The sequence below is a fragment of the Heterodontus francisci genome, chromosome 29, assembly GCF_036365525.1.
Source record: "Heterodontus francisci isolate sHetFra1 chromosome 29, sHetFra1.hap1, whole genome shotgun sequence".
NCBI classification, from domain to species: domain Eukaryota; kingdom Metazoa; phylum Chordata; class Chondrichthyes; order Heterodontiformes; family Heterodontidae; genus Heterodontus; species Heterodontus francisci.
In genome coordinates, this window is record NC_090399.1 from 46,617,072 (window position 1) to 46,689,160 (window position 72,089).

A 72,089-nucleotide genomic window follows, 5' to 3' on the forward strand; every position below is an offset into this window, starting at 1 on the left:
CTTCCCTAAAGTCAGGCACATGAGATCCAACTCCACATTCTTCTTCATTGAGTACCATTTGCTATTCTCCTTCAGATTACAGGTGCCACTGCCTCTATCAGACATTTGTGTCTGGATCTTGCTGACTGCCCCTACCCATCACTGAATAAGCACCCCCTGGGTAATGTTTCTGCATTTGTGTTTCCGTGCATGTGAGAAAATGACTGGAGATGGATAATGATAAAAGAAGCGACAGTTTTTCTTCCACCTGATCCTGTTTTTCTTACCTCTGGAGGAGAATTTGGCAGTCGTTGCATATTGACCAATAACCAGAATACTTTCAGAGCAAGATGAGAGCCATAGTCTTCTGGATGTTTTGTGATAATGTTGAAAAAGAAGCAGAGTATAGATATGCACTGACCATACTGCAGCTGGCACCATGCCTTCTCTTTCCAATTCAGCAAATCCAGGGCATCCTCCTCCAGTGTAATGAGAGGTTAGACGTTAGGGAGTGCTCTGCTGCCCAACTTCAGTACTTGCTTTTGAAAACTGTTTTCCATTATAAAGGGAGAGGGGCAGGGGAATGATGTCAATATTAATGCCTTTGGGTTAACAGTTGAGACCAGTTGTGAATGGGCATTCCTAACAGAAAGTTGGCAACACTATTACAGGGACTTTTGAGGTTTTGAACAAATGGATTGCTTCAAGCAAAGACTGGGGCACACAGGGTCTCATGATACGTGCCCAATTCAAGGGTTATCAAACTTGAACGGCTAAAATGTCACTACTGAATGAAACACTTGAACAAAGGAGAATTAGTTTGAAGTAGATGCTGTCTGCTCTTCCACTGACTAACTTGCTCAGGTCAAGGAACATTTTCTGGTATTGTTTTCCCCTCTTCGGGGTAATGGGGGTTTTAATCACTGCCACAGTTACCTTCTTCCATGTGGGTATCAACTTAGCTATCGTTGATATCCTGCGTTCCATTCCAGAAATTCTATTCCTCATAATCCTTCCAGAAAGACTTCCATGGGTGCTTCTGAAAATGGGACTCTGCAGCCCAAAGTCCCGATTCCTACATATCATGGCATTCGCTTTTCAGAATGTCTATTCCGAGTCTATAAGATGCCGTGGCGGCTTTCAAAGAACAACAGCTAGCAATTTTCTTTCCCCAGTGGGAGACCAACAATAGTGATAGGGGATTCGATAGTCAGGGTATCAGTCAAGCATTTCTGTGGCTGTAAATGTGACTCCAAGATAGTGTGTTGCCTCCATGGTGCCAGGGTCAAGGATGCCATGGAGCGGCTGCAGGGCATACTTCTGGGGGAGGGTGAACAGCCAGAGGTCATGGTCCACATTGGTACCAATTACATAGGTAGGAAGTGGGATTGGACCGTGAAAGCAGATTTTAGGGAGTTAGGAAGGGAAATAAAAAGCAGGACCTCAGGAGCAGTAATATCAGGATTATTCCCAGTGCTACCTGCTAGTGAGCATAGAAATAGGATTGAACCGATTGAACACGTGGCTAGATAATTAGTGTAGGAGGGAAGGCATCAGATTGTTGAGGCATTGGGACTGGATCTGGGGTAGGTGCTACCTGTGCAAGATGGACAGGCTACAGGTTAAAAGGACTAGGACTAATATCCTTGCAGGGAGATTTGCTGGTGCTTTTGGGGAGGGTTTAAACTAGCTAGTCAGGGGAATGGGAATCTGAGGGGTAGCTCAAATTGAATGGAAGTAAAGCTGATAACAGGAAGTAGAAAAGTAGCAAGAGAAATGAGTACGCTGGCAAAACAAAGGCAAGCATCAACTAGGCTTAGAATGCAGAATAATGCCAATCAGTCAAGGTTAAGTGCACTCTATCTGGCTGTATACTGCATTCGCAACAAGGTAGATGATTTAAAAGCACAAATAAAGGTCAATGGGTATGATTTAATTGCCATTATGGAAATGTGGCTACAAGGTGACCAAGACTGGAACTTTATATTCAAGGATATTCCACAATTAGGAGGGAGATGTAAAAAGAAAAGTAGGCGATGCTGTACTGATAATAAGGGATGGGATTGATACCTTAGTAAGGGAGGATCTCAGATCGTAAGAACTAAATGTGGAATATGTTTGGGTGGAGCTAATAATCAGCAAGGGGCAGCAAACATTGGTGGGACTTGTTTATATGTCACTAAACAGGAGTGGTAGTGTGGGTCATGGTATTAATCATGAGATTAGAGAAGAATGTAGCATGGGTAGTACAGTAATCATGGGTGACTTCAATCTGCATATAGTCCGGGTAAATCTAATGAGCATTTATGGTGTGGAAGATGAGTTTCTGGAGTGTGTCAGGGATGATTTTCTAGAGCAGTATGTTGAGGAACCGACCAGAAAGCAGGCCATTTTAGATTTAGTATTATGTAATGAGCAAGGGCTAATCAATAATCTTGTTGTAAAAGAACTTTTAGGGACGAGTGATCATAATATGATAGAATTTTACATTATGTTTGAAAGTGACATAGTTCAATCTGAAGTTATTGAAAGTGACATAGTTCACTCTAAAGCTAGGGTGTTAAATTTGAACAAAGGAAATTATGAAGGTATGAGGAGCAAATTGGCTGAGGTGGATTGGGAAAATACATTAAAAGGTATGACAGTACATAGGCAATAGATAGTCTCTAACGCATCATTACATAGCTTACAGCAACTTTAAGGAAGCATTCCTTCAAGGCACAAAAACCTAAAAAGAAAAGTCAGTCAACCTTGGCTAACAAAAGGAAGTTAAGGATTGTATAAGATTAAAAGAAATGGCCAATAAAGTTGCCAGAAATAGATGTAAACCTGAGGATTTTAGAATACAGCAAAGGATGACCAAAAGGCTCATAAAGAAAGAGAGAATATAATATGAATGTAAACTAGAAAAAACACATAAAATGCTTCTACAGATACCTAAAAAGGAAACATTTGGCTATGACAAATGTGAGCCCATTACAGGCAGAGTCAAGAGATTTTGTAATGGGGAATAGAGAAAAGACACAAAAGCTAAATGATTACTTTGTGTCTGTCTTCACTGAGGAAGATACAAGAAATCTTCCAGAACTAGAGATCCAAGGGATTAGGGTGAATGAGGAATTTAAGGAAAATAGTATTAGTAAGAAGGTTGTATTAGAGAAATTAATGGGGCTGAAGGTTGATAAGTCTCCGGGACCTGGTATTCTATATCCCAGAGTGTTAAAAGAGGCAGCTATGGACATAGTGGATGCATTGCTGATCATCTTGCAAAATTCTATAGATGCTGGAATGGTTCCTGCAGATTAGAAGGTAACAAATGTTACCTGCCTATTTACGAAGGTAGGGAGGGAGAAAATAGGGAACTACAGACTTTTTAGCGTTACAACAGTAGTAGGGAAAATGCTAGAATCTATACTAAAGGATGTGATACATGGATATATTGAAAGTGTAAATGTACAAGGGGATCTGGGTATCCTCGTCAATAAGTTACTGAAAGCAACATGCAGGTCCAGCAAACAATTAGGAAGGCTGATGGTAGGTTAGCCTTTATCACAAGAGGATTTGAGTACAGGAGTAGTGAAGTCATGGTTTATTGTGTGGGACTTTGGTTAGGCAGCACATGGAGTACTATGTGTGGTTCTGGTCCCTTTACTTTAGCAAGGATATTATTGCATTGGAGGGAGTGGAACAAAGATTCACTAGACTTGTTCGTGGGATGGCTGGACTATCCTACGAAGAGAGTTTGGGGAGACTGGGCCTGTATTAGGCGACATGTTTAGATAGAGCATCTGGATCGGCGCAGGCTTGGAGGGCCCAAGGGCCTGTTCCTGTGCTGTAATTTTCTTTGTTCTTTGTTCTTTGTTCTGTGTTCTCTAGAGTTTTGAAGAATGAGAGGTGATCTCATTGAAACATACAAAATACTTAAAGGGATAGACTGGGTAGATGCAGGTAAGATGTTTCCCGTGGTTGGAGAGTTTAGAACCAGGGAACACAATTTCAAAATTAGGACCGAGAGAGGAGAACTTTCTTTACTCAGAGAGTTCTGAGTCTTTGGAATTCTCTACCCCAGAGGGCTGTGGAAGTTCAGTCATTGAGTATGTTTAAAGTAGAGACTGACAGATTTCTAAATACCAGTGACATAAAAGGATATGGGGACAGTGTCAGAAAAGGGCTTTGAAGTGGATGATCAGCCATGATCGTATTGGATGGCGGAACAGGTTCGACGGGCTGAATGGCCTACTCCTGCTCCAATGTCTTATGCTTCTATGTACGCTCCAAGGCAGTTTGTGAATGGATGCCTGGGTGCCAATCACAGCATTGGAAGCCCACCCACAGCCATGCATGGGAGCTAGGGCAGGTGGGTGTGTACGGGTAATTGTGCGATCGGAGAAACCATGGTGTTATTGTTCGATTACTGGAGCCACTGGAAGTGCTTTCTCTGTGCAGTTATTGTGCTGACCCCACCATGGGGAAAACTAAAACCAGTGTATATTGATAGTAATCTGTTTTCTTGACATGGTGTGTGATGCAACCGGTGCAATGAAATGCCTAGAGATTCACCTATCCTGTAAGAAAACCACTTCATTCCAAAACAGAAATCTATTCCCTTGACGCCAATGACAAAGTTCGTATTGTTAAATAATGTCAAGCTCTCCGATTCGCATGTTTACAGTTATGTGGGAAAATATCAGCACTAATTTCTCTAAAAGTAAACAATCTCGAACTGCTGACCCTCCTGATGTGCGTATAACAATTTAGATAATTTTCTTTCCTCTTTCCTGCAGCCAACATATTGACGATTGTGATTCTGTCCCGTGGAAATTGCGGCCTCTCCAAATGCATCACTCGATACCTGGTGGCTATGGCGGTAGCAGATCTGATGGTCCTGGTATTTAATATCGTACTGTATGACATTAATGACATTTATTTCCCAGATTCATTCCTGAACTATATACCTATCTGCAGTCTGAAACACATACTGGGTTTTGTTGCCGTGATTGTTCCATCTGGTTCACAGTCTCTTTCACATTTGATCGATTTGTGGCCATTTGTTGCCAGAAGCTAAGAGTCAAGTATTGCACTGAACAAATGGCGTCCGTCATTACCGTAATAGTATGCGGGCTGTGCGTTTTAGAAAATGCTCCTATTTATTTTGTATTTGGACCTGGGAATGTAGTTAACGGTGTATCGTGGTACTGCTCTTTAGAATCAAGTTTCTATACCATACACGCCTGGGTAGCATATTCATGGATGGACAGCGTTTTAATCTCATACGCTCCGTTCAATGGTTTGACCATCAAACATATTTTAGTAGCCAGCAAAGTCCGCAAGGTTCTGCGAGGCGGTGAGAATCAAAATGATCCAGAGGTGCAGAACCGAAGGAAATCCATCATTTTACTAGTTGCCATATCGGCAAGTTTTATACTGCTTTGTCTGATAGCCTCAATATATTTCATCTATTTAAAAGTTACTGATGCTCAGCATTTCTACAATGACTACAGTCACCCTCTCGCCCTTATGGAACAGGCTGGGTATATGCTTCAGCTTCTCAGTCCTTGTACAAACGCTGTAATTTATGCTGTGGCGCAGACAAAATTCAGAACCGAGCTGAAACGTGCAATTACATATCCTTTAATTCTAATTATTAAACTAATCAAACACCTACAGTCATAATACAGTCTCATAACTGACGACAACAAATGACAACAATTCTGAATTCCCAACTCAGATTAAATCACATTGACTGAACACTTTTCAAGCCTTTGATTGCGACCTAAACCATTAATAGATGAGTCCGAACAATAACCTGTTTTCATAGAATATCAACACGACCACATCCAGGAACTCCGGAGAAATTCGACAATACTCCACATATAAAAAAATACACGAACTCCATTTGTAATTGTGTATCATCTTCACATTACAGTTGAAACTGCTTAAATATATCTTGCTTGTGGTGTGAACACCGGTTCTGAATGTATTTTTAAGGCGAATAATTTGTCAACCCGTAACAATGAAATGTCCGGCGTCAACATCTAGAATGAAGATGTGCAGGTCGTAGTTCCATATCTCAATCTCAATGTGTTACAAATGCGAGTTCATCAACATGTCTCCCATCGCCAGCAGTCATACAATAATCCCGATCCTGATTTTCTTTTTGCTGCCTTGTCGGTTTACAGTTCTTCCCCTGCCATTTCCAAACATTTAATCGATCTAATCCTGCCTGACACTATGCAGATCCAGCTTTCCATGCTGATGAAATAAACTGGTTACCAAATAACTACCCATCGTGTTTGCTTCTCTTGCCGGTATATAGTTTGCATCAAGGTGTCATGCTCCCCTGCTTAAACCATTAGTATGACCTCTGACCCTTTCATGCCTCAGGTCGAACCCGTCCCTGACCTGTCATTTCGAACGTTAAGACCGGCTTAATCATCAACTCTATCACAACCTCTGATCTCATCACAGCCCTGACTCACCACCATGTCTTCAATCGCGGTATGAACTCTATCCTCCTTCTAAATGCAAGACCAACAAGTTAGTGCTGCTTCTAATTTACTCTAGGATCTTTATTACATTTCACCTTTCTTTGAGATGGCCAAGCCACTCTTTAAACTTTAAAATATGAGAATATTCTTGAAGCACTTGAGCGATTAGACCATACAATGTATCGAATTAATGTTTTTTGTTGTTTTCACAAACTGATAGTCCTTTTGTTTCCTATAAAAGTCACCTCCGGTTTTAAATATGCCTTTACAGTAAGAAAACGTATAATCTTCCCTCAGTATTTCTAAACATAACTGCTAGCAAAACTATCGAAAGTTGGTGAACATCCACAAGGGCACGAAGATATGGCATCACTAATCTCTACGGTATAATGGTCTTTGTTAATATCTTGGTGTACCTTTACTCCATTAAATCTTTATTTCTGAGGTGTTGATTGACTAGGATTATAATTAATTTAGTGGTACCCATTGTTCCATGAATTTATTGATTTGCAGACAGGTCCCTTCTTCCATGTATGTATTAATTAAATGGTGCTTACTGAGCCATTAATTCATTCATTTCTTGCGGTTCTCCTGATTTCACGCAGTAGCTCGGGAAGTAATCTCAGGAAAATGTTACAAATGGTCTTTTTGAAAATTTCTCCGATGTTTCCGTTGAACTTATATCAAGGTTGCAGTGGGAGAACGGGGAATGCCATGGAAATTCTACCCCTCGAACAAATGAAGGCAGTTTTGCATAAGCACAATGTGCACCCCATTTTAAAAGGAAAGTAGCTGTAATGAGTCTTGAATGAAATAAATTTGTCATGAGGCAGCAGCCAGCATGTTGCACTATTTTGGTTGAGAAAGATCACAAGATTTCCAAATGTGTGTCAGAAGTTTGTTATGTGGAACTTACTTGTTGCAAAATATTAAGTGGAAAATCCCATAAATGTAACAGTCAGTAACCATCAGTTCATCTTAACAATTTGTTGTTTAAATTTCAAATACGACGAAGAACTGGGAGATGTAATGTGTGTTTGACTGTTTCTATTTGTTATTAACCTTCTACGTTCTACTAATCCGTTTGGCACAAATTAATATGCTCTAATCCCAATTAAAGAAAAGAAAAATAACTAGCCGTCTTCTCTGCTCAGTCCTTAATTTGTCTCAATTCATAACAACGCAATCATTAATCATGGCCATTAACACTTACACATAATAGTTGCCCTCGACCGCCCCCACCCCCCACCCCCAAATACATTTCACCTTCTCCCAGCAACCAGGCAAAATGCACAGATCACCCCATCCCCCTTCCCCTATATTACACATGATGATTGAACCCCATCCCCCTCCCCCCACCCACTACACTCAAAATCCTAAGTACCCATCTTCCCTATCTTGGTGACACCAGCTTTTCCTGCTACCACAAAGAAGATCCCGGACAGCCAGTAAGATCGCTGTTAATTTTATTTAAATGTATTCATTTACTTCATTTGCATATTCAAAGTCATGTCCGTCGCACAGCGGTAGAGGTCCTGCCACAGAGCCTCGCCACCGTTGGGAAGATTGGGTCCCTCACTTCGAGATTTGTGCATCGTGGCGGGCCCCTGCTACTGTGATCTTCCAGTACCCACCACCCCTACCCCCCCACCCCAACCACCACACCCCCCCCCCACCCCTGCCATGGAGGCCGAGGTTGGGAGCTCAACAAAATACAGCCCAGTGTTGGTGAATCACTGCTCCACTGTTTCACACCTCCACCTCCCCTTTCATTTCCTAATGATGCCATCTCACTGGGCTTCTTGACTGCACTCCACCTCACAGCTTGGAACCTTGATGTAGAATTACAGGTTGCCACTGAATTGGTTGACCAGCGTATAAGAGAAATCTGTGCTACACTGCAGCTCTGCCATCAAAATGTGTGAAGAATCGTCTTGGAAGGACAAGACAACCATTAGTAAAACCTTTCATTAAAGCATAGTCTAAGATTAAGTTTCCATTTCCAAAATGTTAGACAGTTTGGAAATTCACAAGCTAATGCTGCCTTGTTGTTATTAAAGTCTAAATAGTTCATGAACTGACAATATTGAAAAAGTTAAACCTCTTTTTTCTTCTGTGCAATAAATGTTTGTTTTCTTTATAGGGCAATGGTTTGAGCCTGAAGTTCCTTTGGGGGAAAAAGATCCCATAAAGACAATTACAGAATTGAAACATGTGGAGATCAAAAGGCATTTCCATAAATTAAAATGCAAAACAAATTAATGCCTTATTTGCTCTTTCAGTGGGTTAAATTTAAATGTAAACCCAGTACAAAGTCAGAGCGGGGTGCACACATTAGGTAAGGCACCTTGAGGAAATCCTCAAGGTAGTTCAAATCTAGGCATAAAATCCCTGTTGTTATATTATTGTACTAGATTAGATAATATTAGCATATTATAGGGTGTGCTTTCATTCAGTGTATAATCAGTTTCAGATCATAAAGGAGTTGATTTCTGTAGGGTGGTACAACCAAGACGGGAGGGTGCACTGTTTATTTTCATCCCACTTCTCCACAGGTCACAACATATTATTTTTAAAATTTTCCAACTTATCAATACGGTCAATCATATACTCTATTTTTCCCAGAATAGAACACACCAACCAGGTTTCTTTAATGAAGAACAAAATTACCTTAGTCTCTTCTCACTCACACACATACATATACACCGGTTAACAAAAAAAAAACCATATTTTTTTTAAATTCAGAGCTCGGTTACAGACAAAAAACACCCGGGTAGATTACTTGCTCATTTTTGAAGTAAACAGCAGATAAGCTATGTTGTTCCAAAACTGACATACAGTCTAACTTCTGAGTACACGTAGACAGGTCACTGAGATCTTTCAGAACAGCTCTTTTCAGGCAGTGCCGAGAACTAACTTTAGCAGGCTTTCTTCACAGACGAGAGACAAGATGAATTGACACAGTGGACTTCTAAGGGTCCTTCGAGAGAGTTTCTGGAAAGTGAGCTGGGTTGTGGTCTTCTGTCCTTCCTTGACATTTCAGCAGCAGGCTTGACTTTATCTCACTCCAGAAGGTAAAACACATGCACACTGATACACAACCAGAAAGCTTGTGAATTTTCAACCCATCCCAGGTGCTGTGCTGCTGCTGGGCTTGTCCAATTAAGGGACTCTTGTCAATTTTCTGTCCCTGTTATCAGGGTTTCTGTTCTATCCTTAACTTGAGTCATATGACAACCAGTAACACTATTACCAATCCAGCTCTCTCAGTGTACTCGTGGTGGCTCTCTTTTTAAAAAGAACTGGTCCGACAGTTATTCAGTTTAACTATAAATTCTTCAAACATATTTTAACAAAAAGCAGAATCACGTTCATAACAAGGGGTACAATCAGTATAAGATCATACCAGGATGCTTTTTTAACTGGATAATCAGTATAATATTGTACAGGGGTTTGGTTATGAGTACACCTGGTAGAACATCATACATCAGCTGTTTTATCTATGTGTACAAGTAGTACATAATCCAGCAGAGAGTGTTTTCTGTAATTGAACTGGTCATACAACACTGTAGTCTGTAATTATTACAATACCGCAAAGGGGCTGATTTCTGCAATTCTTTTACCGGTATAAGTTCACACAGCGCTGCTTTATGTACATGTTCAGTCAGTACTAACTTATGTAGATGAACAGTTATTACCAGATCATACAGAGACTGCTTTCTCCAGGAGTGCTATCATTAAAAGATCATGCCGAGGATGTTTCCTACAGGTCAGTACAAAATCATGCAAAAGATTCATTAATTAGGCAAAAATGAAGAAGAAAATCTATGATGGAATGAACTGTTTGTGGGACGAGTGGGGAAGCATGTGTGAGCTGTTGCCTGAACAGATGACTTGTCGAATGTTCTGTACTGATCCTGGTTTCAAAGTCTGTTGTTTTTTGGGACAAACCCGAACTGAAGGGGAAGCTAGAACTGAAACAGAAACTAAACTTCAGGCTTCTAGGGAAACTGATTGAAACAAGATAAAAGACACAGAGGCAATCAAGGTCAGATCATGCAGGGATACAGTGCAGGCAGGCTGAAGAAAGTGAAGGCAAATACATGTTGTTGCAGCTGTTTCTGTCACTTAAAGTAACTGATTAACCTGATCTGGCTATACAGTGCACAGGGTTGTCACTGAAGGGCTCAGATAAAGGTAATTCTGGCAGATCCACGCCATCAGCCAGTCCGAGCTGAGAAGGTCTGTAGAATTGTGCCATTTTGGTGAAACCTATACTCATGGAGTTTGCGTTGAAGGTCAAATGTTATTGTATGAGAATCGATGGCTAAATCTTTGAAGAAAGGATCTGGAAATCTACCTGAGGAAGTTCAGAGCTTTGAAAAAACTTCATTGCTGTAATTGGTGCCAGATAGGCTGAGAGGACTGCTCAGTAAATCCGTGAGATCTATTGTTGTTGTTTCTGAATGTGTAATTTGTAATACATATTGACAATTATGTTTAATATATGTTGATTCTGGTTTAATTGTTAAAGTAAACGTTAAAAAAGATAAATATTGTCCCGTTGGTTTCTTTTATTGGGGTGGTTCTCCCTGGGAATCATAACAAATCATATGTGCAATCTATATATTAGGCAAAAAATGAACAAAATATCCAAGAGGTAAATCATTAGGTGTCAAATCAGTCCAAAAGTGTACAGATTTACTACTGTAAATTAAATTAATTGGTTGCTTCTGTGAAGGTAGCTGATCCAGACTGACACTTAGGGCTGAATTTTGCCAGGGTCACAGCAGCGGGGCCCGTAAAATGCTAGAGGGAGCGGTACGCTTGGACCTACAATGCCGAGAAGGCCCCGCTGGATATGACCGGCAGCAGCGAGGCCTCAGTGCAACTTCCCACCACTTGGTGGCTGGACCGTCATTATAATATTTAAATGAGCCTTATAACATTCAAATTAACATACCTGCCGACCTCGGCTGTCCCACAACGATTTGATGGCCAACCGGCTGCGACTCGCATGCCTTGGATACTCCATTGGAGTTCCGAGGCCAGACATTGGTGGGGAGGGGGGAGGAGTAAAATTATCAGGGCTGGAGGGAGCTGGGAGCGGGGAAAACTAATCATAATGGTTGTGGGGATAGTGGGAAGGGATTGAGGGTCAATGATACTGAAGTTCCGGGGGAAAATTCAGAATTTCCAAAAGTGTATTTTTGGGGTATAGGTCTATTTATGTGTTTAGGGCTCATTGGGTGGGGGTGGGGGAGGGTGGGATAATGGATTCACTGTTACGTTAAACGTTTACTAATGCTTTGAAGCTCACCAGCACCTTCAGATATTTAAATATATCATGAAGGGCTTAATGCTCTTTAAAAATGGTGCCGGTGCCTACACGGTGGCCGGACGCTTGCGGAGAGCAGCGGCCGCCCCCTCTACATTACTGGGGTATGCCGATCCGCCCCCTCAGTTTAAATCAGCCCACCCCCACTCCGTGTCGGAAGGCCCCATTTTTCACCGCGGAGCGCGGCGCGCTGATAACATTTAACCCTTAGATGCTGGCTGCTGATTTGCACAATTTTCCCGAGATATTGTGCATGCTCATGGGAGCTATTACAGGAAGGCAATTATAACAAATATTAAACATTCGAAATGCAACTTCAAGTTGACTAAATCCAAGCATGTCAATCGCAAAATGCGCAGGCACCCATTTATGGTGCAACTCTGGCATCGAAGATGAAAATTATGCTCATTGTACACTTGATCTATGCAATGAAAAGATACGGAATGCATAAGAGAGATACATGGGTGAAATTCATCTTCGCGGGTGCGCAAAACAGGCAATAGAAGATCGCCCACCTCCATATATACGCAGCTCGGTTGCCATTATCATTGACTTCAATGAAAAGGAATATCTGGTGGGTTGTGTCATTACAGCGAACAGTTGATGCATTGTGCAGTGGTTAGCACTGCAGCCTCACAACTCCAGCAACCCAGGTTCAGTTCTGGGTGCTACCTGTGCGGAGTTTGCAAGTTTTCCCTGTGACCGTATGGGTTCCTGCCGTTTGCTCTGGTTTTGTCCCACAGCCAAAGACTTGCAGGTTGATAGGTGAATTGGCCATTGTAAATTGCTTCTTGTGTAGGTAGGTGGTAGGAGAATGGTAGAGAATATGGGATTAATGTAGGATTAGTATAAATGGGTGGTTGTTGGTCGGCACAGACTCGGTGGGCTGAAGGGCCTGTTTCAGTGCTGTATCTCTAAATAAATAAATCCCTGTTTAAAACGAATATATAAGGTAGTGCATGTGTCATTGGTGCCATTCATAAGTCTGGCCACAGACATTTCCTGTGGAACATTGATGGCACTACTTCCAAGTAGAGCATGGGAGCTATCCCTGGCATTCTAGCCAAAATTGATCTCTCACTGAACATCACAAAGAGCTGATTATCTGGTCATTGTCATGCTGCTCTTTGTGGAAGTTAGTTGTCAACAAATTAGCTTCCGCATTTCCTGCATTGCAACAGTGACTACACTTCAGAAACAGTGGGTAGGCACAGTAAAAACAAACTAAACACACCAAAAAAAACCTAAAATAAAATAACCAAATAAAAAAGAAAAAAAAAACTAAACTTAATAAGGAGGGCACGTCATGCTCTGAAATTATTGAACTCAATGTTCAGTCCGGCTGACTGTAGCGTGCCTAATCGGTAAATGCGGTAAATGAGATGCTGTTCCTTCAGCCTGCGTTAATGTTCGCTGGAACACTGCAGCAATTCCAGGACAGAGACGTGAGCATGAGAGCTCAGAACAAGTACGCAGAATATGTGTCGTCAATTTGTGTTCTTACACCCTAGCACACTTACTGCATTATTGCTTCCTCTGAATCCTGGATTCTAAATCCGATTCTTATAACTCTAAATATTTTGTCCCAGCTTTACTAAATGTTAGAGCTTCCTCCCATTGGGCAAAATCTAAACCCAACCAATTCCCTACAGCTGAAGTGCAGGATTTCCATACCAGTTCTGTGAAATAGTAAACCAATACACAAATGTTACCAAAATCTATCTCACCTTTTCTCTTTCTAAGCTGACAATTATGTTGCTCCCACCACATTATCTCTCAGTGGCAGGCACAATCCTTTATCGCGTTTCTCGATTCAACATGGTTATTGCGTGACGGAGGTTGTAAGCAGGTAAGGGATGCATTGGGATCGCAGGCAAACGAACTTCTACTAACAGGAAACACCACTGATTCGATTTGCCTCGAGATATGGCCACGCCTCGGCTTTATCTCTAGAGGAAATTAATAGAAGGGGATGGGACACAAGAACAAAAGAGATAGGAACAGCAGTAGACTATATGGCCCATCGAGGCTGCTCTACAATTCAAAACGATCATTGTTGATTTCACAACTCCACATTCCCGCCCGCTCACCTTGGTTCCTTGAGAGACCAACAATCTGTCCATCCCAGCCTTAAATGTATTCAACCATGGAGCATCCACAACCCACTGGGGTAGAGAATTCCAAAGATTCACAATCATTTATATGCAGTAATTTCTCCTCATCTCAGTCCTGTATAACAGGTCCCTTATCTTTAGACGGTGCCCCCGTATTTTCGATTCCCGACCAGTGGAAATAATCTCACAGCGTCTCCCCTATTCGGCCCCTTTAGAATCTTATAAGTTTCAATGAGATCACCTCTCATTCTTCTGTACTCCATCTGCCATCTTGTTGGCCACTCACTTAACCATTGGAAGTTTGCTACAGTTATTCCAAGCCCTGGTTCGACCACACCTAGAGTGCTGTAGTCAGTTCTGTGCACCACACCTTGGGAAAGATTAATCGACCTTGGAAGGAATAGAGTCATAGAGTCATAGAGTCGTACAGTACAGAAACAGGCACTTTGGCCCACCGCATCCATGCTGACCATAATGCTTATCTATATTAATCCCACCTGCCAGCATTAATTCCATATCCCTCTATGCCTTGCTCATTCAAGTACCTGTCCAGATGCCTCTTAAATGTTGCTACTGTTCCCGCCTCCACCACCTCCTTGGGTAGCTCATTCTAGATACCCACTATTCTTTGTGTGAAAAATTTACCCCTTTGATCCCCTTTAAACCTCCTCCCTCTCACCTTAAATCTATGCCCTCTAGTTTTAGTCACCCCTACCATGGGAAACAGACTCTGGCTGTCTACCCTATCTATGCCTCTCATAATTTTATATACCTCAATCATGTCCCCTCAGTACAGAGTTACTTGAATGATAGCTAGACTTCAAGTGCTAAATGATGAGATATTACTAAAGCTATAGCTTAAGCTATCCCTGAAATTTAGAATTTAAAGCGTGATTTGATCAAAGATTCCAAGTTGTTAAGGGGAACTGAGATAGTACATAGAGAGAAATTGTGTCCTTTAGTTGGGGTGTCTAGGATTACGAGACATGGCTAAAAATGTAGTGCCAAACATTTCAGAAATGAAGTGAGCAAACATTGCAAAGATTTGGAACTCCCGTCTTCAAACGGCAATTGATGTGAAGTGAATTGCCAAATTTAAAACTGCGATTTATTGATGTTTTCTAACCAAGGATATGGTGAAAAGGCTGGAATATGGAGTCAGGTCACAGACCAGCCCTGATCTCATTGACTGGCGGCGGAACAGTCTTAAGGGGCTAAATAGTTTAGACCTTTCCTTTGGTTTTATAGTTGCAATGTTGCGATGAATAGTGGTAAAAGTCCAGCATATATAATTCAAAACAAATCTTATTCGGTTAACTCAAATGAGTAGCCCTGACCGTATTGGATTTCGTCTTGTCGGGAATATCCCATTTGCAACTCGAAACAGCACGGCCTAGATTTCCACTTTGAATGATCCTGAGCACTTATTCACTTCAACCGGCAAAAACAAAACTGGCTGGCGAGCACAGAAACATACCATTCGCTGTGATCGTACCAGCAGTCCACAATCCTCCAAGTGACAGCTGGCACTCATGAACATTCACATTCCCATCCAGGGAAGGCTGGCGCCACCATAGTGGACGGTTCACACATTTATGTCCAGTGTTGTGTGTGTGTGTGGGGTGGGGGGGGGCGAGTCTGGGATTGAACTTTTTTATTTCTGTGCAAGTCTGCCAGCACTTTAAAATGGCGCCAACGCCTGCAAGGAGGCAGCTGATACTGTTGACGGTGTCACAGAACCCGCCCCCGCTACGTGGACGGGGGAGTGGGGCAGACTGCCCTGCATATGGAAATGAGATGCTGTGCACTGGATCGCGGCAGCACGGCACTGGAGGCAGCCATTTTTTCGCACCCCGCCAGTCTCGGTGGCGGGAAAATAAAATAAAATGAAATCCACCCCTGATTGTGAAAAATTCCATGGGGAGATTTCTGTGTGTGCGCTTCATTATAATTGGAGCCCTTGGGCTGGATTTTACAGCCCCCCACCCCCCCAACATTTGGGGTCGTAGCAGAAGGGCGCAGGAAAATGCCTCTGGGCAGCTCTCGCCCAATATTAACAATGGCAGCGAGGCTTAGTGCGCCCCCACCGCCCCTCCAAGCTCGGTGACAGGAACAACTTTACGCAGTGTAAGTGGAATTTTGTTGGGACACATAATGGGCATACGAACGTACGAATTAGGAGCAGGAGTAGGCCGCTCGGCCCTTCGAGGCTTCTCCATTCAATAAGTTCATCGGTGAACTGATTACTTCACATTTCCACCGAGCCCCGCATACAATTTGACATCGGCCCCTTTGCACTAATTCCCAAAATTAAAATCCCGAATGTTATTTAATTCCGAAAGTTCATTTTTCTTACTTAAATAAATACGTTATTAGAGCCAAGGGACGCTTAATCACATTGTTCAGTTCACCTCTGAATTTACTCTGGGAAACCGCATAAATAAACGTGTTTGTGCAGCAACTCATAGCCCGAAGGATATATCCAGATTGTTCAAGAATAGTAAATGGGTCGTTGTAATTTGCTTCTAAAAACTGAGTATCTGTAAATTGTACACATATATAAGATACGAATGTCACCATCCATAAAAGTATAAAACTGCCAGATATGGCGAGCAATAAAATCATTGATTTTCTTCGGTTCACCATCTCGGGATCATTGTGATTCTCACCACTGCAGTTACCTCGGAGACCTCTTCTCACTCTGTTAGCCTGTACAATGTTCCTGATGGTCAGTGCATTGAACAGTAAAATCAAAACAAATGGAGAAAGTGGGGTTAAAACAGTTTCCAGCCACAAAAATGCTACCCATATAGGCAAGGTATAGAAGCTGGATTTTACATAGCAGGACCATGGAATGTTATCAATTATTTCCCGAGGTTCATATACAAAGTAAATTGGAACGCTTTCCAAAATGCTCAAAGAACACACCACTGCTATGACCACTGCTGCAGTTTTAGCAGTGCAATAGTTTGTTCGTAGCTTCTGACAACAAATGGCCACAAATCGATCGAAGGTGAACGCAACAGTTAACCAGACAGAGCAATCAACGGAGGCAAAAAGCAAGGCGAGGTTAAGACAGCAAATGGGAGTGTAGTTCAGGAATGAATATGGAAAATAAGCATCTTTAATTTCATAGAGTATTACATCAAAGACCAGGACAGAAAGATCCGCCGCTGACATGGCTACCAGATAACGGGTGATGCATTTGGAGAGCTCGCAACGTCCGCGGGAGAGAATCACAATTGTCGTTAGATTAGCTGCAAAGAATGAGAAAAATCAAATTGCTTACTCAACTTATATTGAGAGGATGTCCAGTCGACATTTATTTTGTTTGAAAATCATGCACTGTTTATATCGGTGCTCAGACAAGATGGCATCGGATAGAAGGCTGTTTTTACTCTCCATCCAATATTAAACTCCAGATCTTCAATATAAAGTAAAAGCGCCAAGGTATAAAACCGGAGTTGTACCCGATCATGTCAGATTCCGGAGGGCTGCTTAGTTTAATAATGCCACTTAGCGATAGATTCTTTGGCCGATGTGCCGGAAGGAATTTCGGGCGCAAGCTTGCGCTACCACAAACTATTCTCTGTGTTCCTCTTGGCATTAATTGGAAGGGAAATACGTCAGGTATTCCACAAGGAATGGTCCTGAGAGTAATGTTGTTAATTGCACAAACAATCTGGATTAAGGAATTGGAATTGCAATGACAAAATTTGCAAGTTGCACCAGATTGGGGGGAGGGTGGTACACTTAACAAGTGGATGATTCCAACAAAATACAAGAAGACATGAATGAACTTGCAGAATGGGCGTAAAAAGGACAAATAAACAGATTTCTGTGATGCAGTACATAGAACATAGAACATAGAACAGTACAGCACAGTACAGGCCCTTCGGCCCACGATGTTGTGCCGACCCTTTAACCTACTCTAAGATCAAACTGCCGACATACCCTTCATACTACTATCATCCATGTACCTATCCAAGAGTCGCTTAAATGTCCCTAATGTATCTGCTTCTACTACCACCGCTGGCAGTGCATTCCACGCACCCACCACTCTCTGTGGAAAGAACCTAACTCTGACATCTACCCTAAACCTTCCTCCAATCACCTTAAAATTATGTCCCCTGGTGATAGCCCTTTCCGCCCTGGGACAAAGTCTCTGGCTATCCACTCTGTCTATGCCTCTCATCATCTTGTACACCTCTATCAAGTCACCTCTCATCCTTCTTCGCTCCAATGAGAAAAGCCCTAGCTCCCTCAACCTTTCTTCATAAGACATGCCCTCCAGTCCAGGCAGCATCCTGATAAATCTCCTCTGGACCCTCTCTAAAGCTTCCACATCCTTCCTATAATGAGGCGACCAGAACTGAACACAATATTCCAAGTGTGGTCTAACCAGGGCCTTATAGAGCTGCAGCATAACCTCGCGGCTCTTAAACTCAATCCCCCTGTTAATGAAAACCAACACCCCATACGCCTTCTTAACAACCCTATCAACTTGGGTGGCAACTTTGAGCGATCTATGGACGTGGACCCCAAGATCCCTCTGTTCCTCCACACTGCCAAGAAGCCTGTCTTTAAGCCTTTCTTTAAGCCTGTATTCTGCATTCAAATTCGATATTCCAAAATGAATCACTTCACATTTTTCCAGGTTGAACTCCATCTGCCACTTCTCAGCCCAGCTCTGCATCCTGTCAATGTCCCGTTGCAACCTACAAAAGCCCCCCACACTATCCACAACTCCAGCAACCTTCGTGTCATCGGCAAACTTGCTAACCCAGCCTTCCACTTCCTCATCCAAGTCATTTATAAAAATCACAAAGAGCAGAGGTCCCAGAACAGATCCCTGCGGAACACTACTGGTCACCAAGCTCCAGGCTGAATACTTTCCATCTACTACCACCCTCTGTCTTCTATGGACCAGCTAATTCTGTATCCAGACAGTCAAATTTCCCTGTATCTCATGCCTCCTTACTTTCTGAATGAGCCTACCATGGGGAACCTTATTAAACGCCTTGCTAAAATCCATATACACCACATCCACTGCTCTTCCTTCATCAATGTGTTTTGTCACACCCTCAAAGAATTCAATAAGGCTTGTGAGGCATGACCTGCCCCTCACAAAGCCATGCTGACTATCTCTAATCAAACCATGCTTTTCCAAATAATCATAAATCCTGTCTCTCAGAATCCTCTCCAATAATTTGCCCATCACCGACGTAAGACTGACTGGTCTGTAATTCTCAGGGTTATCCCTATTCCCTTTCTTGAACAAGGGAATAACATTTGCCACCCTCCAATCATCTGGTACTACTCCAGTGGACATTTTGGTAGGAAGATAAAGGCGATCACACACTTCTTGGAAAAGAAGTGTCTAAGTGGTGTAGATGAGCAGTCGGATCTGGGCAATCAGATACACAGCTCACTGAACAGGCTCATAAGACCATATATAAGAAAACAAAGCACTGAGTTTCATTTCTATAGGGATAAATAAAAAAAACAGAGAATTTATATTAAACTTGAATAGAACCGTCATTAGACCACTTTTGGAATACTGTGAATATTTGTGGCCTCAATAATATATAAAGGATAGAGAGGCACTGCAGAAGGTGCAAACACGTTTTCCGACAATTATGCCAGAACTGTGAGGTTATATCCATCAGTAAATATTTCATAGGCTAGGACACTTTTCTATAGGAACTAGAATACTCTCGTGTGAACTGATAGAGTTCAGAAGATCATGAAACCATCAATAAGATAGACATATAGATTTTGCTCATTATGGTGAGACCAAATGTAGCTGCCATAAATTTAAGACAGTCACTAATAAATCCAATAGGGAATTCAGGAGAAACTTTGTTAACCAGGGAATGGTCCGAATGTGGAACCCGACTGACGCAAGGATTAGCTGAAACAACTGCCATAGTTTGCTACAACTATATCGAAGTAGACGAGGGAGAGAGAAATAGCCATGTTGAGCCCAATGGCATGTTTCTGTGCTGTACATACTTTATGTTACTTTGTAAAATGCTCGAAATGCACAGCAACTCAGTCAGCATCTGTATAGAGTGAAGCAGAATTAAGGTTTCAGGTCAATGATCTTTCATCAAAACTGATTCTTGCGCTGAAAATTTATTTTTTTCTCTCTACACAGGTGCTGACTGACCAGCTGAGTGCTTACAGAATTTTATAGTTTTATTTCACATTTCCAAAATGTTTTACTTCTGAAAATGAAAAGCTTTCCTACAAAGGAAGTAAAACAGGATTAAATGATTTAATTTAAAACTTCAGAATAAATTGTGCTACCAGTCAAATTATTGCATTGAGAATATGTCAGACACGTGGAATATTCTTCCCATTATTTGGTTGATTATGGCAATTATTGTATTACCATAAACCACATCGAAACAAACAGAACATGGTATTAAATCGACAGCAGGAGCAGTGGTACAGTTAAACATAATTGACGGTGAATATTAACTGGATTATAAGCCGCTTACCTGGAATTCCAACTATAGCAAGAATAGGGTAGTAAATACTTTCTATCTGTAAGATTATCGATTGTCCCATGTTTAGAGAGAAGCGACGTTCTCTGTGCTCTGTACACGCAGATCTTCAGTCTCCAAGATAAGGTCTTATTTATACCTGAAAGAAACCTCAAGTGAGAACATGAGCATTGCACAATGTTTTGCATTAGTTATAGTCTTTTGAACAAACAAACTAACCCGAACGGAATCTACCTGGGGTTTCTGAAGTGTTCCAGTGAACATCAACGCCTGAGGAACTGCACATCATTTACCGATTAGGCACGCTACAGTCTAATGGACTGAACATTAAATTCAATCATTTCAGAGCATGGCCCTTTTTATTTTAATTTTAATTTTTGTTCCATTTTAGTGGGTTTCATCATTCATTTATTTTTTTACCACGTGCCTGCCCACTTTTTTATGTTTGTGCTTTCTGCTAGGGCTGTTCATTATTCTGCCATTTAACACCCTCTCTGCACTCGTGCTTTGTCTTTGCACACTCTTTGCCTTTTCCCCATGTTCTATGTTCTATGACCTCCTTGTCAGTTAATCTCTCTGACCCTGTGTCCTATCAACACCTTTCCTTTTGTACTCTTTCCCCCATGCGAGGTTTACTTCCTGAAAACCTATTACATTTCTAACCTTTGCCAGTTCTGATGAATAGTCACTGACCTGAAACGTTAACTCTGTAACTCTCTCCACAGATGCTGCCGGAGCTGCTGAGTTTTTTCAGCACTTTCTGTTGAAATAAAGGAAGTATGGCAAATTACAGTGATCATATTTCAGAAATAAAATATTTTAATGCCTGTATTCCAAAAGCATTAATCTGAAGATATTAAACAGCGTGTTCAAGAAGGGAATTTGATGAAATAAATGTGCAGATTTGTCGTGGATTAGTGGCATCTATAAATTGTTGCAATGTTTTTTCTTTTTCAATTTATACATTAAATAACATAAATTTAAGGCGATGCATGGTGTATCTGAGATCGGAAAGCGTTCACAAATGCACACAGACATTGATATGCTGCAACATAGATAAGGTGAGATCTTGGATTTGGATATCAACAGGCATTGGGTGAGGTGATGGAGGCAGGAATTGGTCTGATAGGTACCGAGTGTGAGAAAAAAATCTCTGTGGATAAGGATCTTAACAGCCATCTGTAAAGTCTATTGGATTTCATGGTTGTAAAATACTAAGTAATTGGACGGTGAAAAGGAGATTTCATGCCAATTGTGTAGCCAGAATGTGCAGAAAGACACGGTTCCACATCTCATGTCAAGGCAAGTATCCCCGCCTGAAGCCGAGTTATTTTAGAAATATGGCTCTGAGCAGCGAATATATCGACGGTTGGTGGAGAGGTGCCATTTTGCACAACTTTCATGGTATTTGCATTAACTTGATCCTCAAAGTTATTTCCAAAATTGGAACTGAGGAGTTGATTTAATCATTGCAATTCGTCGGAGCTCCCTTGGACTATGTTGGAGAAAATGATTTTCACTTTTCTCTCTGAATTGACATTAGTGCTCCCTCAAAGGGCTTGATTTTGTGGCGCCGGCAGGGCTTCCAGCTCCAGGCCGAAAAGTAGGGGCGAATCCCGCCTCGGCCTTTCCAAACACCAGCCCCAGAGCCATCTTGCCTTGTTCTTAAGTGGCTTCAATTTACAGACAGGGATCCCGCCTCTTTGAGCTTCCAGCCAATCACAGTGCAGGCAGCTCAGTAGTATTGGCAGCGCCACCGTGAGCGATTGCAACTGCCGCTATTACAAGAGGCCTTGGACCCAGGCCCAGCGCTGTCATGTAAGTGAGGCAGTATCGCTTGGGCTAGTCCGTAAGGCACTGGCGAAGTGATTGGGAGGTTGGGTGTGTAGTGAAGGAGGATAGGAATCCAGGAAGTTTGAGATTTTCGCACTGGACATCTCCCTGTGCCAGATAATGCCATGGGAGAGGGACCCGCCGCAAGCCCGCAGGGAGCGTGCCTCTTATTGTTGGGGGACCTCGCAGAGGTACCTCCTTCCACTCGTTAAATCCCAGCGTCGAGGAAAGAGGCACGTACGTGGCGATTAATAGGCCATTTAACGGCCTCAATTGGCCCTTTCCCAGCCGCCACAAAATGGCTTGGCGATGGGTGCTCCGTCCGCGCCTCAAATCTATGCCCCCTGTACCTCTGATTTCGCCTCAAGGGGACCCATAAATTCCAGCCCAAAATGTCAATGTTGGGGAAGATTGATTGGATTTGTTTGCCGTAACTGTGTAACAAAATAAGGTTGCTTGATGTTTTATATTGCATGATTTCCAACAGGAAGAGAAAATATGAGCGCGAATTAGATTGACTGAACTGTTTGGTTGCCATACTAATTAAGGTGTTAACTGTGCAGGTCTGTCAGTCTCTGCAAAAAGAAACACCAAATTTGCACAATGTTTCTTTGCTTTTTATGCCTTTGGCTGGAAATAAATTAAGGGAAAATTGTAATAAATGCAAAATACTGCAGATGCTGGAAATCGAAATTATAACATAACGTGCTGGAAATACTCAGCAGGTCTGGCAGCATCTGTGGAGAGAGAAACAAAGTTAACGTTTCAGGTCTGTGACCAGATCAGGGAAAAATTATGTTCAGTGAAGAGAGCATCCTAGTTCTAAAGCAAATGCATAAAAACTAAACCCCAAGCGTTGCATGATTTACTCTGTCTGATTGTTGAACCATTAGGGCAACGTTGAGTGGAAGAAATCATTGTATGGATGTTGACAATAAGCGTCAAAAACTGTGAGCTCAATGGATGTCCCATTTTGTTGACAGCAAGGTAATGTCTGTAGTCATGTACACTTAAATTGCAATATCATGTCTCAGATATGGCTTGGCTTTCTTCCTGACTGGAGATCTGAACTCCATGGGTTGGGTATAAATTTTGAATATTCAGCTTGGAGTATGTCCATGAAAGATTTATTTCATTCGAAGTCCAAGTGATTTCTAAAACTCTGTAATTCTCTCTCAGTGGGATAGATTAACCCATTCTTTGTAACTGTGTTTATTCAAGTACTTTGTAAAGTAGCTTGTGCATTACTGCTTCGATGTATTGTTTATCCTGTAAAGACAATTTGAACATAAGATTTAGTGTGTGAATTGACTTCAAGGCATGCAATTTTTTTTCTCTTTTGATATTCTTTTGGGCCTCCTTATCTCGAGAGACAATGGATACGCGCCTGGAGGTGGTCAGTGGTTTGTGAAGCAGCGCCTGGAGTGGCTATAAAGGCCAATTCTGGAGTGACAGGCTCTTCCACAGGTGCTGCAGAGAAATTTGTTTGTTGGGGCTGTTGCACAGTTGGCTCTCCCCTTGCGCCTCTGTCTTTTTTCCTGCCAACTACTAAGTCTCTTCGACTCGCCACAATTTAGCCCTGTCTTTATGGCTGCCCGCCAGCTCTGGCGAATGCTGGCAACTGACTCCCACGACTTGTGATCAATGTCACACGATTTCATGTCGCGTTTGCAGACGTCTTTATAACGGAGACATGGACGGCCGGTGGGTCTGATACCAGTGGCGAGCTCGCTGTACAATGTGTCTTTGGGGATCCTGCCATCTTCCATGCGGCTCACATGGCCAAGCCATCTCAAGCGCCGCTGACTCAGTAGTGTGTATAAGCTGGGGGTGTTGGCCGCTTCAAGGACTTCTGTGTTGGAGATATAGTCCTGCCACCTGATGCCAATTATTCTCCGAAGGCAGCGAAGATGGAATGAATTGAGACGTCGCTCTTGGCTGGCATACGTTGTCCAGGCCTCGCTGCCGTAGAGCAAGGTACTGAGGACACAGGCCTGATACACTCGGACTTTTGTGTTCCGTGTCAGTGCGCCATTTTCCCACACTCTCTTGGCCAGTCTGGACATAGCAGTGGAAGCCTTACCCATGCGCTTGTTGATTTCTGCATCTAGAGACAGGTTACTGGTGATAGTTGAGCCTAGGTAGGTGAACTCTTGAACCACTTCCAGAGCGTGGTCGCCAATATTGATGGATGGAGCATTTCTGACATCCTGCCCCATGATGTTCGTTTTCTTGAGGCTGATGGTTAGGCCAAATTCATTGCAGGCAGACGCAAACCTGTCGATGAGACTCTGCAGGCATTCTTCAGTGTGAGATGTTAAAGCAGCATCGTCAGCAAAGAGGAGTTCTCTGATGAGGACTTTCCGTACTTTGGACTTCGCTCTTAGACGGGCAAGGTTGAACAACCTGCCCCCTGATCTTATGTGGAGGAAAATTCCTTCTTCAGAGGATTTGAACGCATGTGAAAGCAGCAGGGAGAAGAAAATCCCAAAAAGTGTGGGTGCGAGAACACAGCCCTGTTTCACACCACTCAGGATAGGAAAGGGCTCTGATGAGGAGCCACCATGTTGAATTGTGCCTTTCATATTGTCATGGAATGAGGTGATGATACTTAGTAGCTTTGGTGGACATCCGATCTTTTCTAGTAGTCTGAAGAGACCACGTCTGCTGACGAGGTCAAAGGCTTTGGTGAGATCAATGAAAGCAATGTAGAGGGGCATCTGTTGTTCACGGCATTTCTCCTGTATCTGACGAAGGGAGAACAGCATGTCAATAGTCGATCTCTCTGCACGAAAGCCACACTGTGCCTCAGGGTAGACGCGCTCGGCCAGCTTCTGGAGCCTGTTCAGAGCGACTCGAGCAAAGACTTTCCCCACTATGCTGAGCAGGGAGATTCCACGGTAGTTGTTGCAGTCGCCGCGGTCACCTTTGTTTTTATAGAGGGTGATGATGTTGGCATCGCGCATGTCCTGGGGTACTGCTCCCTCGTCCCAGCACAGGCATAGCAGTTCATGTAGTGCTGAGAGTATAGCAGGCTTGGCACTCTTGATTATTTCAGGGGTAATGCTGTCCTTCCCAGGGGCTTTTCCGCTGGCTAGGGAATCAATGGCATCACTGAGTTCCGATTTGGTTGGCTGTATGTCCAGCTCATCCATGACTGGTAGAGGCTGGGCTGCATTGAGGGCAGTCTCAGTGACAGCATTCTCCCTGGAGTACAGTTCTAGGTAGTGCTCAACCCAGCGGTCCATCTGTTTGCGTTGGTCAGTGATTATGTCCCCCGATTTAGATTTGAGGGGGGTGATCTTCTTGATGGTTGGCCCAAGAGCTCTCTTCATGCCATCATACATTCCTCTGATGTTTCCGGTGTCTGAGGCCAGCTGAATATGACTGCATAGGTGTTGCCAGTAGTCGTTTGCGCAACGCCTAGCTGTTCTTTGTGCAGTACTTCTGGCTGCTTTAAGTGCTGCGGATGTTAAATCGCTGGGGGCTTTCTTGTAGTTCAAAAGTGCAATGCGCTTAGCGGCTATGACAGGTTCCAGCTCTTCATTATGAGATTGAAACCAGTCTGCATTTCTCTTCGCACTTTTGCCGTAGGTGGTCAAAGCTGACTCATAGATGGCGTCTCTGATGTGGGCCCACTTGGTCTCAGCATCCCCTGTGGGAGTGTTTATAGAAAAAGGTGAATTTATGGCACGCCCCATGTAATGTCGATATATCATCAGAAAACTGGTGTATCATTGTTCATCCTGAGAACAATTAATGGCTGCACAACAAAAAGAAAGCAGCAAAAATCGACACCGGAGTCCCAAGCCTACTTGATGAATGCCAAAATGGCTAGGTGGAAAAGAAGGGTAAAGTAATCAGAAATGCATGAGTTGACAACCAGGTACTTTACCAAATAAATTAATCAGCTGGTACTCAATGAACTCGAGATGGCGCAACTCAAGATTGTTTTTATTTGCTTCTGGCTAGGATAGCATTTATTGGCCTTGAGAGGGTGGTGGTGAGCTGCGTTCTTGAACTTCTGCAGTCCTTCCATTGTAGGGATCTCAACATTGCTGTTAGGAAGGGAGTTCGAAGACTCTGAACCAGCGATAGTGAAGAAACGGTGACATAGTTGCAAGTCTGGATCGTGTGTGACTTGGAGGGGAACTTGCAGGTGATGGTATTTCCAAGCATCTGCTGCCCCTGTCCTTCTAGGTGGTAGAGCTCATGGGTTTGGAATGTGCTGTCGAAGGAGCCTTGGTGCATTGCTGCAGTGCATCTTTTATACGCTACACACTGCTGCCACTGTGTATCAGTGATGGAGGGAATGAATCTTGAAGATTGTGGCTGATCAAGCGGGCTACTTTGTCCTGGATGGTGTCGAGCTTCTTGAGTGTTGTTGGAGCTGCACTTATCCAAGTAAGTGGAAAGCATACTATCACACTCCTGACTTGTGCCTTGTAGATGGTGGACAGGAGGTGAGTTAGTCACCCCAGAATTTCCAACCTCTGACATCCGCTTGCAGCCACAGTACTTAGGTAGCTGGTCCAGGTCAGTTTCTGGTCAACGGTGACCCACAGGATGTTGATATTGGGGAATTAATGCAAAACTGGGCATCCAAGAGGTTCTGTGGGCCATCATCAGCAGCAGAATTGTACTCAACCACAACCAGTAACCACATGTCCCCCACTCTACCATTACCATCAAGCCAGGGGACAACCCTGGTTCAATGAAGAGTGCAGAAGGGCATGTCAGGAGCAGCATCAGGTATACCTCAAAATGAGGTGTCAACCTGGTGAAGCTGCAACCCAGGAGTACTCGTATGCCAAGCAGCATAGGCAGCATGCGATAGACAAAGCTAAATGATCCCATAACCAGATAACCATAATCAGATCTATGCTCTGCAGTCCTGCACATCAAGCCGTGAATAGTGGTGAACAATTAAACAACTAACAGGAGGAGGTGGCTCCACAAATATCCTCATCTTCAATGATGGGGGAGCTCAGCATGTCAGTGCAAAAGATAAGGCTGAAGTATTCGCAACAATCCTCAGCCAACGGTGCGGAGTTAACAATCCACTCCAGCCTTCTCCTGAAGTTCCTAGCATCACAAATGCCAGTCTTCAACCAATTTGATTCTCCCCGCATGACATCATGAAATGACTGAAGGCACTGGATAATGCAAAGGCTATGGGCCCTGACAGCATTATGGAAACAGTGCTGAAGACCTGTGCTCCAGAACTTGCCACACCCCTAGTCAAGCTGTTCCAATACAGCTACAACACTGGCACCTACGCGGCAATTTGGAAAATTGCCTAGGCTTGTCCTGTACACAAGAAGCGGGATAAGTCCAGCCAGACCAATTAGCGCCCCCTTAGTCTATTCTCAATCGTCAGTAAAGTGATGGTGGCATTCGACAATGCTATCAAGCGGCACTTTCTTAGCAATAACCTGCTTAGTGATGCTCAGTTTAGGTTCCGTGAAGGCCACTCAGGTCCTGAATTGATTACAGCCTTGATCAAAACATGGACCGAAGAGCTGAACTCAAGAGGTGAGATGAGAGTTATTGCCCTTGACATCAAGGCAGCATTTGATCGAAGCAGCTGAAGATGGCTGGGCCTAGGACTCTACCCTGAGGAACTCCTGCAGTGATATCCTGGGACTGAGGTGATTGACCTTCAACAACCACAGCTATCTTCCTTTGTGATAGGTATGACTCCAACCAGCAAAGTGTTTTACCCATTGATTCTCATTGACTACAGTTTTTCCCGGGCTCCTTGATTCCATACACAGCCAATGCTGCCTTGATGTCAAACCTTCACCTCACCTCTGCAGTTCAGTTCTTTTGTACATGTTTGGACTTAGGTTGTAATGAGGTCAGGAGCTGAGTGGCCACAAAACAACAATTTTAGAGTTTTTGCTGCTATGAACACAACCGCTTGGACGTAAAGTATGACGTTTTGGGCCATAAAGTGCAATAGATGCCTAGTTGTGAGAACATACGGCAAATTCTCAGCATAGCTTGATATGGTTCTAGAAGACACGAAATGGGTGAGCTCTCTGAAAAGAGGAAAACGGCAGATTTATTCAATCATGAAACATACCCAAGGGAGGAAGAACAATATGTAATGACATCAGTAGAAGTAGAATTATACCTGCGAAGTTGTCACCATGGCTCTATTCGAAGACTAGCACAGGAGTTCGGATTCCCCAGATACTATTCAACAATCCTCACATTTAAGAGTTGTTCACACAGGAGTTTCCATTACTCTTCGAACCCAATGTACTCTAACGAACAATTCTTCAATGGAGACCATCTTGGCAACGAGCAGCACCCGAGCCAGCAAAATCACATCGGGTATTTCGCCTATATTACACATAGTTTGTCACCAGGACCGAGCTCCTGCCAATACTCTCGCTCTCAACTTCCCTAAGGAGTGGGCGATTACATCTTACATACATACAATTCTTTAAATTGGAAAGCAACGATCCAGAAAAAGATATATTTTAACAGAGTAGGAAAATTCCCGAATTACAAATCATTATCAGTCCATTATATGGTCATTCTCTCTGCTCGGAGATTCCATTGATTCATCCTGGTCCAATTGAATCTTGTTATCTTTGGGATCTTGCCTTTATCCTTTAACATGAGTCCGCAGTTGAAAAACAATACCGCAGTTGATGAACTATAAACTATTCACCTTCATGTCACTGCATGATGAAAAGAATGTTTTGTGTACACCATACTGCCAGATAAATATGAGAACATGTAAGCATAAGAAATAAGGGCAGGTCATTTGGCCATTTGCACCTACTCCGTTATTTGGTAAGATCAAGGATGCCCTTTAACATCAGCTACATCTTCTCGTACTATCCCACACACCTTGATCCCATTTCTATTTAAAATCTATCGATCACTGACTTGAGATCTCTGGGGTAGAGAATTTCAAAGATTCACTGTCCTTTGAATGAAGAACTTCTTCCTCATTCAGTCCTAAATGGCCGTCCTCTTATTCTCAGACTAAGACCCAGAGTTCTATGCTCCCCAGATAGGGGAATCATCCTCTCAGCATATACGGTGCCAGGTCCCTTTAGAATTTTATGTGTTTCAATCAGATCACATCCTACTCTTTTAAATGCTCGAGAACGTACATAAGGACATAAGAACATAAAATCATAAGAAATAGTAACAGGAATAGGCCATTCAGCCCCTCAAGCCAGCCCTGCCATTAAATAAGATCATGGCCGATCTGTCCCAGGCCTCAACTCCTCTTTCAGACCTGTTCCACATAACCATCGAATCCCCGAGATTTCAAAAATCTATTTACCTCCTCTTTAAATACTTTTAGTGACCTACCCTCCACAACTCTCTTAGGTAAGGAATTCCAGAGATTCACCACCCTCTGAGAAAATAAATTTCTTCACCTCTCAGTTTTAAATGTGTGACCCCTTATTCTGTAACTATGTCAGTCAGTTCGAAATTCCCCCACCAGTGGAAACATATTCTCAACATCTGCACTGTCAAGCCTCCTTAGAATCATATATGTTTCAATCAGATCACCTCTCATTCTTCTAAACTCCAATGAATAAAGACCTAACCTATTCAGCCATTCTTGATAAGACAACCCCTTCATCCCAAGAATCAGCCTAGTGAACCTTTTCTGAACTGCCTCCAATGCTAGTATATCCTTCCTTAAATACGGGGACCAAAACTGTACACAGTACTCCAGGTATGGCCTCACCCTGTACAGTTGTAACAAGGCTTCCCTATTTCTAAACTCTAACCCCCTGGCAATAAAGGCCAAAATTCCATTTTCCTTCTTAATTAACTGCTGCCACCTGCATGCTAACGTTTTGTGTTTTATGTACAAGAACGCCCAGATACCTCGGTACTGCAGTATTTTGTAGTCTTTCTCCATCTAAATAATAATCTGCTTTTTTATTCTTTCTACCAAAGTGGATGACCTCACACTTTCCCACATCGAACACCATCTGCTAAGTTTTTGCCCACTCATTTAACCTATCTTTATCCCGTTACAGATTCTTTGTGTCCTCATCACAACATGCCTCCCCACCTATTTTTGTATCATCAGCAAATCTGGATCAGCTACACTCTGTCCATTCTTCCAAGTCATTAATATAGAAAGTAAATAGTTGAGGCCCTAGGACCGAACCATGTGGCACCCCACTCGTTGTGGCTTTCCAACCTGAAAAGACCCATTAACCCGACTTTATGCCTTCTGTGTGTTAGCCAATCCTCAATCCATGCCAACACATTACCCTCAATACCCTTAATTCCTATTTTGTGTAATAACCTTTTATGTGGCACCTTATTGAAAGCCTTCTGAAAATCCAAATACGCTACATCTACCGGTTCCCCTTTATCCACTCTGCCTGTTATATCTTCAAAGAACTCGAACAAATATGTCAAATATGATTTCCCTTTCATAAAACCATGTTGACTCTGTTTGATTGCATTATGTTTTTCTATATGTCCTGCTATTTCTTCCTTAATAATGGACTCTAGCATTTTCCCAACGACAGATGTTAAGCTAACTGGTCAAATGTTTCCTTCTTTCTGTCTGCCTCCTTTCCTGAATAGAGGCATCACATTAGCGATTTTTCAATCCGTTAGTACCCTACCAGAATCCAGTGAGTTTTGGCATATTATGACCAATGCCTCCACTATCTCTGCAGCCAATTCTTTTAAAACCCTTGGATGCAGGCCATCAGGTCCTGGCGACTTGTATGCCTTTAGTACCATCAGTTTCCCTCGTGATAGAGATTGTTACAAGTTCCTCCGTCCCATTTACATCTTGCTCATCTATTATTCTTGGGATGTTTATAGTGTCCTCCACCGTGAAGACCGATGCAAAATATTGGTTTAAATTATCTGCCATTTCCCTGATTCCTGTTATAAATTCCCCAGTCTCATCCTCCCACACTTACTTTAGCTACTCTCTTTTTTTATATATCCGTAGAAGCTCTTGCTGTAGGCTTAGTCGACTCAATCTTTCCTCATAGGGAAGTCCCCACACCTCATAAATCAGCCCAGTGAAACTTAATTGCACTCCCTCTAAGTCAAACATATCCTTTATTAGGGAAAGAGACTGAAGCGGTGCACTGTACTCTCGGTGTGGTGTCACTGAGGCCCTATACAATAACAGTAATACTTCTTCACTCTTATGCCGAAATCCCTCTGTAATCAAAGCTGACATAGCACGTGCTTTCCTGATAGCTTGCATGTCAAGATTCTGTAGTTCATGTACTAGGACACCCAGATCCCTCAGAATACCAATATTTACCAGTATCAATCGTAATTTAACTGTTAGTTCGTGTTTCATTCATAATTGTTTTGGTTTGAGTGCTAACGTAACATTTATAAAAGTGAAATCTTTCCCGTTTGTTTTTTGATTTCCTAAATTGGGGTCAGTCAGTGGATTTGATTCTTTTCATTTAGCTCTTGTCTCCCTGGGGTTCACAACGCATTTTATTCGCCAGTTCTTACATCAGAGTGGAAATGACACAATAATTTGTAACGTCCAATGAATTAATTGTACCAGCTGTGCCTTTTTCCCATTCAATTTTTTTTTGGGAAATTTCCCATTAATTTTAATCTTTTACAACCAGGTGAGCAATGTCTAGTGGACTTTTGCTATCTTCACCTTGTCTTGTAATAGGGATTAATTTTAAACTCATTGTGTTTTGTGCTCCCCCTTTTGTGAATCCTTGTTTACAGTTTTGAATTATAAGGCAAAGAACTGTAAACAAACAGGCTTTCTTTTGTTTAAAGTAGAAAGATTGAATTTATTAAACTTACTCTCTAATATGGTTCACACCTACGGATATATGACATACTCACGCTAGCATGCACACGTGATATAAACATGCAGATAGGGTTAGAAAGGACAGAGGAAAATATAAGTAGAACAGTTTGCGGCAATCTCTTGTTACTGTTTCTCGAGCTCGCTGTAGTCCTTGATTGAAGGTTGATCTGATGTTTTGTTGGGCCCAATAGTCTTCTTAAAACCTTGTTCACGTAGGAAACCTTTTTTCTCTGTCTGAGTTTATGTGTCTTCAATGGCTTCAGTTCCCTGAGAGACCAACAGGCAGGCAGGCAGGCAGGCAAGAGATAGGCGGAGGAAATCTTGTTAGTCCATGAGCACAGCGTTCCACCTGGTAATTCCTTTGTTGGGATTTTAAAATTCAAAAAGCTCCCAGGGTGCTCAGCAGGTTAGTCATGTGACCAGCTCCTATATGGAACAGTCTCTTCAACATCCTTTGTTGGAATTTCAAATCCAAAAGCTCCAGCCAGCTAGTCATGTGACTAGAACTGGTTGATCCAGTGGATCAGGTTGTCATGGTCCACGTGAGCACCAACAACATAGATAGGATGAGGACAGAAATTCTGTAAAGTGAGTATGGGTAGCTAGGGGCTAAAAAAAAAACCCAAAGGTAATAATTTCTGGATTACGAGCAAATTGGAGTAAGGATAATAAGATTAAAAAGTTAAATGCGTGGCTCAAAGATTGGTGTGGGAGAAATGGGTTTCAATTCATGAGACACTGGCACCAGTACTGGAGAAAGTGTTGGGCAGTCTTCACCTGAACCATGTTGGGACTAATGCTCCAGCAAGTGTTATACCTAGGGCAGTAGAAAGGGCTTTAAAGTAAATAGTGGGGGTGAGGGATCAAGTGAGGGAAGATGTGATCATTTAAAGAGAGAGGAGAAGGCAGCAGAGCAAGGCAACAATAAATTTGATGATAATCAGCGTGTGACAGGAAGGGACAGGGCGTGCAAATGTAAGAGTGTCTATACCATTGTATTTTCCACTTGAAGTCGAAGATTAACCATGATCTCGCTGAATGGTATATACAACAGCAGAATACGTTCGAGGGGCGAAATGGCCTACCCTTGCTCCTATTTTCTACGCCCCTATATCCTTTCAGTTTTCATTTTGGTGGATTATTTGAGGGCGACAAAATGCTGCATGCTATGGGTACACAGATATTCTGCTATCCAATTGAGGTCTGATTAGAGCTGAGAGAAACTTCAAGCAGGAAAGGAACTTTATACAAGTGGTATTAGTTACCTCATTTCAAGAACCAGATTACAAAGAGCCATATTTACTCTTACTGATCATGGAGCTGGAGATTTCACATTGAAATTAGAAGTCGAGAATATTACTTCAATCGTATTTTAGAGTTTGAATATTTTAAAATCTGCCCTCTTTAAAGAAACATGAAAACTCTTGAAGCTGAAGTCATTCCAGTACATGTTTAAGGAATGCATTTGATGAAATAACTGCATATTAATGGTACATTAACACCATCTACATTAGGTGCAACATATTTTCCTTTTAAAATCTATATTGCATACAATATCAATATAAGAAGATTCAGTGGTGCACGTGAGAGCACAAAGCGTTGACAGATATTCCCAGGAGTTTACATAGTTGGCTGTCTGTTTTTGGCCTCCTTGCCTCGAGAGACAATGGGTAAGCGCCTGGAGGTGGTCAGTGGTTTATGAAGCAGCGCCTGGAGTGGCTTAAAGGCCAATTCTAGAGTGACAGACTCTTCCACAGGTGCTGCAGATAAAATTGGTTGTCGGGGCTGTTACGCTTTTGCTCTCTCCTTGTGCTCCTGTCTTTTTTCCTGCCAACTGCTAAGTCTCTTCGTCTCGCCACACTTTAACCCCGCCTTTATGGTTGCCCGGCAGCTCTGGAGATCGCTGGCAACTGACTCCCACGACCTGTGATCAATGTCACAGGACGTCATGTCGCGTTTGCGGACGTCTTTAAAGCAGAGACAAGGATGACCAGTGGGTCTGATACCAGTGCTGACCTCGCTGTACAATGTGTCCTTAGGGATCCTGCCATCTTCCATGTGGCTCACATGGCCAAGCCATCTCAGGTGCCACTGGCTTAGTAGGGTGTATATGCTGGGGATGTTGGCCGTCTCGAGGACTTTGGTGTTGGAGATACGGTCCTGCCACCTGATGCCAAGTATTCTCCAGAGGCAGCGAATATGGAATGAATTGAGACGTCGCTCTTGGCTGACATACCTTGTCCAGGCCTCGCTGTCGCAGAGCAAGGTACTGAGGACACAGGCTTGATACACTTGGACCTTTGTGTTCTGTGTCAGTGCGCCATTTTCCCACACTCTCTTGGCCAGTCTGGACAAAGCAGAGGAAGCCTTTCCGATGCGCTTGTTGAATTCTGCATCGAGAGACAGGTTACTGGTGATAGTTGAGCCGAGGTAGGTGAACTCTTGAACCACTCTTACCGATATTTATGGATGGGGCATTTCTGACGTCCTGTCCCATGATGTTCGTTTTCTTGAGGCTGATGGTAAAGCCAAATTCGGTGCAGGCAGTCACAATCCTGTCGATGAATCTCTGCAGACACTCTTCAGTGTGAGATCTTAATCCAGCATCGTCAGCAAAGCGGAGTTCCCTGATGAGGACTTTTTGTACTTTGGTCTTCGCTCTTAGATGGGCAAGGTTGAACAACCTGCCACCTGATCTTGTGTGGAGGAAAATTCCCTCTTCTGAAGACTTGAACACATGTGAGGGAAGCAGGGAGAAGAAGATCCCAAACAGTGTAGCTGCGAGAACACAGCCCTGTTTCATGCCACTCAGGATAGGAAAGGGGTCTGATGAGGCGCCGCTATGCTGAATTGTGCCTTTCACATTGTCATGGTATGAGGTACTGATACTTAGTAGCTTTGGTGGGCATCCGATCTTTTGTATTAGTCTGAAGAGACCACGTCTGCTGACGAGATCAAAGGCTTTGGTGAGGTCAATGAAAGCAACGTAGAAGGGCATCTGTTGTTCACGGCATTTCTCCTGTAGCTGGCGAAGGTGGATGTCAATGGTGGATTTCTCTGCTCGAAAGCCACACTGTGCCTCAGGGTAGTTAGCTATATCTTGCTGAATAGACCATCAGATGTGTTGAGATGTTGCATTTCATCATCGACAAGCGTTGGGAAGTGGGGATGTAAAGAGATTCTGCTCTGATATCTACTGGGTTTAGGAAAGATGGATGCAGATAATCATCTCAATTGGCAATTGAAAGGGCTATGTGAGTGAATGGAGAGACTTCACGCTGGCCATGTTGCCTGGATTTGGTACGATTAACCTGGGGGCTGTGGATGGGAGGTGGTTAAGGGCGGGATGACGGTAACAGGTGCCAGTTTTGTATAGAAAAATTAGATTGTTCACTTTGTGCTACTTCTATGCTTTTTTCATAAGCTTTACAAAAGTGATCTTCCAACATGGTCTCTGATCTGAAAGGCCTCCTCTGTGCCGTAATAATTCTATGACTCTATAACTTCTTCCAGAAAGATACAACTCAGCCAGGGTAGCCACTTCAGGCATTACAATTCATCCTGACTGCTATTTTCAGGCCCTGTCTGCCTCTGATCCCTGACCAGGCGGGACCCAGGGACTTACCACTCAAACGTACCTGAACCCGCCTCCGCCTGGCCAGGAACATTTTGCCCTCATTTCCGCTCGATGACTTTTGATCAGAACGGGGAGAAGTTAGAGATTTAAAAGCTAACAGGCGAATACAGAGTTAGTAAATGATTGGAAGCTCATGACCACGCACGCGGAGAGAACAGATGTATTCAGCAAATCGAGTTGAAGCACAAGGTGCATTGCAAATAAAGTGAAAAGTTGAGAATTTGGTAAGAGCGGGAATTCGGTGTAGACTCAGCATGAGATGTTCTTTTTTTTGCTTTCTACTTGTATTTGTCGCCAAATCTACTGACAATACAAAGACTGACGAAGCAATAGGGTAACATGTTGTTAAGTTCTTTAGCGCGTAATGTAAGCTAGTGTGCATACAAGGAAATTAAGATACATTAAAAAGTAATCATTAATAAATAAATATAGACTAAGATGGCAGAGCAGGTTTTGTATCCGAACTACAGTACATAGGAAGAAAATGTGCCGTCCTTACCTGGTTTGGCCTACATGTGACCCACAACAATGTGGTTGACTCTTAAATGCCTTCTGAAATGGTTGTATCAAACCGCTGCAACGTCTAAGAAAAGGAATGAAACCGGACGGACCCCTCAGAATCTTACGTTTCAATAAGATCACTTCTCCTTCTCCTACACACTAATCAGTAGAGGCTGAACATTTCCTCATAAGAAAACCCCCTCATCCCAGGAATCAGCCCCGAGTGGACCTTCTCTGACCTGTCTTTGATGCAAGTATATCCCTTCCTAAATAAGGAAACCAAAGATGTACCCAGTACTCTCGATGTGGTCTCACCAATGCCGTCTATAGTTGTAGCAAGACTTCCCCACCTTTATCCTGCAGTCCCCTTGCAACAAAGGCCAACATTCCATTTGCTTTCCTAATTACTTTCTGTACCTATATGCTGACTTTTTGTGATACATGATCCCTCTGTACTGCAATATTCTGTAGTGTATCTCCAGTTTAATAATATTTTGTGTGTCTATTCTTCCTACCAAAGTGCATAACCTCACATTTTTCCACATTATACTTTATCTGCCTAATTTTTGCCCACTTATGTAACCGATCTATATCCCTTTGCAGATTCTTCATGTCCTCCTCACAGTTTGCTTTCCAATATATATTTGTATTGTCAGTAGATATGATTACAATACGCTTTGTCTGATAGTGCAAGTCATTAATTTAGATTGTAAATAGTTGAGACCATCACTGATCATTGTGCCCCCCACCCACTAGTTACAGTTTGCTAACCTGAAAATGATCCACTTATCTCAAATCCTCTATTCGTGTTAATATTTTACCCCAATATGATATGACCATACATACAAACATATGAATTAGAGGCAGGAGTAAGCCAGTGGGTCCCTCGAGCCTCCCTCGCCATTCAACAAGATCATGGCTGATCGGATTGTAACCTCAACTCCACATTCCCGCCTACCCTCGATAACCTTTCACCCCTTGCTTATCAAGAAATGAGCTCATATCTTGTATGATAACCTCTCATGTGGCATCTTCTGGAATATCTTTTGGAAATCCAATGGACTACATTTCCTGATTCCAGTTTATCTGCCCTGCTTGTTACATCCTCAATAAACTCTAATAAATATGTCAGACACGATTTCCCTTTCATAAAACCATATTGACTCTGCGTGATCGTGTTATGATTTTCTAAATGTCCTGCTACTACTTCCTTAATCATGGAGTCTAGCATTTTCCCAATCACAGATGTTAGGCTAACAGGCTTACAGTTTTTGCTTTCTGTCTCCATCCAAACTTGAATAGGGGTATTGCATTTGTAGCTTTCCAGTCTACTGGGATGTTTCCAGAATCTAGGGAACTTAGGAAGATTGGTTTTCTTGAGAAGTCCAGCATGCTTTTCCCCTACCGTAAATACTGATGCAAGGTATTTATTCAGCATGTACACCTTTTCCTTATTTTCACTTAAATTATCACCTTTTGTCAGTTTTCAAGTGGCATATTTTTCCTGTTAATCCTCTTTTTCTTAATTAGTTTGTAAAAATAAATAAATAAATGTGTTGATTTTGATACCACGTGCACGTTTCTTATCATATACTCTTTTGGTAGCTCCTACTCTCTGTTTCAACACTTTTTATTACTTTTTGTATCTCTACCAATTGCCATTTTTAAAATTTCGCATGCTTTGTGATTTAGTCTTATTTTGTCCCTTATTGTTCTGTCGGGAATGCCATTTTATTTTGAGAAGTAGAGCTCTTGTCCGATAGGACATGAATGATAGCAAAGCTGGCATGGAGGGATCTAGCTAGCCCTCTCCATAGCCCTCTCTTTACCTGTAGTTCCAAAAACGACAGTTATGACTATTGCGCTACTCTCTTCCCTTTCGTTTGCTTTAGAAGTATTATTGATACTACCTGTTCCACCTGCGCCCTGCCTTACCATTTATAAGTTTAAAATCCTTTCCCCCGCCCTATTCATCTTTTCTGCTCGGACCCTGGCCCCTGCCCAGTTCAAATAGATCTGATCCCAACCAGTTTCTTCCAATCCCAGAACTGGTGCCATGGGATGGAATCACACTTTCACACACCGGAACTTCAGCCATGTTGCAGGGCTACAGAGAAAGGCAGGTAGTGGGACTAGCTGAGTTGCTCTTGCAGAGAGCTGGCACAGAGGTGTTGGGCCAAATGCTCTTCTTCTGGGGCTGACCATTCTCTGATTCTATGTGTTCACCTGTGCATTCTGTTTATCTTCTATTCCAATCTGCACATGGTTCAAGTAATGACCCACAGATTATGACCCTTGACATCCTGCTTTTTAATATAGTTCCTAGCTCCTGGTACTCCCTGAACAGGACACGTTGTCTATTCCTTCTTATGTTGTCGGCCCAACATGGACTCAGTGATCGGATTGCCCCCTTCTTCTCAAAGATTCTTTCAAGCTTGTTACAGATGTCCTTAATCTCTACGTAGGCAGCATACTATGTGGACCTCTCGATCCTGTTTGTAAAGTAGACTACCTGTCACGCTATTATTATATGTTATGTATTAAAATCCCTACAATTATCACATTAGAAATTCCCTCCTCCTCTCTTTACATAAACTCCCACGTACCAGGCTTATCATTCCGGCTATCATTATGAGTATTTCTAGAAGTGTAAGATTCTGAGGGGGCTTGACAGGGTAGATGCTGAGAGGATAATTCCTCTCGTGGGAGCATCTAGAACCAGGGGGCACAGTTTCAGAATAACGGTCTGCTATTTAGGACAGAGATAAGGAGGAATTTCTTTTCTTAGAGAGTGTGAAATCTTTGGTATTCTCTACCGCAGAGAACAGTGGAGTCTTTGTCACTGAATCTATTCCAGGCTGAGTTGACAGATGTTTGATCTGCAAGGGAGTCAAGAGTTATTGGGACGGGGGTGGGGGGTGGGGGTGGGGTGTGGTGGAGGCGGAGGTTATTGGGTTGCTGGGGTGGGGGCAGGCATGGAAGTGTATTTGCGACCACGCTCAGATGAGTCCTTGAGCTTATTGAATGGCCGAGCAGGCTCGATGGGCCGAATGGCCGACTTCTGGTCCTATTTTTGTGCTCATATTCCTATGTAATATTGAATAAGGAACTTGGCTGAACAAAATTAGCATAACATTAAATTCATGAGGAAAACAATGGCAATAAAGAGTGACAAATCCCCAGTGTTAGTTGGTTTTCATCCCAGCAGTTTTACGAAACAGGTTGGAACATTATATATGGTCCAAATATAATCTTTATACTTTCTCTCGATTCTGAAGCCATTTCTTTAGATTGGAAAAATGCACGTCATTTTGCTGTTTATGAAAACATATTAGGTACTAGTTACTGCTAAACAGCAACCCTAGCTCTCAGGATTAACTTTAATAAGATCAGAATCTCATTCATTCATCTTTAGATTGTTGTCGGAGATTTAAAGAACTTGCTATTATAATAGGTAATGACAAGAAAAATGGGAAATGACAAGAGTCGGTAACCAGGGACAGAATACTGAACACATTGAAAATGTATAGCTCATCAGAAAGAACCAATATGGATTTTCCAAATGGTACCTCGTGGCTGAAGAAACTGAATAATTTTTTGACGATGTGTCTAAACTGATGGATATGAGACTATTCATCTAATGATTTCTTATTAGATTGAATTATCAAACTGAAAGCAAAACAGTCAAATGTAATTTTAGCTTTTCGAAAGGCTACTGCATCTTTACTGCCATTCAAAGAGTGATGTAATAATTTAAGCAACTTAAAACTATTCTTCAATAATTACTAAGAATGTGTCATTGACAATATGTGGTATCAAATCAGAGGCATAGCGGCAGGTAGCTGTATAAAGGACATATGTAGTTCAAGTCAAGTCATGTGTTATTGCGACTTAATCTAACAATGGTAGAGAGTGGGGAAAATGTCTGTACCTTCATGAATAATGCTTTAGAATTAAGTAACAGAGCAGTAGCGTTGACCCATTCAGTTGAAGTGCAGTTGGCAGTATTTGTAGAAACGTAGTTGGATAAAGCATAACTATAGTATTAGCTTTACCCTGATCTTTGCGCGAGTTTGATTTTACATTAATTTAATGCAGCATGTTTTATAAGTCCACAGTTACAAGCACAAGGAGTTAAATAAGTAGTAATTTTGTGTTCTGGAGATTGACAAAGTGCAATGTGAAGGGAGCCTGACTATACCGAAACGGCGAACAAACGGTCCCTGCCGTTCATTAGACTTGATCATAGCAACTCAGTGCAAGTGAAATATGAAAATGTCACAGCGCTTCCTATTGAGTATCTGGGCCCTGTGTGTAGAGGGCACGTAGTTCTTTGCCACCTATATTAATCAACGAGATCCAGCAAGTTTCAGTTGAAATAATGAATTACATTTCAAATCAGGTATAAAAATGAAATAAAAACATTGAATTAACGGAGACAAGAAAAAGTTAAACAATATAATAACCTGTTCTTTAAATCTTCGACAGCAATCAAAAGGTGAAGCAATGAGACGCTGCACTTGTTAAAGTTAATTTTCAGAGCCAGAGTTGCTGCTTGGCAGCAGCTAACACTTATTACGCTGATGAAAGGGATACTTAGACTGAAATGAACATGCCTTCAATTAGGTGTCCAGTTCAGTTTCTGTCGATGATGTGGGGACAGGAACTTCACACCGTTCAATTGATGACGAACGGAGGGTGGTGGTCGTGGTGGTGGTGGGGTGGTTGGGGGGAGGGGAGGGGAGGGGTGGGGTTGCTGGGGGAGGGGTGTAGTGGTTCGTAGACCGCAAGATGTCGTTTTCACCATCTTAAACCAGATGGGGCATCTTGGACAGGAACTTCCGGATGTTCAATTTCAGCCGTGCATCTATACTCGCCTGAAGTTGATGTCCGATTTATACAGAGAAAAAGTTGAGAGCCATTAGTCTTGTCATTATGTCGACTGTAAATTCTTGTCCGAAGTCTTATATTAAGTCAGCTTCAATATTTTTCACATCACTGCTTCTTTATTATTTCCGGCTAATTTGAAACGGTTGTAATGATAACCTCAGTCCACCGTCACGTTTTTCTCTTAATGTTTGCATAGACAAGAAGTAATTAACCCTTTCCCTCTATGCTATCAATCATTAAGTTTTGAGATTTAAGAAGGAAAAAACATGCTAAGCTGCATGGAAAGACTCAAACTGCATTGGAAATTTGTTTTCAGATTTCAGATCTCAATCTAGCAGCCTGATATTTTATTTATGTTAATAATATATTCGCTCTGTCAAAGCTCAGAAGAACATCATCAACAGTATGAATTGCTTTGACGAAGGCAGGGTTTTAACCAACCAAGTCTCCTTACTCAGCTTCCAAGACAGAGTGCTCGATGGGAGACATCGGAGTTACCTCCACCAGTAACTCCCAGCGCCTCTTTAGCTGTTAAACCCCACTTGTGAGGAATTAAATTATACTGGCAGTATCTCGTTTAAGGACACAGGATAACCACATTACAGTATAAATATGAGTTATTTCTAGTTGGTTCCAGTGCAACGCCGTGGATAAGCAAGAGTGGTTTAAAAAAAAGCAATTATTTTCCGTGCCACACAAGTTTTGTGCGATTTTACATTATTTCTATATTCAGCTTGAATTATCATAATTATTTTAATTATGTGAATTCATTACTTATTTAATTGATTACTAATGGAAACCAGGAGACTATTAATCATATTCAATACCTCTCCGAATTTCCTCTGGGCTAATGTGTTTCTGGAGTAACTCAACATCCCAATAATATATCACGTTACTTCTATGATGGTCAGAGAATGCGTACACTTTTCTCTAAACATTCAGCATCTATAAATTGCACAAAGATTTCATATAGGAAATGCAACATCCATAAAATGTCGAAAATACCAGAGGGATAAGCCGGAAAAGGATGCTTCTCCTTTGGTTCTCCATTACCGAATATGTGTAATTCTTACCCTTGTAGAGACTGCCGACAGCAATCAGAGCATTGAGCAATAAAATCAATATAAATGGAAACACGGTGCTAAACTGTTCTCCAACCTCAAAAGTGTTACCTATCTGGGTTTCTACATAAGATTCATTTAATATAGCAGTACCACGTAACTCCTACTAGTCGTCTGTCGGTTCCATTTGGTGCTTTAAAGGAACTTGATACAAAAATTACCGAAGGCTGGCCTTCACTGAAGACCTGAAATTCTGTTCACAGGAAGTAACTCCATGTAAAAATGACGAAAAGACTTTTGTCTCTAAATGCCTTTCAGGCCAGTAAGTGGCATAAACAGAAGAAACAAAAAGCCTATGTGTTCTTATTCAGGCTAAACTGGCTGCCGATTCAATCAGATTCTCTGCTCATATTAGGAAGTGAGAATTACATGTAATGGAGTATGAAACCAAAAGGAAACGGCCAATTGGGTGCATTTTTGTTTTCCGGCTGAAACAGGATCCGCCCCAACTTTTATACCCATTGTGTTTGGTTTTCAGTTAAGTTAAGGAACAGAAAATGGTCAGAGTGTAAAATGAGCAGACAATTATCTTTTGCTTGTTTTTCCTTTCTTCCTCAGGCAATTTCAGTCCAATACAGTCCTTGCGGTAATTTAAATTACGGCGAGCGTATACAATGTAATATTACTGCCCCTTTTCCGATCTATGGACAATAAAATTGAGTGGGGTATAAAATAGTTAGTTGATGAAACCGTTTCCAGCGTAGCTTGTTACAATAACATCGGTTGTATTGTATTTGACACTGTGCATGTTTACTGCATTTTTTTTGGTGCAAATTATGTTGGAACAATGCAAACATATTTCAGAAGATGATTGAGAAGGATGATGATTTCAACTCATTTTATGACCTAAAAGAAATAACTTGGCTCAGAATAAATTCCATCTAAACCTTTTTGTCCATGTATTGTTTATATTTGTTCAGCTTATTATTATACATGACAGTTTTTTTTAATACTTTCATCGTATCTGTGTTTCGCCAGCAAGGGCATCGTTTGTTTCCCTTGGCAACTGAGTAGCTTGCTAGGCCATGTTAGAGGGCAGTTACGAATCTACCATATTGCTGTGGGTCTGGAGTCACATATAGGCCAGACCAGGTAAGGACAGCAGATTTCATTTTGGAAAGGACATTAGTGAACCAGATGGGTTTTTATGACAATGAATGATAGTTTCATGGTGCTGTTACTGAGACTTTCAATGTCAGATTGTTGTTAATTAATGAGAATTTAAATTCCACCAGCTACCGTGGTGTGATTTGATCGCGTGTCCCCAGGGAAATAGCCCGAGCCTCTGTATTACCAGCTCAGTGGCATTAGCACTAGGCCACCTAGTGATAATTTTTGCTTTTCATAAGACGAATTCTTTAATATTCTTTAATTTATCTTTGTTGACGAATTGTACATCCCAATATTCGCAATTCAATAATATAAAGCACGATTTATCATAAAGTTTTCGATTCGATCTTTGAAATGAAAGGATACATCGAGCGGTTCCGCAATTATTCAATAATTGTTGAAGCAATAATTTGTTGATAAATTGCAAAAAAAAGTTATTCATTTGCAAGTAATTCAAGAGGAAGCGCTGACTTTCCAGTCTACAGAGGGATTTCCGACAAAGTGCCGTCACGTTCATGGCCAAATATCAAACTGCCATCAGATCCTGGTGTTGCACTCCCACCCATAGTTTTTTTACACACTTCATTCACTGCCACCTTCCAGAAAACACATTCGACTCCAGCGTTCTGCAAGACTCTATGCTCTGCCTGTCCAGTGCTGCCAAAAGAAAGGATTCGCCGGGCACCAATTCACGCTAGACCTCATAGTGGGGCCTAAACTCAAAGACTTCTCAGTGTTAATTAACCTCAGAACAGTTTCACAGTGCTTCAGAATCCGGGTCGTCGCTTTATGCCGTCACACGTACTGCATAACTGCTGTCATTTAATGGTGGATCCTAAATACGATTCTTCTGAAACTGAAGTGTCGAGCACCAGCTTTACTCAATGCCAGAACTCTCCCTCCATTGACAAAATCTATCGTCACTCAGTGCCCTACATGTTAACTGCAGAACTCCCACAGCAACTCTGAAATTCTACAGCACCACCAATATTACCAAAATCCATCTCGCCCTGTCAATGCTTCTGAAGTTCACAGCTAGCTGCTCCCATTATTGCTCAGTGGCAGAGATAGTCCTTTAACATGTTATTTTCTTTCAGTGACGTTATTATGTACTCGAGGCTGTGCATAGGTGAGGAATGAATTGGGGACGTAGGCAAACGAATTCCCAGTAAAGGTAGCACCACTGATTCCAGCTGCACCGAGAAATGGGTTTGCTTGAACTTTATGTTTGGTGGGCTAGAAGACAAATGCTATTCTACAGTTATAAGAAGCACTGGTTACACCACAACCCTGAATGCTGTGATCAATTCTGGGTACCACACCTTAGGAAGGATATATTGGTCTTGGAAGGAGTGCAGTACAGATTGACTAGAATGGTACCTAGACGTCAAGGGTTATATTAAGGAGACCGATTACTTGAGCTAAGTTTGTATTTCTTGGAATTTCCATGGTTAAAGGATGATTTAATCGAAGATTTTAAGCTGTTCAGGGGAACTGATACAATGCATAGAGAGAAACTATTTCTGCGGTGGAGGAGTCTCAGACCGGTTGACATTGCATCAAAAATAGAGCCAAGGCTTTTAAGAGTGAAACTCGGACCATTTCTACATGCAAAAGCTTTTGGAATGTTGGCACTCTCCTTCGAAAACGATAATTTATATTAAGTAAATTGTCAATTTTGAATCTGAGATTGAATGTTTTCTGTTAACCAAGGGTATTTAAGCATATGACGCAAAGACGGTTAAATGGAATAATGTCACTGGTTAGCCATGATCTCATTCATTGGTCGAACGCGGTCGTGGAGATAAATGGCTTACGCTTTTCCCTCGGTTCCCCTGTCGCTATAGTCCACTGAATAGCTGTAAAATCGCAGAATATGATTTAATGAAATAAATCTTATTTAGGTACCATTAAATACGTAGTGATGATAATAATGGATTGCGTCTTGTCGAGAATATCATATCTTTTAACTCTAAACACTACGAGCTGGGTGTAGCGCCCATGACCTCATTTCCCCACTTATTCATTTTAATTGACAAGTAAAACAGGCCGACGAGGGTGGAAACGGGGAACTCCGGTCCATCTATTGCCACTGACTGTGAGCAATTCGACAGGAGATTTCTGTGCGTTCTTGCTATTCTAATGAAAGTCCTTCTGTTAAATTTGGAAGCGTGCATTTACGGGTGATTTTTTTAATACTTTGGACGATAACGTACAATAGACAGCACCTAAATAGCAACTCAGAATACACCGGATCTGATTTCCGCTCTATTCAAGTCAATGGAAGGGAAAACTGGGCGGGGCGCAAAATGGATGTGCAATACGATATCAGCCTCTTGGCACTAATAACCAAAAGTAAAATCCCCATTGTTATTTGTTTCGTTCAATTACTTAAACAAATAAGTTGTTAGAGCCAGGGGACGTTTAATCATATTCTTCAACTCAGCTCTGAATTTATTCTGGGTAACTGCATAAATAAACGTGTTTGTACAGCAGCTCAAAGTCCGAAGGATATATCCAGATTGTTCTACAATGGTAAATAGGTCGTTATAATTTTCTTTATAAAATTGAGTATCTGTGAATTGGACACTTATATAAGATACGAATGTTACCATCCATGAAAGTATAAAACTGCCAGATATGGCGAGCAATAAAATCATTGATTTTCTTCGGTTCACCATCTCTGGATCATTGTAATTCTCACCATTGCGGTTACCTCGGAGTCCCCTCCTCACTCTATTAGCCTGTACAATGTGCCTGAAGGTCAGCAAGTTGAACAGTAAAATCAAAAGAAATGGAAGAAATGGAGTTAAAATGGTTTCCAACCACAAAAATGCTACCCATATGGGTAAGGTATAGAAGCTTGACGTTATAGAGCAAGACCATGGTACAGCGTCAATTATTTCCCGAGGCTCGTATACAAAGTAGATTGGAACACTTTCTAAAACACTCAAGGAACAAATTACTGCTATGACCACAGCTGCAGTTTTAGCGGTGCAATAGTTTGCTCGAAGCTTCTGACAAGAAATGGCCACAAATCGATCGAAGGTGAACGCAACAGTTACCCAGACAGAACAATCAATGGAAATAAAAAGCAGAGAGAGGTTAAAACAACAAATGGGAGTATAATTCAGGAATGAATATGGGAAATAAGCATCTTTAATCTCATATAGCAGTACATCAAATATCAGGACAGATAGATCCGCCGCCGCCATGGCTACCAGGTAACGGGTGATAAACTTGGAGAGCACGCAACATCCGCGGGAGAGAATCACAATTGTCACCAGATTAGCTGCAAAGAAGGGGGAAGAAAGAAATTACTAAATCTCCTTATATTGAGAGGATTATCAGTCAACAGTCCTTTCTTGTGAACTTTCATGTACTGTTTATATTGATGCTTAAATGTGTTTGATGGGTGAAAATCCAATGGCATTGGATGGAAAGCTAGGTTTACTCGACGCAAATTGGAGAGGAATAGTGGCAAGACATAAAACCATAGTTGCAACTCATCTGCCAGCTTCCCGAAGGCTTAGGTAGGATAAAATTACCCCATAGTGGTTTGTCTGGTGCAGAGTAAGGACATTCTTGCTCAAGATTATGCTAACGCAATTCTCCAGTGTTTGCTTCTCTGGACAATGATTGGAAGGAAAATAAATCAGGTATTCTACAACGATCGGTCCTGCGGCAAATGTTGCTCATTATTTGCATAACTAATCTGGACTCAGGAATTGGAAACCATTTTCAATATTTATAAGTGACACAAAATTGGAAGGGTATAGTTATTAAAAAGGACGACTGCAACTAAGTACAAGAACATATTAATAAAATTGCAAATGGGAGTGAAATTGGCAGATGAAATTCAATACATGTTAGTTTGAGGGAATCCATTTTGGTAAGATGAATAAGGCGCCCAAGTATTCCTTGGAAAATAAGTTCCGAAATGGTGTAGAGCATCGGATGGATTGGTTGCACGGATAAATAGTTCAACTAAGTAACGACGAAGGAAAATAAAGCCAGAAATAAGCAAGCAAGCATTGAACTGACAATAGAAGGGACGGAAGTTATGGTCACGTTGTATAGAACCCGGTTTACACTGCACTTGGAGTACTGTGGCAGTTCTGGTCTGCGAATTATATATAAGATAGTTGCAGCACGGAGATGGCACAAAAATGTTTCACTAGAATAATAGCAGAAATGAACGGTTATACCTGTCAAGAAATATTGAAAAGGCTGGGGCTCTTTTCTATAGAAAAGCGAAGATTAAGGTGAGCTCTGATGGAGGTCATTAAGATTCTGAAAGAGTTTGGTAGGATGTTTCCGATTAAGAATGAAACAATTACTAGGTGTCATAAATATAAAATAACCACTAAAACCCCAGCAGAGAATGTGACAGAAACATTGCTAATTAGGGAATGGTCAGAATGTGGAAATGCTACCAAAAGAATTGGCGAGGCAAATGTCACAGACAAGTTCAATGATAATCTATGTAAGCAGATGAGGAAGATAGGAAGAGAAGGATATGTTGACGGTTTCAGATGAGAAAGGGTGGGCGTAAACTCTTGTAGAGTGTATACACCAGCAGGGACATGTTGGGCGCAATGAACTGATCATGAGATGGAAATAATTTATAATACTTTATAAAATGCTGGAAACACTCAGAGGATCAGGCAGCATCTGAGAAACGTAATTAATTTTTCAGGTCAATGATCTCTCATAAGATTTAGCTTAGGAAAGGACTGGGAGCAATCCAAAGTAAGAATACTAAATTTGAGGAGGCTTAAATTTAATAAATTGTGGCGAGTCGAAGAGACTTAGTAGTTGGCAGGAAAAAAGACAGAGGCGCAAGGGGAGAGCCAACTGTGCAACAGCCCCAACAAACAAATTTCTCTGCAGCACCTGTGGAAGAGCCTGTCACTCCAGAATTGGCCTTTATAGCCACTCCAGGCGCTGCTTCACAAACCACTGACCACCTCCAGGCGCGTATCCATTGTCTCTCGAGATAAGGAGGCCCAAAAGAAAGAAGAAATTTAATGGGGTAAAAATGGACCCGTCCAAGGAAAATTGGAATCGAATATTGGTAGGCAAAACTGCAACAGAACGATAGGCTGCCATGAACGAGGAGATGGCCCGAGTAGAATCGGGATACATTCCCATGAGGGGGAAGTAAGGCAATCAGAACATCATGAGTGACGATAGAGATGCAGAGTACGATGAAGTAAAAACGTCAGCATGTGACGGATGTCAGGTTGAAAATACAAGTGAGAACTCGGCTGAAGTTGGAACGTTCAGAGGAGAAGTGTAAAAGGAAATAAGAGAGGCAAAGCGAGAGTATGAGGAGAGACAGGCAGATAACATAAAAGGAAAGCCAAACGTCTACCATAAATAAACCAAGGAAGAAGATGTTATCAAAGCCATGGTGAAATAGAACGTAGTTGAGAGTCTGTCTGGGCTAAAAATTGATGAAGAGAAGGTAATAGAAAGGCTGGCTGTATTTAAAGTTTATACGACACGAGAACCAGATTAGATGCAACTGAGTATAGCGAGGGAAGTAAGGGAAGAAATTGCGGAGGTGTGGCCATTATCTTCTAATCCTGCTTAGGTACAGGGATGGTGCCAGAGGACTGGCGAATTTTAAATATTATACCCTTGTTCAAACAAAGGGCGTAAGAATAAGTCCAGCAACTGCAGACCAGCCAGTATAACCTCCATGGTAGAAAAAGAATTAGAGATGATAATCCGGGATAAAATTATCAGTCAGTTGGACAAGTGCAAATTAAATAAGGAAAACTAACATGGATTTATTAAATGCAAATCGTGTTTAACTAACATGGTTGAGTTTTTGATGATATATCTAAGTGTGTTTATGAGAGTAAAGCAGTTGATGTGGTGTATATGGACTTCCAAAACACCTTTGATTAAATGCCACATAATAGACGCCAGAAAATTTGAAGCCCATGAAATAAAAGATAGTTTGGAAGCATGACGATGAAGTTGGCTGAGTGAGAGGTTACAGAGATTACTTGTGGATAATAATTTTCTGCAAACGAGGAGTAAGCAGTGGTGTTCCCCAGGGATTGTGACTAGGTCTGCTATTTTTCTTGATACTTGTTAATGGTCTAGGCATGGGTGTGCAGAGCACAATTTCAAAATTTCAGGATTACACAAAACTTGGAAGTGTACTGAGCTGTGAAGAGAATAGTGATAGATGTTAAGAAGATATAGGCTTGTGAAATTGGCGACACGTGTCAAATGAAATTTAATGCAGAGAAGTATGAAGTGGTGCATGTTGGGGAAAGAACAAGGACAGGCAATATAAAATAATAGGAACATTCTAAAGTGGGTCAAGGACTTGTGAGTATACGTGCGAAACTCATTGAAAATGGGAGGGCAAGTTGATAAAAACGGTTGAAAGGCCTGCAGGATTCTGCACTTTATAAATAGAGGCATAGAGTACAAAAACAAGGCAGTTATATTGAGCCTTTACAAAACGCTGGTTTGGCCTCAACTAGAGTTTTGTATCCAATTCTGCGTGCCACACTTTAGGAATGATGTGAAGGTGTTAGAGATGTTGCAGAAAAGATTTACAATAGCGATTCCAGGGATGAGGGACTATAGTTACATGGCTAGATTGGAGGAGCTGGATTTGTTGACCTTCGAGAAGAGAAGCTTGAGGAGATTCAATACTAATATTCAAAATCATGAGGGGTCCAGACAGATCAGATAGAGAGAAATTGTTTCCATTGGCGGTAAGGTCAAGAGGCAGAGGTTACTGATTAAAGTTGAATAGCAAAATAACCAAAGGCGACACAGCGAGTGGTTAGGATCTGGAAAGTGCTGCCCGAGACTATGTTGGAGGCAGATACAATCGTGGCTTTCAGAAAATCATATAATCATAGAGTCATTGAGTTGACAGAACAGAAACAGACCCTTCGGCCCACCGTTTCCATGCCGGCCATTGAGCAGCTATCTATTCTAATCCCATTTTCGAGCACTTGGCCCGTAGCCTTGTATGCTATGGCGTTTCAAGTGCTCATCTAAATACTTCTTAAATGTTGTGAGGGTTCCTGCCTCCACCTTCACCTCACCTACACTTCAGGCAGTGCATTCCAGATTCCAACCACCCTCTGGGTGATTTTGTTTCCTCAAATCCCCTCTAAGCTTTCTGCCCCTTACCTTAAATCTATGCCCCCTGGTTATTGACACCTCTGCTAAGGGAAAAAGTTTCTTCCTATCTACCCCCCTCATAATTTTGTATACCTTAATCAGGTCCCCCTTCAGCCTTCTCTGCTCTAACGAAAACCACCCTAGCCTACCCAGTCTCTCTACATAGCTGAAATGCTCCAGCCCAGGCAACATCCTGGTGAATCTTTTCTGCACCCTCTCCAGTGCAATCACATCCTTCCTATAGTGTGGCGACCAGAATGGTACACAATACTCCAGCTGTGGCCTGACTAGTGTTTTATACAGCTCCATCATAACCTCTCTGCTCTTATATTCTATGTTTTTTTTTATTCATTGGTTGTGGGCGTCACTGGCCAGGCCAGCATTTATTGCCCATCCCTAATTGCAAGAACTGAGTGGCTGCTAGGCCATTTCAGAGGGCATATAACAGTCAACCACATTGCTGTGGATCTGGCGTCACATGTAGGCCAGACCAGGTAAGGACAGCAGATTTCCTTCCCTAAATGACATTAGTGAACCAGATGGATTTTTACAACAATCGACAAACGTTTCATGGCCATCATTAGACTAGCTTTTAATTCCAGATTTATTAATTAAATTCAAATTCCACCTTCTGCTGTGGTGGGATTCGAACCCATGTCCCCAGGGAAATACCCTGGGTCTCTGGGTTACTAGTCCAGTGATAATACCACTACACCACCGCCTGTTCTGGCTAATAAACGCAAGTATCCCATATGCCTTCCTAACCACCTTATCTACCTGTGCTGCTGCCTTCAATGATCTATGGGCAAGTTCACCAAGGTCCCTCTGACCCTTTACACTTCCTAGGGTCCTGCCACCCATTGTATATTCCCTTGCCTTGTTAGGCTTTCCCAAAATGCATCACATCACCTCACTCTTCTCAGGATTAAATTCCATTTGCCACTGCTCCGCCCATTTTACTGCCCATCTATATAATCTTGTATTCTAAGGCTTTCCTCCTCATTACTTGCAACACCATCATTTTCGTTCATCTGCGAACTTGCTGGTCATGCCTCCTATATTCTCGCCTAAATCAATAATGTACACTACTAACAGCAAGGGTCCCATCGCCGATCCCTGCGGTACACCACTGGTCACAGGCTTCCAATCGCAAAAGAAACCCTCAACTATCACCCTCCACCTCCTGCCACAAAGCCAATTTTGGATCCAATTTGCCAAATTGCCCTGGATCCCATGGGCTCATACCTTCTTAACCAATCCCCTATGTGGCACATTGTCAAAAGCCTTACTGACTTCCATGTAGACAACATCAACTGCTTTACCCTCATATACACATCTAGCCACCTCCTCGAAAAATTCAATCAAGTTTGTTAGACATGATCTGCCCTGACAAAGCCCTGCTGACTATCCTTGATTAATCCCTACCTCTCCAGGTGGAGATTAATCCTGTCCCTCATAATTCTTTCCAGTAGTTTCCCTCCCACTGATGTTAGATTCAGCGGCCTGCAATTACCTGGTTTATCTCTGCTACCCTTCCTGAATAATGATACCACATTCACTGTCCTTCAGTCCTCTGGCACTTCTCCTTGGCCAGAGAGGATTTGAAAATTTGTGTCAGAGCCCCTGCAATCTCCTCCCTTGCCTCACACAACAGTCTGGGATACATCTCATCTAGGCCTGGGGATTTATCAACTTTTAAGCCCACTAAAATCGCTAATACCTCCTTCCTTTCAATGCTAATTTGTTCGAATATATCACAATGCCCCTCCCTGATCTCTACACCTACATCATCCTTCTCCATAGTGAACACAAATGAAAAGTAATAATTTAAAACCTCACCTAAGCCCTCTGGCTCCACACACAGATTGCCACTTTGGTCCCTAATGGGCCTTAGTCTTTTCTTGGTTATCCTTTTGCCCTTAACATACTTATATAACCCCTTGGGATTTTCTTTTACCTTGCCCATCAGTGTTTTTTCATGCTCCCTCTTCGCTCTCCTAATTATTTTTTTAATTACTCCCCTACACGTTCTATGCTCCACTAGGTCCTCCGCTGTTTTAAACCTCTGAATCGGCCATAAGGCTCCTTGTTTTCCTTATCCAATCCTCTACATACCTTGACATCCATGGTTCCCTGGACTTGTTTGGTCCTACCATTCACCTTAACGGGAACATGTTGGCCCTGAACTCTCACTATTTCCTTTTTGAATGTCTCGCACTGGTCTGATGTAAACTTTCCTACAAGCAGTTGCTCCCAGTCCACTTTGGCCAGATCCTGTTTTACCATTTGAAATCGTCCTGCCCCCAGTTCAGTACCTTTATTTCCATTCCCTCCATGTCCTTTTCCATAACCAGCTTAAATTTTAGAGAGTTATGGTCACTATCCCCAAATGCTCCCTCGCTGACACTTCTACCACTTGTACAGCTTCATTCCCTGGGATTAATTATTGTACCGCCCCTTCTCTTGTAGGACTTTCTACGTGCTGGCTCAAAAAGCTCTTATGTATGCACTTTAAGACCTTTAAGCCTTTTGCACCAGTTAGTTTTGGGGAAGTTGAAATACCCTACTATTATTCGCCTATTATTTTTACACCTCTCTGAGATCTGCCGACATATCTGCTCCTCTATCTCTCCCTGACTATTGGGAGGCCTGTAGTACACCCCCAGCCGAGTGATTGCCTCCTTTCTGTTTTTAAGTTCGACCCATATGGCCTCATATGAGGAACCTTCTAAGATATCATCCCTCCTTACTGCAGTAATTGACTACTTGATCAACAGTGCAATGCCACCTCCTCTTTTACAACCTCCCCTCCCCCCAACCCCCACCCCCCCCCCCCACCCCCCCACCCCCCGCTCCCGTCACGCCTGAAGATTCTATATCCTGGAATATTGAGCTGCCTGTCCTGCCCTTCTCTCAACCATGTCTCTGTGATAGCAATAAGATCATAATCCCATGTGTTAATCAACGCCCTCAATTCTACTGCCTTACTTGCAAGACTACTTGCATTAAAATAGATGCAATCCAGCCTCGCATTATTCGCTTGTGCCTTAACAGGTCTATATTTGCTCTGCCTTCCTGACTGACTTAATTTCCCTTCCATATTTGGTTGTGCATAACCCCATACAGTACCTCCACTTTGTATCCCATTCCCCTGCCAAATTAGATTCACCACCTCCCCCCCCCACCCCCCACACACACACCCCCAACAGCACTAGAAAACCTCCAAGCAAGGATGTTGGTCCCATTCCGGTTCAAGTGCATCCCGCCCAATTTGTACAGGTCACACCTACGCCAGAAATAGACCCAGTGATCCAGGAAACGAAAGCCCTCCCTCCTGCACCGTGTCTTCAGCCAAGCATTCATCTGCTCTATCCTTCTATTCCCATATTCACTAACACGTGGCACCGGGAGTAATCCAGAGATTACAACCTTTGAGGCCCCGCTTTTTAATCTGATACCTAGCTCCCTAAATTCTTTTTGTAGGACCTCATCCCTCTTACTACCTGTGTCGTTAGTACCAATGTGAACCACGACCTCTGACTATTCACCCTCCCCGTTCAGAATGTCCTGCAGCTGCTTCATGACATCCTTGACCCGAGCAACAGGGAGGCAACATACCATCCTGGAATCATGTTTGCGCCACAGAAACGCCTATCTGCACCTCTTAAGATAGAATCCCCTATCACTATAGCTCTCCCACTCTTTTTTCTCCCCTCCTGTACGAGCCATCCGTGGTGCCACAGACTTGGCTCTTGCTGCATTCCTCAAGAAGCTATCTCCCCTAACAGTATTCAAAGCAGAATATCTGTTAGAGAGGGAGATGGACCCAGGGGACTCCTGCACTACCTGCCTAGTCTTCTACTTTGCCAGGAGGTCACCCATTCTCTTTCTGCCTGAGCAGTCTTTACCTGTGGTGTAACCAGCTCTCTGTCTGTACTATCCACGATGATCTCAGCCTCGCGGATGCTCCACAATGTCCCCAGCCACTGCTCCAGTTCCGAAACATGGATTTTGATTAACTGCAGCTGGGGATATTTCCTGCACACGTGTTCACCTGGACACTGGAAGTGTCCCTGACTTCCCACATTGCACAGGAGGAGGACTCCACGCTGCCGAGCTGCCCTGCCATGATTTATCCTTAATTTACACAAATGACTCAACATTTGAGATTATTTATGGTTGGGACCTCGGTTCCTTAAAACGCACTGCTTGCTATATAAAAAAAGGCAATTAGATAAGCAACTGAAGAGGGGGAAAAACAGGGGTATGGGGAAAGGACGGGGCTGGGACTAGTTGAGTTGTGCTTATAGTTAGCCGGCGTGGATACGACGGGCTGAATGGCCTCCCTCTACGCTGCAATCATTCCATGTTTCTATGATTCTTGTATTACAATCGATAATTGAGCTGACGTCAAATATTTCCCTTTGCTTTCTGACCTGCTGAGTGTTTCCAGCACGATATATTTTTATTTCATATTTCCAGAATCCGTTATAATTTTCTTCTGAAAATGACTTAAGTATCTACATGGATATAGATAATTTTATTTCACATTATAATGCCTATAATTTCTACTTTAGCAATTTAGCAATCAACTGTGATATTATTGCCATCTGAATTGTTATCATCACCAATTTAACAATAAACCTTACCTTTATGCAGCTACATATTTGTCATAATATCGAATTAAAAAAATAACTGTGACATTATTATTTTTTATATTGTTTAGCATCTCCGTTTGACAAATAGTTGCAGCATTGTTCCACTGTGTATTGGTCTATGCCCAGTTTAACGATAAAAAGCAATTTATTCGCATGTATTTCGGTTGACATTTCCATTTTAGAAGTAACTATAAAAGTATTACACTTTGCATTAGTTATCTTCTAATATAACATTGTCCTGCAAATTTATAATAGAAGCAAAATACTGCAGATGATGGAAATCTGAAAAAAAATGCTGGAAATACTCAACAGGTCTGGCATCATCTGTGGAGAGAGAAGCATGAGGGAAAAAAACAATGGGCAGGCACATGGTAAAACAAAAATTGAGTGATGAAACAAACTAAAATAAAACGAAATAAAAATAAGAAGTAAAACTAAAAATAAAAGGAGGGAGGAGGCAGTCATGCCAGTTTTTTTCATGCTTGTGCTTTTGGCTAGGGCTTTCATTATTCTGTCATTTAACACCCTCTCTGCACTAATGCTTTGCCTTTCACCACATCATTAACACACTCTTTGCCTTTGCCCCATGAAATCCTTGTGGGCTGTTCTCTGTGACCCTCTGTCCCATCAACGCCTTCCCTTTGTTCTCTTTTGCACCCCCCCCCACCCCATTTTATTTGCTTAAAACATATTACATTTCTAATTTTGCCAGTTCTGATGAAAGGTCAATGACCTGAAACGTTAACTTTGCTTCTCTTTCCACAGGTGCTGCCAGACCTGCTGAGTATTTCCTGAAAATTCATTCGTCGAGGTCTTCCTGTCGTATTTAGCACGCAACTGTAACATGGTTCCCTTGTGTATTGTTAGCATGTATAATTTAACCATTATTTATAACTTAGTTCCAATGCACATTTGCCATAATTTCCTAGGTAACAAAATTATGGCATTATTTCCCTGTGTATTGTATGTAATACCGAGCTACCAATTATCTGTAACATTATCATCCTATGCAATGGTCATCGTGCTCAATTTAAGAATAAAATGTAACTTTCGTCTTCTGTATGTTGCTGGTCACGTCTAATTTATCAATCAACTGTACCATTATTCCACTTTGTATTATTTTGAATATGCTACTTAACAATTTGGCATAATGTTATTACCCTGAAAAATTCTTATTATGTCCAATTTGAAAATCAACGATTTCTATATCTCCCCTTTGATTGTTAATGATATCCAAATTAACAATCAACTTTGAATTTGTTCTCCTCAATCTTTACTACATTTCCGTGTATCAAGTGTCAGTGTGCATGTTTAACTGTTGTGTTTTGATGCAACATCGGATGCAAAATAGTAAAATCTGTTTCGAATTTAACTCCAGGGCACTTTGGCCATCGCAGTTACCGTGCCTGTGTGCTGGAACCCCAATGGGCTCTGATGGCCAATTGTAATTTGTCTGATGGTTAAAAAGTTGAACAAAAGAAATCAAACTAATGAAATACTCGAAAACTGAATGAATGCATTCAATTACTCAAGATCTCTGTGAAACCTGAACACCAATTGCGTCAACAAAACAAAACAAAAAAAAATCAGTAGATCAGGCAATACCATGGTCACCACATTTACAGATGCCGGAGCTTAGTCCGGGCAGACAGGAACACAATTATCAACATGTGAAACATAAAAACCTAAAGCAAAAGTTATGTGTCATGCTGGGTGCAAAAGCAGCGGTTTGACGTCGGTCAAATTTGATTATTTTTGCCTCACTATGCCTTGGGAGTTCAATGCAAAACATGTGCAAAACAGGCTTTCGATTCACTGTCAGCCATTTGCCATTACCGCCAATAAAAGCCAATATCACACCTGCGACATCTAACAATGCAACACTTTGCACTGTACTGAACTGTCAATTCATTTATGCGCTCATTTTCTGGTTTCATGCTAATCAATAAATTGACGCATAACTGATAAAAATGTTTCATAGCAATTCCAGCATGTTCTGTTTTTAATTCTTCTGTTGGGATGACTGGGGATTGGGGACGGGGGACTGATTGTTTGGTCCCTACCATAAACTCCTTCCCTAAAAGCTGACGCCAAGACACCCCCTCTCTGAGGCTGAGAGAAACCTTTGGAACCTTGGTATCATAGATGACCCCGAGAGGAGCTTCCAAACACATAATACGCCAGCACCAAGGCCTCTATTTCTGTCTCTGTCAACTGGTCTGACTCGTCCGCCCCCCCCACCCCCACCCCATCCCCGTGTCCCCACACCCCGCCAGCTCTGCTTATTTATTGTTGAAACCTTCGTCTATTTCTTTGCTACTCCCAGATTTGATTATTCCAATGCACCGTTAGCTCCCATATTCTAATCTCCACAAACATCCAAAACTCTGCTACTCACATCAAGTACTGTTCACCCACCATCCCTGTGCTCACTGACCTACATTGGCTCCCGGTTAAGTTACAGGTCGATTTAAAAATTGTCAGCGTTCCGGAGGACTACATCTGCAGGAAGTGTACCCAGTTGCAGCTCATCACAGACCACATGGATCGGTTGGAGCGGCAACTGGATGCAGTTAGGAGCATGCAGGTGGCAGAAAGTGTCATAGACAGGCGTTTTAGAGACATGGTTACACCCAAGGTGCAGGCAGATAGATGGGTGACCGCTAGAAGGGGCAAACAGTCAGTGCAGGAATCCCCTGTGGCTATCCCCCTCTCTAACAAGTATACCATTTTGGATACTGTTGGGGGGGATGGCCTATCAGGGGAAAACAACAGCAGCCAGAGCAGTGGCACCACGGCTGGCACTGTTGTTCAACAGGGAGGGACAAAGTGCAGAAGAGCAACAGTTATAGGGGACTCTGCAGTCAGGGGCACAGAAAGGCGCTTCTGCGGACGTGAAAGAGACTCCAGGATGGTATGTTGCCTCCCTGGTGCCAGGGTTAAGGATGTCTCTGAACAGACAGGGTGAACAGCCAGAGGTTGTGGTACACATCGGTACCAACGACAGAGGCAGGAAGAGTGATGAGGTCCTGCAGGGGGAGTTTAGGGAGTTAGGTAGAAAGTTAAAAAACAGGACCTCGAGGGTTGTAATCTCAGGATTACTCCCTGTGCCACGTGCCAGGGAGGCTAGAAATAGGAAGATAGTGCAGCGAAACAAGTGGCTAAACAGCTGGTGTAGAAGGGAGGGTTTCCGATATCTGGACCATTGGGATCTCTTCAGAGACAGATGGGACCTGTACAAGAAGGACAGGTTGCATCTAAACTGAAGGGGCACAAATAGCCTGGCTGCAAGGTTTGCTAGCGTCACTCGGGAGGGTTTAAACTAGTGTGGCAGGCAGGTGGGAAACAGAGCAGGAGGACAACAAGTGAAAGAAATGAAGGGGAACTAGTAAATAAGGCCAGGAAGACTAAGAGGAAGAGCAGGCAGCGAGATGTTGTGGAGAACAGCGGGACTGGTGGCCTGAAGTGCATTTGTTTCAATGCAAGAAGTATAACTTGTAAGGCAGATGAACTTAGAGCTTGGATCAGTACTTGGAACTATGATGTTGTTGCTGTTACAGAGACTTGGTTGAGGGAAGGACAGGATTGGCAGCTAAATGTTCCAGGATTTAGAAGCTTCAGTCGGGATAGAGGGGGATGTAAAAGGGTTGGGAGAGTTGCATTACTGGTTCAGGAGAATATCACAGCTGTACTGCGGGAGGACACCTCAGAGGGGTCATGCAGCGAGGCAGTATGGGTGGAGCTCAGGAATAGGAAGGGTGCAGTCACGATGTTGGGGGTTTACTGCAGGCCTCCCAACAGCCAGCGGGAGGTAGAGGAGCAGATATGTAGACAGATTTTGGAAAGATGTAAAGGTAACAGGGTTGTAGTGGTGGGTGATTTTAACTTCCCCGATATTGACTGGGACTCACTTAGTGCTAGGGGCTTGGATGGGGCAGAATTTGTAAGGAGCATCCAGGAGGGCTTCTTGAAACAATACGTAGATAGGCTAACTAGGGATGGGGCCGTACTGGACCTAGTATTGGGGAATGAGCCCGGCCAGGTGGTCGAAGTTTCAGTAAGGGAGCATTTCGGGAACAGTGACCATAATTCCATACGTTTTAAGGTACTTGTGGATAAGGATAGGAGTAGTCCTCGGGTGAAGGTGCTAAATTGGGGCAAGGCTAATTATAACTATATTAGGCTGGTACTGAAGAATTTAGATTGGGGGGCGGCTGTTTGAGGGTAAATCAACATCTGACATGTGGGAGTGTTTCAAATGTCAGTTGATTAGCATCCAGGACCGGCATGTTCCTGTGAGGAAGAAGGATAGGTTTGGCAAGTTTCGGGAGCCTTGGATAACGCTGGATTTGTGAGCCTCATCAAAAAGAAAAAGGAAGCATTCGTAAGGGCTGGAAGGCTAGGAACAGACGAATCCCTTGAGGAATATAAAGACAGTAGGAAGGAACTTAAGCAAGGAGTCAGGAGGGCTAAAAGGAGTTATGAGAAGTCATTGGAAAACAGGATTAAGAAAAATCCCAAGGCTTTTTATACGTATATAAAGAGCAAGAGGGTAATTAGGGAAAGGGTTGTCCCACTCAAGGACAGAGAAGGGAATCTATGAGTGGAGCCAGAGGAAATGGGCGAGGTACTAAATGAGTACTTTGCATCAGTATTCACCAAGGAGAAGGACTTGGTGGATGATGAGCATAGGGAAGGGAGTGCAGATAGTCTCAGTCATCTCATTATCAAAAAGGGGGAGGTGTTGGGTGTCTTGAAAAGCATTAAGGTAGATAAGTCCCCAGGGCCTGATGGGATCTACCCCTGAATACTGAGGGAGGCAAGGGAAGAAATTACTGGGGCCTTGACAGAAATCTTTGCATCCTCATTGGCTACAGGTGAGGTCCCAGAGGACTGGAGAATAGCCAATGTTATTCCTTTGTTTAAGAAGGGTAGCAGGGATAATCCAGAAAATTATAGGCCGGTGAGCCTTCCGTCCGTGGTAGAGAAATTATTAGCGAGGATTCTTTGGGACAGGATTTACTCCCATTTGGAAATAAATGGACTTATTAGCGAGAGGCAGCATGGATTTGTGAGGGGGAGGTCGTGTCTCACTAATTTGATTCAGTTTTTTGAGGAAGTGACAAAGCTGATGGATGAAGGAAGGGCAGTGGATGTTATCTATGTGGACTTTAGTAAAGCCTTTGACAAGGTCTCTCATGGCAGACTGATACAAAAGGTGAAGTCACATGGGATCAGAGGGGAGCTGGCAAGATGGATACAGAACTGGCTCGGTCATAGATGACAGAGGGTAGCAGTGGAAGGGTGCTTTTCTGAATGGAGGGATGTGACAAGTGGTGTTCCGCAGGGATCAGTGCTGGGACCTTTGCTGTTTGTAGTACATATAAATGATTTGGAGGAAAATGTTACTGATCTTATTCGTAAGTTTGCGGATGACACAAAGGTTGGTGGAGTTGCTGACAGTGATGAGGATTGTCAGAGGATACAACAGGATATAGATCGGTTGGAGACTTGGGCGGAGAAATGGCAGATGGTGTTTAATTCGGACAAATGTGAGGTAATGCACTTTGGAAGGTCTAATGCAGGTGGGAAGTATACAGTAAATGGCAGAACCCTTAGGAGTATTGACAGGCAGAGAGATCTGGACGTACAGGTCCACAGGTCACTGAAAGTGGCAACGCAGGTGGATAAGGTAGTCAAGAAGGCATACGGCATGCTTGCCTTCATTGGTTGGGCATAGAGTATAAAAATAGGCAAGTCCTGCTGCAGCTGTACAGAACTTTAGTTTGGCCACACTTCGAATATTGCGTGCAATTCTGGTCGCCACACTACCAGAAGGACGTAGAACAAAGAAGAAAGAACAAAGAAAGTTACAGCACAGGAACAGACCCTTCAGCCCTCCAAGCCTGTGCCGATCCAGATCCTCTATCTAAACCTGACGCCTATTTTCTAAGGGTGTAGGCTTTTTAGAATTAGAACATTGCAGCGCAGTGCAAGCCCTTCGGCCCTCGATGTTGCACCGACCTGTGAAACCATCTGACCTACACTATTCCATTTTCATCCATATGTCTATCCAATGACCACTTAAATGCCCTTAAAGTTGGCGAGTCTACTACTGTTGCAGGCAGGGCGTTCCACGCCCCTACTACTCTCTGAGTAAAGAAACTACTTTGGAGAGGGTACAGAAGAGGTTTACCAGGATGTTGCCTGGTCTGGAGGGCATTAGTTATGAGGAGAGGTTGGATATACTCGGATTGTTTTCACTGGAACGACGGAGGTGGAGGGGCGACGTGATAGAGGTTTGCAAAGTTATAAGCGGCATGGACAGAGTGGATAGTCAAAAGCTTTTTCCCAGGGTGTAAGAGTCAGTTACTAGGGGACATAGGTTTAAGGTGAGAGGGGCAAAGTTTAGAGGGGTTGTGCGAGGCATGTTCTATACACAGAGGGTGGTGAGTGCCTGGAACTTGTTGCCAGGGGAGCTGGTGGAAGCAGGTACCATAGAGACGTTTAAGAGGCATCATGACAAATACATGAATAGGATGGGAATAGAGGGGTACAGACCACGGAAGTGCAGAAGGTGTTAGTTTAGGCAGGCATCAAGATCGGCGCAGGTTTGGAGGGCCGAATGGCCTGTTCCTGTGCTGTACTGTTCTTTGTTCTTTGTCACCCTTGTTCACAGCTCCCTCCATGACCTCGCCCCTCTGTATATTTGTAATCTCCTCCCGCCCCACAACCCTCCAAAATATCCATGCTGCTCTAATTCTGGCCGTTTGAGCATCCCCAATGGTAATCTCTCCACCATTGGTGATCATGCCTTCAGTTGACAAGGCTCTAAGCTCTGGAATTCTCTTCCTACACATCTCTCCCTTTGTATCTCTCTAATACTTTCAGAAGTTACTTAAAAGCTATCTGTTTGACCATCTCATCTCACCTTATTAGCATCAGTGTCAAACGTTGCTTAAAAACCCCTCCTGTGAAGCAACTTCGGAGTTTTACTACATTAAAGATGCCATGTGAATACAAGTTGTTCCTTGGTCTTCAGTATCCTTTTGAAAGTTCCTGCTGAAACTGCTTCCACAGTCAACTCAGTTACCATATTCCACATCATAACAAATCACTGCATAATAAAGCTCGTCTCATATCCCTCCTGCAATTTTTGCCGATTACCTTACATCTTTGTCAGCTGATTTTTTTAAAAATCATGCTTTGCTTTGATACTTCTAAGTTGCACGTGATAAGTATTAACATTAAGATACCTGTCAAGTATAACGGAAAGCAGATCATTTTGGCATACTACTCAACATTATTTGGCTTATTTTGCCAATTATTGAAATCTTTATCAGCTCATCCCACCCTCATATCAGTGGAACGACTTTCTCCCAAACTGCTCTGTCAAACCCTTCATGATTTTGACCGTTTTTAATTCTTCTCCCATGAGCATTCTCTGCTCGAAGATCGAAAAACCCAGCTTTTCCAGTCTCTCCATATAAGTGAATTTCCTAGTTTAAAAAAAAGATTCGATTTTTGTCTGATGGGGATCCCTGGAACTATGAATTATTTGCAGTCTGCCGCTGGAAGTGAGAAAATAAGTATAAGAAACACTTGAGAGAACTATTTTCAAGGGTTCTCTGAAACAGTTTTTGCGGGTTCCCAGGAATTGTGCCAGTAACTGCAGTACCTCCCATCCAATTGTAAGTATTCAGTTACTAATTATTCGATCACGAGTTACAAGGGGGAGGCTATTGGAATCTTGTTGCATGGGTTCTTGGACTTCTATCAAAATTTGTGCGGTGTTCTGGCGAAACTTTTCAGTGTTTAGAGCAGTTGCATGAAAATATCTGATGAGGTGTCGGGGCAATGGTTGCGCATTCCTGGTAACGATTCTGTGTCAAATATACACATTCTTTCGGGTCCTTAGGATTGTGACAACACTTTAAGACCATAGTAATAAACATAGTTTGCCCTGGATCTCCAGAAATGAGTGAAGAGTATTGCCGGGTATTCTACCGCATGGTTTGGTTTCGCTGGCTGAGTGCAAAATCCACACTGAGAATTCGTTGGAAGTTCTCTGAAATTACAGCACCACATTTTATTCAAGAAATAATCACAAATCTGAAATGAAATTCTTCTTTCTTCACCCAATGCTGTCAGATTGTAGATTTCACATAGTTTGTATATCACTGGGCTTTAAGGAGATTCACTTTCCATCTGTGTAATAGCTGGCTAAATCTAATTTATGATATCATTACATGTGTAATAGAGATTAAGAGTTTCTGTTTGTTCAGTCGCTGCAAATAATGTTACTCTCCTTGCAGTCTAATTAAGTCACTGGGGAATTTTCCTGCCTTACTTAAGTGTTTTGGATCAATGTGTTAACCTAAATTGTCTGTAGGAGTTTGGTCTCCAGAACAAACCGGGATCAGCGTGCTGCAGAAGTTGAAAGAATGGATCGGATGCATTCAATAGAACACACGATACAGGTGATACTTTTACATTTTGAGGAGATTTATTATCCCACTCTCGCTATTATTGGTGCCCCTGGTAAGTATTTGTGTCCAGCTACTAATTCTGTGACAATTCTAACTGTATTCGTGACTTAACTAATCCCAGTTGTCGGGTTGCTTTGTGGATAACCCCATCCCTGTTTCATTATCAGAACCATAGTTAACTGTAAACACTGTTTTCATTATGCATATCTCCTCATCCTGCAATTCATTGTCCTCAGTTTATTCTTTTCTATTTGCGCCTGAATGTATATTGCTCATTCGACAATGTTATTGGGTGATATACTTCAACGAACAGCTTAGCGTCTGCTGCCTGCACTGAATTCCGGCAGTAGCTTTTAATCATTACTATCTGGGCGTTAAACAGCGCTTAAGGAAGCAGGTGGAATAAAAGATGGCTGAGAAGGATCGTCCGTCCTTTACAGATCCAGCCGGACTGTCTGTTTACTGATTTTAAAGGAAGCAGAATTAATGCTAAGGGGCTAGCCCCCCGCCCCATTACCCTTGTGTGATCTGGACAGGTGGTGCTTAATTGCTAAACGTGAGGGCCGTATCAAATCAAAAAATGAGTGGCTTTTTTAGGACTTTTTAAAAATCATCTGCTGGATAAGCTTATGGATGTAAAAGCAAAATATTGTGAATCCTGGAAATCTGAAATTAAAACAAGAAGTGCTGGAAATACTCAGCAAACTAGGCAGAATCTATGGAGAGAGAAAAGCAACGTTATCTTTTCAGGTGGTGATTTTTCGACTGATGCACTGTGTATGTTTTATTAATGGATCAGAGTTGCAGTTAATGATCAATCATTCCAATTGAATCTAATTCCAATTAATTCTAAATGGGCAATGTGAGGAGTAGATTCCGGTTGTATTTGATTATTTAACATTCCCGTGATCAGTTTGAAATATATAAAGTTCTCACTCACGGACAGAAAGAGTCAGACTAGCATTGCTCGAATTCCATTCAGATACTTTCCCAACCCAAGGTGGCAGAACGCATCATTAGATACATCCAAAGACCTTTCGTAGTGACTTCCTGTTCACATAACATTGTTATGCACGTGGGAATTCATCTATTACATTAATTATTAGATAGACTGTTGGCCAGAGAGACAGCCAGATAGATACATGACAGAGAGATTGACTGACGATCAGAAATACAGATCTACAGATATACAGATCATTTTGTACGTTATCAGCTACCGTTCAGTTGGTAGCACTTTCACCTCTGAATAACAACGTTCTGCGTTCAAGTTCATATTCCACTCCAGGACTGGAACACAATCACAAAGTTGACCCTCCAGTGCAGTACTGAAACATTGTTAAAGATCGTGTCTTATGGATGATCCCGCAAATCAGGGCCCTGCCCGCCCTTTGAGGTGGACGTAAAAGTTACCATGGCACTATTTTGAAGAGGAACAGTGGAGTTATCCCAAGTGACGTATGCATTATTGAATCCTCAATTAGCATCACAAAAATGTTGATCAGTTCATTATCACATTGTGGTTTGTGGGGACTTACTGTACAGAGATTGGCTTACTTGTTTCTCACAATTCGACAGCAGCTGCATTTTGGAAGTACTCCAATGGTCATGAAAAGCGTTCTTTATGTTCACGTTTTTCTTTTCTCACTTTTTAATGATACAAATATCCTTTTCTGCTTTTAGTGAGTAGCAAAATCAAGTAGGATGTGAAAACGAATGCTGATCCACTATCAGCTAAGTTATTTCTTTGCTGAAAGTTAAAAGTTGCCCCAGTTATCAATGATGGTAATTAGGCAGAGTGTAAAACATTCAGCCCATCGGTCAATGCCCATTTCATGTCCGGAAGCAAAAGAAAAAAAATCCTGTGTTATTTCCAATACAGAACGTAGAGAACTTCCAGTAAATAACACCCATGGATTCACTACACTGATACTTCTGCTCCCATCATGATGAACAATGTACTTGTTTTATTTCCCTTTCCTTGCAGTTAACCTAGTGACGATTGTGATCCTGTCTCAGGGAAAGTGCCATCTCTCTAAATGTGTCACTCGCTACCTACTGGCCATGGCAGCGGCAGATCTACTAGTAATTATCACCGATCTAATTATGAGGCAGATTCCCATTGTTTATTACAAAGTATTTCAATTTCTATTTCATATTCCTTTGTGCAATATCCACGCTGTCCTACTTTACACAGCCACAGATTGTTCTGTATGGTTCACCGTTGCATTCACGTTTGATCGATTTGTGGCCATTTGTTGCAAGAAGCTCAAAACTAAATATTGCACAGAGAAATCGGCATTTGTTGTTATTGCAACAATGACTGTGCTGTTCTGTGTAAAGAATGTGTTTTGGTACTTCATGCTTACAAGCAGCTATATACTTCTGAGGGCTCCCTGGTTCTGCGTTATGAGCCTCAGTGTATTGCTTTCACCAGTATGGATGGCAATTGAATTCTTGCATTATGTGTTCACCCCGTGTATATCGTTTATTCTGATCCTGATACTCAATATTTTAACTGTCAGTCACATTGTAGTGACCATCAGAATTCGCAAGAGGCTTCGAGATCGGTGTAGTGGGGAGAGTCCCAATGATCTGGAAACAAGGAACAGAAGAAAATCCATCACTTTACTGTTTATGATATCTGGAAATGTTATCCTTCTATGGGCTCTGTTTCTGATATCTACCATGTACTCTAGAGTTGTTATGCTTAACTTGTTCGATAATCGTAACACGCCAATCATTGCACAAGAACTCGGTTTTATGCTTCAGCTCTTGAGTTGCTGCACAAACACCTTTATTTATGCCGCAACCCAGAGTAAGTTTAGAGAGGAGCTAAAAAATGGAGTGAAATTCCCGTTCACTATTCTTTCTAAGATTATAAAATAACGAGGAAAGCGGAAGATTTTCACATGCCGATCACAATTTAGCACAGCTTCTCTATAGTTATGTCTCTGCACTCGTATTGGTTTGAAAATAGTTCAGTTTACGAGTCATTTTGGTAAACTTAGAACAGCTGCAACATGCGGAAATACTTAACTTTAATTTGTTACAACCAGGTGAGAAAGGTGCCGAGGGGTCTTATACTGTCTTCGCCTGGTCTTATTGTAACACGGTTTAATTTTAAACACACTCCCCCTTTGGTAAATCCTTGTTACCACTTTCCAATTATAAGGCAAAGAAATGAGCATACACAGGCTTTCTTAGGTTTAAAGAATAAAAGTGAAATTTATGAAACCCTAAACTTAAACTAGTATAGTTACTCATAAGGATGCATGATGCACCCACACGAGCATGCACACACGATATACACAGGCAAATAGGGACAGAAAAGAGCAGAAGAAAAAATAAAGCAGAGAGGTTTGAGGCAGTCTCTAAAGGGGGTTTCTTGTTACTGTTTCTGTGTTTCCAGCTCGCCAGAGAGTCCTTGATTGTAGGCAGCTCTTGCATTTGGTTAGGCCCAGAATTCTTCTTAAACCTTGTTCACTGTAGGATACTTTTCTCTCTTGGTGTTCATATGTCTTCAATGGTTTTGAAAGCAGAGGAGAGAGGTCTTTTCCAGTCTGGGAGCAAACAGTTTTCTGATTTCAAATTCTGTGGTAAGTTCCAAGAAACCAAGTTAGTCATGTGACTAAACTGGTCTCACCACTTCTTCTATGTACTGGGGAAGCAAGGACTGGGTCCCTTGTTCCAACACTGTTATTATGCAAATGTCTTTCCAGTCAGGGGCTTGCGATTTTAAGTTTTAATGTTCATGTGGCGAAAAAAAAGTGTGCCTCAGTCTTGGTAGATGGAGGCCTGCATGACAAATTATACATTTAGAATAAAAGTAAACTGATATGGATCATGCCCTGTGAAAGCTTATTCCATTGTCTGCGTTTTATTATTACCTATGTTCATGTAATTCAGTCTGACTGACAGTGATTCCATTGTCCGGATACGGCGGGAGCATCGAAGGAGCGTTGTTCGCTATTTACCTCGAAAAGCTGTCCACAAAGTTTTATGGGCTGTAGAGCTTAGAATTCCTGCTTTCTGACCTCAATTTAAATTTTCCCCCTCTTACAGGGGATCTGCAATGTTTACAGCAGGAAGCCGAGAGGCTGATCTATTAGAATGAAGAATCTTCACAGAGGGCAAATCAGGACGTAACAATCCAGGAAAGATAAATTATATATCAATGATTGTACAGAAAGCAAAATAAAGACCGGGACACATACAAGGGAATTAAATAGATAAACATAATCTTTAGGAAACAAAACGTGATTTCAATGGTTACTGGCCCGGATTTTTGGTGGTAATGATCGTAGAACTATTAGCGTTTGCTGTCATTTCTCAATGGAAACTGACAGCAGTTTCAGCGGAGTGCACTAAAATGAGGACACAGCGAAGCAACTTTCAGTGAGTGTATGCACCTCCAGAGGGTGCGCTGTTGAACTCCCTCCAGTCTGTAATCAACTGCAAATAATGGAACTAGCGATAGCTTCCAGTCTCACACTCCTGTTTTTAAAAATTCATTCATGAGATATGGGCAACGCTGGCTAGGACATCATTTATTCTCCATCACTAATTACCCTTGAGAAGATGGCGGAGTGCCACCTTCATGAACCGCTGCAGTCCATGTGGCGTAGATACACCCACATTGCTGTTAGGATGGGAGTTCCAGGATTTTGACCCAGCGACAACGAAGAAACGTTCCAAGTCAGGTGTGTGGCTGGGAGGGGAACTGGCAGATGATGGTGTTCCCATGCAACTGCTGCCCCTGTCCTGCTACGTGGTAGAGGTCGTGGGTTTGGAAGATGTTGTCTGAGGAGCCTTGATGCATTGCTGCAGTGTATCTTGTAGATGGTACAGACTGCTGCCACTATGTGTCTGTGGTAAAGGGAGTGAAGGTTAATGGATGGGGTGCCAATCAAGTGGGCTACTTTGTCCTAGATAGTGTCGAGCTTCTTGAGTGTTGTTGGAGTTAGATCCATCCAGGTAAGTGGAGAGTATTCCATCACACCCCTGACTTGTGCCTTCTAGATGATAGACAGGCTTTGGGGAGTTAGGAGATGTGTTACTCGCCACAGGATTCCTAGCCTCTGACCTGCTCTTGTAGCCACGATATTTATATGGCTACTCCAGTTCTGTTTCTGGTCAAAGGTAACACCTAGGATGTTGATAGTGGGGATTCAGTGATTGTGATACCATTGAATGTCAAAGGGAGATGGTTAGATCCTCTTTTGTTGGAGATGGTCATTGCCTGGCACTTGTGTGATGCAATGTTACTTGCCACTTATCAGGCCAAGCCCAGTTGTTGTCCAGGTCTTGCTGCAGCTGGACATGGGCTGCTGCAGTTTCTGAGGAGTCACGAATGGTGCTTAACATTGTGCAATCATCAGCAAACATCCCCACTTCTGACCTTACGATAGAGCAAAGGTCATTGATGAAGCAACTGAAGATGGTTAGACCTAGGTCACTACCGTGAGGAACTCCTGCAGTGATGTCCTGGAGCTCAGATGATTGACCTCCAATGTGGCATTGTTAATCAAGGAAAGTATTGCAGCGGCAGAAAGGACGTTTGAGGACTCGTCTACTGAGGTAGTATGGGCCGAGGTTAGAAACAGGAGAGGAGAGGTCACCCTGTTGGGAGTTTTCTATAGACCTCCGAATAGTTCCAGAGATGTAGAGGAAAGGATAGCGAAGATGATTCTCGACAGGAGCGAGAGTAACAGGGTAGTGGTTATGGGGGACTTTAACTTTCCAAATATTGACTGGAAATACTATAGTTCGAGTACTTTAGATGGGTCTGTTTTTGTCCAGTGTGTGCAGGAGGGTTTTCTGACACAGTATGTGGACAGGCCAACCAGGGGCGATGCCACATTGGATTTGGTACTGGGTAATGAACCCGGCCAGGTGTTCGATTTAGATGTAGGTGAGCACTTTGGCGATAGTGATCACAATTCGGTTAGGTTTACCTTAGCGATGGGCAGGGACAGGTATATACCGCAGGGCAAGAATTATAGCTGGGGGAAAGGAAATTATGACGCGATTAGGCAAGATTTAGGATGTGTAGGATGGGGAAGGAAACTGCAGGGGATGGGCACAAACGAAATGTGGAGCTTATTCAAGGAGCAGCTAATGCGTGTCCTTGATAAGTATGTACCTGTCAGGCAGGGAGGAAGTTGTCGAGCGAGGGAGCCGTGGTTTACTCAAGAAGTTGAAGCGCTTGTCAAGAGGAAGAGGGCGGCTTATGTTAGGATGAGACGTGAAGGCTCAGTTAGGGCGCTTGAGAGTTACAAGCTAGCCAGGAAGGATCTAAAGGGAGGGCTAAGAAGAGCAAGGAGAGGACACGAGAAGTCATTGGCGGATAGGATCAAAGAAAACCCTAAGGCTTTCTATAGGTATATCAGGAATAAACGAATGATAAGAGTTAGAACAGGGCCAATCAAGGATAGTAGTGGGAAGTTGTGTGCGGAATCAGAGGAGATAGGGGAAGCGTTAAATGAATATTTTTCGTCAGTATTTACAGTAGAGAAAGAAAATGTTGCCGAGGAGATTACTGAGATACAGCCTACTAGGCTAGATGGGATTGAGATTCACAAGGAGGAGGTGTTAGCAATTTTGGAAAGAGTGAAAATAGATAAGTCCCCTGGGCCAGATGGGATTTATCCTAGGATTCTCTGGGAAGCCAGGGAGGAGATTGCAGAGCCGTTGTTGTTGATCTTTAAGTCGTCATTGTCGACAGGAGTAGTGCCGGAGGACTGGAGGATAGCAAATGTTGTCCCCTTGTTCAAGAAGGGGAGTAGAGACAGCCCTGGTAATTATAGACCTGTGAGCCTTACTTCGGTTGTGGGTAAAATGTTGGAAAAGGTTATAAGAGACAGGATTTATAATCATCTTGAAAAGAATAAGTTCATTTGCGATAGTCAGCACGGTTTTGTGAAAGGTAGGTCGTGCCTCACAAACCTTATTGAGTTTTTCGAGAAGGTGACCAAACAGGTGGATGAGGGTAAAGCCGTGGATGTGGTGTATATGGATTTCAGTAAGGCGTTTGATAAGGTTCCCCACGGTAGGCTATTGCAGAAAATACGGAAGTATGGGGTTGAAGGTGATTTAGAGCTTTGGATCAGAAATTGGCTAGCTGAAAGAAGACAGAGGGTGGTGGTTGATGGCAAATGTTCATCCTGGAGTTTAGTTACTAGTGGTGTACCGCAAGGTTCTGTTTTGGGGCCACTGCTGTTTGTCATTTTTATAAACGACCTGGATGAGGGTGTAGAAGGGTGGGTTAGTAAATTTGCGGATGACACGAAGGTCGGTGGAGTTGTGGATAGTGTCGAAGGGTGTTGTAGGGTACAGAGGGACATAGATAGGCTGCAGAGCTGGGCTGAGAGATGGCAAATGGAGTTTAATGCGGAGAAGTGTGAGGTGATTCACTTTGGAAGGAGTAACAGCAATGCAGAGTACTGGGCTAATGGGAAGATTCTTGGTAGTGTAGATGAGCAGAGAGATCTTGGTATCCAGGTACATAAATCCCTGAAAGTTGCTACCCAGGTTAATAGGGCTGTTAAGAAGGCATATGGTGTGTTAGCCTTTATTAGTAGGGGGATCGAGTTTCAGAGCCACGGGGTCATGATGCAGCTGTACAAAACTCTGGTGAGGCCGCACCTGGAGTATTGCGTGCAGTTCTGGTCACCGCATTATAGGAAGGATGTCGAAGCTTTGGAAAGGGTGCAGAGGAGATTTACTAGGATGTTGCCTGGTATGGAAGGAAGGTCTTACGAGGAAAGGCTGAGGGACTTGGGGTTGTTTTCGTTAGAGAGAAGGAGGAGGAGAGGTGACTTAATAGAGACATATAAGATAATCAGAGGGTTAGATAGGGTGGATAGTGAGAGTCTTTTTCCTCGGATGAGGATGGCAAACACGAGGGGACATAGCTTTAAGTTGAGGGGTGAAAGATATAGGACAGATGTCAGAGGTAGTTTCTTTACGCAGAGAGTAGTAGGGGCGTGGAACGCCCTGCCTGCAACAGTAGTAGACTCGCCAACTTTAAGGGCATTTAAGTGGTCATTGGATAGACATATGGATGTAAATGGAATAGTGTAGGTCAGATGATCGGCGCAACATCGAGGGCCGAAGGGCCTGTACTGCGCTGTAATATTCTAATTCTAATTCTAATTCTAACCACAACCATCTTCCTTTGTGCTAGGTTTGATTCCAACCAGCAGAGTGGTTTTCCCGCTAATTCCCACTGACTCCACTTTTACTGGGGCTTCTTGATGCCATACTCAGTCAAATGCTGCCTTGATGTCAAGGGCAGTCACTCTCACCTCACCTCTTGAATTCAGCTCTTTTGTCCATGTTTCATCCAAAGCTGTAATGAGGTCAGGAGCTGAGTGGCCCTGGCAGAACCCAAACTGAGCGGCACTGAGCAGGTTATTGCGAAGCAAGTGTCGCTTGAAAGCACG

General features: G+C 42.6%; 2 protein-coding genes across 2 annotated transcripts; both read right to left on the bottom strand.

Annotated features, from left to right (window-relative positions):
* Positions 1–16,271: 16,271 nt before the first annotated feature.
* On the bottom strand, positions 16,272–20,495 carry LOC137346025 (probable G-protein coupled receptor 139). The gene is made up of 2 exons (XM_068009323.1): positions 20,426–20,495; positions 16,272–17,176 (listed from the first exon to the last, which is right to left on the bottom strand). The coding sequence occupies exons 1-2, from the start codon at positions 20,493–20,495 to the stop codon at positions 16,272–16,274; spliced, it is 975 nt and encodes a 324-aa protein (XP_067865424.1).
* Positions 20,496–23,476: 2,981 nt separating this feature from the next.
* LOC137345811 (probable G-protein coupled receptor 139) lies at positions 23,477–48,322 on the bottom strand. The gene is made up of 5 exons (XM_068009060.1): positions 48,295–48,322; positions 45,726–46,626; positions 38,820–38,925; positions 35,714–35,767; positions 23,477–23,533 (listed from the first exon to the last, which is right to left on the bottom strand). Exons 1-5 carry the CDS (start codon positions 48,320–48,322, stop codon positions 23,477–23,479), a joined length of 1,146 nt encoding a protein of 381 aa, XP_067865161.1.
* Positions 48,323–72,089: the final 23,767 nt, after the last annotated feature.

Coding starts and splice junctions, on each gene's coding strand:
- LOC137346025 (XM_068009323.1), bottom strand. CDS start 20,495: ATGGGACAATCGATAATCTTACAGATAGAAAGTATTTACTACCCTATT. Junction 17,177..20,425: donor TGCTATAGTTGGAATTCCAG/GTAAGCGGCTTA, acceptor CATTCTTTGCAG/CTAATCTAACGACAATTGTG.
- LOC137345811 (XM_068009060.1), bottom strand. CDS start 48,322: ATGGATACGCGCCTGGAGGTGGTCAGTG. Junction 35,768..38,819: donor TAGCCGGAATGATAAGCCTG/GTACGTGGGAGT, acceptor TCTGATCAAAAG/TCATCGAGCGGAAATGAGGG. Junction 23,534..35,713: donor CCAGGCGGAGGCGGGTTCAG/GTACGTTTGAGT, acceptor TTGTCTTTACAG/GATAAACAATACATCGAAGC.